Source organism: Eulemur rufifrons, chromosome 11 (assembly GCF_041146395.1).
Source record: "Eulemur rufifrons isolate Redbay chromosome 11, OSU_ERuf_1, whole genome shotgun sequence".
NCBI classification, from domain to species: Eukaryota; Metazoa; Chordata; class Mammalia; order Primates; family Lemuridae; genus Eulemur; species Eulemur rufifrons.
In genome coordinates this window covers 4,447,921-4,508,868 of record NC_090993.1, presented here as the reverse complement: position 1 = coordinate 4,508,868, position 60,948 = coordinate 4,447,921, and the positions used below count along the sequence as shown (strand labels likewise).

The 60,948-nt window shown below is 41.4% G+C and overlaps 1 protein-coding gene across 1 annotated transcript; it reads left to right on the top strand.

The window, feature by feature from the left end:
- The first annotated feature begins 5,312 nt into the window (after positions 1-5,312).
- Positions 5,313-59,581, top strand: DESI2 (desumoylating isopeptidase 2). Its single transcript, XM_069484479.1, has 6 exons — positions 5,313-5,389; positions 5,537-6,008; positions 40,896-40,968; positions 43,585-43,678; positions 45,255-45,396; positions 56,139-59,581. Exons 1-6 carry the CDS (start codon positions 5,313-5,315, stop codon positions 56,367-56,369), a joined length of 1,089 nt encoding a protein of 362 aa, XP_069340580.1. The 3' UTR covers positions 56,370-59,581.
- The last annotated feature ends 1,367 nt before the right edge of the window (positions 59,582-60,948 follow it).

Sequence of the window (60,948 nt, the reverse complement as noted above, 5' to 3'; positions counted from 1 at the left end):
ACTGAACTTACAAGATTTAATTACTCATAAAAAAAAGTGAAATTCTTATTACCGTGAACAAAAGAATGGGAAATGAAGAAGCGGAGACAAGTATAGAAAACTATTTCAAGAAGTTCCCTTTTTTCCTGCGACAGGGAGCAAAGAAATGGAGGCACCTGGCGGCCGAGGTGAGGTCAGGAAAATGTTACCTATCAAGTGTGGGTGGCAGCAATTCAGTAGCTAGGGGAAATTAATGACACAGGCAAGAAAGGGGTCATTGCTGGATCACAATCCTTGAGTAGGCCAGAGAGGACGAGCTCCCATGTGGAAACTAAGAGCTGAGCATTTCAGCCGCTGTTACAGGACGGAAGCCAGAGTTCCCGGGTGCTGACGTAGGCAGGCTCTAGGAAGATCAGTGGTTTGTGGTGGCCGAGAGATTGCTCCTCGCAGACCTCCCACTGCAGGAGTGTGACTGACCTAGGGCATCAGCCGCTGCCCCCTGAAGTTCATCGCCACATTTGCACCAAGCCTAGGCCCCGGACAGGCTGCTCCCCACCTGTGACCAGGTGCAATGGGGACACTAAGGCAGACCCGATCAATGCTGGTAGACACAGGACTCCTCTGGGCCTGGTTCAAGGACTCCCACAGGCTTCACCAAACCTTCCTTAGATTGCATGGCAGTTTAGAACACCTCTCTCCAATCTTGATCTAACTGCCCTCAGCTGATGACTCTCCTAATCTTCTATAGCTCCCTATTTCCTTTCACACGAGCGCTTCCCCTAATAAAGTCCTCGCACATTTAATCCCGTATTAGTGACTGTTTATCAGGGGACCTGGACTGACACAAATGGTAATAGGAGTGGTCTGAGAAATCACGCAGTCAGACGGTGATTTGGAACTGGCCCACCCAGCACCCGGCAGGCAGAGAGGAAGCCATCCTGAGGGCCATGCGGGGCACCCGTAGTCCCTGGCTCTAGGTGGTAGTTCACCTGCTAACGTTTTCGTTGATAGTGGCCTGGGAAAATGTGCTGGTGGAGAGGAATGCTATGGTGCAGGCATTTGAAAAAGACAGCGAAGTATACTGAAGACCTGCAGAAGGTTAGTGAGACGCTGAGAGCCATCGCAGTTAATGGCTGAGTCAGCCGGTGCGCCCCTCCTCTCCCCCTACTTTTCTTGGTGTGCTAGGCTGAAAACTAGGGCCAGATCCCAGAAAAACCCAGCTGGTGACGTGCAGGGCCTGATAAGGGATGAAAGAATTACAGACACTAATCTGTGCGTGCAGGTAGGAGCCAGGGAGATAGGTGGGACTGGATTCTGTGGGTTCCTTAAAACTGGATAAGCAAGAATTCGTCCACTTGGCATTTTCTCAGGACCTGGGATTCAACAAACAGCCTAGCAAAGACCCCAGGGGAGGGGGCAAACTCACTGCTCTTAGAAGCCTGGAAAAAAAGGAAGACAACCAATTGTCAGTGAAGTAGAAAGAGCTGGGTGCCCTGGCAGTTGGTGGGGGGGGGAATGTAACGGCTCCGGGAGGTGGGCGGGCTGGAAAGGATACGTTGTATGAAGCCAGAAGACCTAGCAGAGAATTATGTCCCATGAAAGGGTCTGGATGGCGCACCATTCTCCAAGGACGCCCTGATGAGAGGGATACCAGCGTCACCAAAACGTTCAGTGGTAGCCTCCTCTGCAGGTTAGGATGACAGTCACGGAGCTGGGTTCATTAACATCCCTGGGGAGGATGAGACCTCAGAGTGAGAAAGGGCTGGTGGTGACACTTCACTTCCAGAAGCCAGGAGCCCACATTACCGTAATGACAGGCAAGGAGCAGCCAACGGGGCTCGACCTGCCGGGAGTTGTGGAGGAAGTTAATAGAACGTGGTGTTGTTAGCAGCGAAATTGTTGGGCAGCCAACAAGGGTGTTTGTTAACATCTGTAATAATAATAATAATGAACAAGAATGGAAGAGGAGGCTGAGGGCAATTGTCCCAATAAAAAAGTCCTAGTCCCTTGCTCACTCCCCAGACCCGAGTCAGTTTTCAGATCCAGAACCCATTGACCGAAGAGATGGCCGGGTCCCTAGGAAGGAGGGTCCTGCAACACTGTGGCAAGTTTATACCGTGACAATTCCCCCAGAGACCTATGGCCATTTAACTCAGGTGACTGTACTAGGGAAAAAGGAATAACGAGACATCGTGAGGACTATTACACACAGGTCTGAGTTGACATGGACACCCAGAGACCCAAAGTGTCATCATGCTCCCTCCACCCCGGCTTTAGAGTGAGGGCCTATGAGAGCCACAGAGGCTCCACCCACCGGGGGTCCTTTCCCCAGTCCCAAGTGCATAATTGGGATTGATGTATTTGGCAGCAGGAATAAAGCCCACATTGGGTCCCTGGTCTGTGAAGTAGGAGAATCACAGTGGGGAAAGCCAAATGGAAACCTCTGAAACTGTCCCCTAAACACGCCCCAACAAAGTGTGAAAACTTATTTTCCAGGGGGTGGGAGGGTCGCAGAGATTCGTGCCACCATTAAGGACCTAAAAGATGCGGGGTTGGTGGTCCTTGTCATATCTTTGTTTAATCACCAGTCTAACTCCTGCAGAAAATGGATGGAGCCTGCAGCTCCACGAGAGACCCCGAGCCCGAAACACTCGCCGAAACTGCTCTTGGATTCCTGGCCCTCAGAAACTCTGAAATGCTTGTTTTAAGCTGCTGAGTTTGGGGGGAATTTGGTACAAGACAATAAGACACAGTTCATCTCTTTAACACAGGTAGCCATAAGCTTTAAAATTAATCTTCCTTTACAATGGCCTGGGCAGCTTATGTCTCCCTCCAGGTTACCTAAGAAATAATTTGTGACTGTGGGAGTTTTAATCCAAGCTACCATCTCTCAGATTCAAACCACCTTTCTATGTTTTGCTCTGCATTGCCTGGGCCCCGGTGAGGGGCACCGGTAGGGACTGGAAGGCAGGAGGCCGAGGGAGGACGGCCTGGTTCCCGCCCTCCCGTGAGCATGAACGTAGCCAGGCTTCTTCGCCCCACTTGATTTCAGCAGCAGCAGTTGATTTCTAGCTTGGAGTTTCCAAAACTTTCCAGGACCAGCATCACTGTGCCCCTTCAGACACACCTGCAGTTCGCCTCTTCAGAGTTTTGGATTCCAGCTCAATAGGGCTCTTTCCCAAACTTCAAAAATGTTTAAGTTCCAACCTCTTTTCTTTGTTCCCTCAGACCCAGGGGTGACAGCTGCTTCTCCTTCTGTGATACTTCAGGGCTCCCTTTTTGTTTTTTCAGGCCTCTAATACCCAATTTGCAATTCTTTATATTAAATTCTTTGCTAATCTATCTCCTGAAAACCACCTCCAAGAAGTCTTCCTGTTAGGTTCTACCACTACTTGTCTCCTTCAATTTAAATTATAAAATTATAAGTGAATATATATTTACATTTTTTTCTGTCCTTCACTGCAGCATCATGTCTATCCTACCGTGGAGGAACTAGTGATACACAGCGGCTGACACATAAAAGGTGCTCATTTAATACTTGTTCAATGAGTGAATGATGGATGATTCATTGTTGACGGATCAGTATCTGAATTAAATGAGCAATACAACTCCTTCCATCGTCAGATGATGAAGTCTACTTTGTACCTGATAAATTCCAAGCGGCCATGGGCATTCCATGTGATAGGCAGAATACCACCAGCCCCACCAGAGATGTTCACATCTTAATCTCCAGAACCTATGAATGTTACCTTTCACAGGAAAAAATGACTTAGCAGATGGGAATAAGTTAAAAGATCTTGAGATGGGGAGAGGAGCCTGGATCATCCAGGTGGGCCCAATCTAATCACAAGGATCTCTGTAAGTGAGAGGGAGAAGCAGAAGAGTCAGGAAAGATATGGTGGGAACACTCCTCAAGGCAACTTGGAAGTGGGTCCCAGCCTGCAGTCCTCAACCTTGGGCCCCCAAAACTCTATATTTAAAAAAAAGGAACAAAGAAGAAGAAAGAAAGAGGGAGAGCAAGAGAAAGGAAGGAAAGAAGGAAGGAAGGGGGAGGAAGGAAGGAAGGAAGGGAGGGAGGGAGGAAGGAAAAAAAGAAAGGAAAGATGTGATGATGGAAACAGATTGGAGTGACGCCGCCATGAGTCAAGGAATGAGGGCCGCCTCTAGAAGCTGGAAAAAGCAAGGAAGCAGATCCTCCCCGAGAGCCTACAGAGGGAACACAGTCCTTGATTTTAGACCCAGGACATTTTGGACTTCTGATCTCTAAAACCATAGGATAATAAATATGTGTTATTTTAAACCACTAAGTTTATGGTAATTTGTTACAGCAGCCATAGGAAACTAACACATCCTGGCAGAGAAGTCCAGTAGGCTGCAGGTTATATTGGCCAGCACCCGGGAGAGAAGAGGGTTGAAGAGGAAGACACGCGACAGCTACAGCTGTGGGAGTGGATGAGATCACAAAGGGCAAAGCGAGTGTGTAGAGCAGGAGGTGAAGTGACCCAGCAGTTTGAGCCGTCAGAGTGGCGCAGCCAGGATTCAGCGACGTGAGAATGGATAATGCCTTTTCCCCACTTTTCGTAGGAAAAGGACTTAGCAGATGTTACTAAGTTAAGCAGTTGGTTCAATTGGGTTTAGGTGCGGAGGAATGCCACGGCGGGAAAGGATAGCAACGCAGCCGATACACCAAAATCAATTTTAGGACTTTGTCCACAACCTTCCCAAGGACAGTCAAATAACAACGACGGACGCAGCATTTACTGCCCCTCAGCATCACCTGGCAATCAAACCATATTTTCCTAGTGTATTTATTTTCCCTGTTTTACATATCTTCAAATTCCCTATACCCCTATCCTCTCCTTTCACTCTGATGATAATCTTGCCTCATAATTCATTGAGAAAAATCAAAATAAATCAGCAAAGAACACCCTCATTCTCCACACTTTAATATTTCCAACTTGTCTACCTGTGTCTTCCCGGCCTTCGATGTTGTCACTATGCACCTGCATCCGCCTCGCACAGAGATCCTCGTGATCAGATCGGGCCCACGTGCAAAAGCGCATGCTGCGTCCTCGCGTTGTGCTAATCTATGGATACTGCACTCTCATTTCAGCAGGACAGTTTCACAAAATGTAAATTCCATATTGAGTAGTAACGAGATGCATGTTACACCTCATCCCACTACAGTAACTCCCCTTCCTCTATTTCCCCACCTTCCCTTCGCAAAAAAAAAAGAGGAGTTCGGAAAACTTAGGGTCATCACTTCGGTCTTTTGCCACATTTCGTTGGCTTCATCGGTCTCAACGTAACATAAACTATTTAACTGCAACACGATGAGCGAGGAGAAGCTGAAGGTAAACTTAGCCGCCTGCCGAGGGCGGACAGCCAGGGGTCAGCCGGCAGATGCATAGCACTGCATGCTGGGAACTGTAGTCCTCCGGGTAGACCTGGTCTGGTAGGACTGGTGCCCCGCAGCATGCTGGGAGCTGTAGTCGAGGGTCGTGGAGACTCCGCCTCTGCACGGCTAGTGAGCCTCACTGCATGTTGGGAACTGTAGTCTTTACAGCGGCCCAGCTCCTCCGGCGCGTAGAGGCGCCAAGACTGCAGCCATTTTAGGTCCCGAGGTGCGGCGGCCGAGCCGCAGGGCGCAGGCGGGCTCAGCCGGGAGCCGGGCCGGCCCCGCCCCCGGGGCGCCTGGCGCCCGCCCCGCGCTCAGGCCCCGCCTTTCCCCACGTGTCTGCCGCCTGGAGGAGGCGCCTCAGCCGGAGCGGGCCCGCCACCGGCCGACCCCGTCCGCGCAGAGTCTCCTGTCGGCGGCGCCCCGGAGCTGCCGGGCTGCCCGATGCTTCCGCCCCGGCTGCCGCGGGCCGGGCTGCGCGCTTAGTGCCCGGCTCAGGCCCCCTGAGGCGCCCGCGGGGGTGAGAGCGGCCTCGGGCCCCGCGGAGACGGAGCGGCTGGAGGACGAGGCGGCGGCCGCGGGGAGGAGGATGGGGGCTAACCAGTTAGTGGTGCTCAACGTGTACGACATGGTGAGTGCGGCCCCTGGCGGCCCCGGCCCCGGCTCGGGCCGGCTTCCTCCCGCCGGCCGGGCTCGGACCCCGGCCCCGGCGCTTCCTGCCTCGCGTCTCCGCCCCCAGCTTAGTTCTCTCGGGCAAGAGGCGGGCCGGGAGGGAGTCTCGTTATGTTTTAATTCTCTCCCTCGTCGATGCTGTTAATACTGTTCCTGCCCGGCCCGAGGGCTTTGGTCAAGGCTCGGCTCGGACCTCTCCCCTGCCCTCAGCGCGGCCCGGACCCTGGCTCTGGGCCCGACCTCTTGGCAGACGAGCGGTGTCCTTCCCGCAGAGCTTCGATCGCGTTTCCGACGCCCAACGTCCCGGCCCCCGGCCGCCCCTCTGCCCCGTCCCGGTCGCCTGCGTTCCCGGCTCCTCTTGTGCCGAACCGCACATTCTCTCTAACCGCCCAAGTCTTCAGAAACTCCCGAGCCCCTCCAAGTCCAGAAAGTCACAGTAGTTATCGGTGCCTCTGCTAGAATTTCAGCGAAGGTGAGCGGGGAGCCAGCACAGCCTGGCCCACAAAGGCAACCTCATTAAAATGAATGAGGCTACCGTTTAGCAAGAAAACCGCCCAGCTGGTTAGAGATCGGGTGGTGCTCCTTTCCTAGACTGTGAAGACCACTTTCCAGGTGATGCAACAGGTGACGTGACCATGGGAGAGGCAACGGAAGAACTTGTTTGTTGTGTCGTCGAACTTTGGAGTACTGCAAGCACGCAGACTCAAGTTCAAGGACTGGTTTGCCTGATCATTGCAGTTGAGATACACCCGGAGAAAGTAGCCGGTAGAGGATTGTGGTTGCAGTTAGATGCATGCCTGGGTGTTTTTGTTTGCTTTTGGTTGATCAGTTTTTGTCCTGTAGAAGATTATCTCTGTGGTGATTGAAATTCCTTGTAAGTTGACTGACAAATGAAAAACTCCCCATCGTTATTTTTGTTGCCTTAAAGATGCAGAAGGACAGAAATACTGCAGGTCAGGAGTCTTAACAGTTCTAAACTTTTTATTCCCTTGTTGATAAGTTTCTAAACTTCCAGTGTGATATCTTGAGTAGAAAGGGATTCCTCATGCTTTATTTGGGAATTGTCATAGGGTATAGGGACCACCTGAGATTTGAAGTGAGTCCTCTATTGAGTTCTGGTGTGAGCCTGGAGTTAAAAGTAGATGGTTTAACACTCTGAGAAAAGTGGAGCATCATGAAAAAGTTAGAAAAATAATCGGAAGGAGAGATCCTAGAAAAGCATGGCACTTTGGAAGATCTTTGGCCTATGTCAAGAAATAATTCTCTAGATTTAAATTTTTTGTGTTCAGCTGGACACCTTTGTTTTTCAAGGTTTTTATCGCCTTTTTACTTTTTATGTGCCCACCATCTGAATTTGGTTTCTTTTTTATTAATGTAAACTATTACACACCATCTCAGGATATATACTGCTCTTGATTGAGAGCACAGTGTGCCTTTTCTTCTAGAATTAGATTATTAAACCCCTTTGTAAATTAGGAGTGTACAATGGCCGGAGGCCCTGGGTTCAGAGCCTAAAAGAAATTTATGAGAGTAGAAGGGAATTTTGCTTTGTAAAAGAAACTGAAAATGCATTTCTTTGGCCTATAGTGTGCTGCTTTACATTTTAGATATTCCGTGAATCAGGAAAATACCTTGCTAATTACGGTAAATTGGGGCAGGCTAGAGGTGATATTCAAACCAATATTTTTTAAGGGAGGAGTGTTCTGGTTTTGTTTTGTTTTTTTTTTGTTTTGTTTTTGTTTTTTTTGTTTTGTTTTGTTCTGAGACAGAGTCTCGTTTTGTTCCCCAGGCCAGAGTGAGTTCTGTGGTGTCAGCCTAGCTCACAGCAACCTCAAATTCCTGGGCTCAAGCGATGCTCCTGCCTTAGCCTCCCGAGTAGCTGGGACTACAGGCATGCACCACCATGTCCGGCTAATTTTTTCTATATATTTTTAGTTGTTTGGCTAATTTCTTTCTATTTTTTAGTAGAGACGGGGTTTCGCTCTTGCTCAGACTGTTCTCGAACTCCTGACCTTGATCAATCCTCCCCGCCTTGGCCTCCCAGAGTGCTAGGATTACAGGTGTGAGCCACCACACCCAGCTGGGAGGAGTGTTCTGAACAATGTTAAGATATTAACTAATTAACAAAGATTTTATTCTTCACATCACTTGTGTAAAGTAGGCAGTTACAGAGGAAGCAGGCAGAGAAAAGGGAAAGTGACCTGCCCAGACAACTAAAAGTAGGATGTGGAATTTCCAGACCACAATCTGATTCGCTATCTTATCTATTGAGTAATAGTTGCATTTATTTCTTATATATTGTTTTTTCCTATCAGCAGAAGATAAAGCATATGAATGGTTATCATAATGGTAAATAGTTGAATTATTAGACTTCCAATAAACTTGATCTCATGGGGTTTTTTGGTTGTTTTTTCCCCCCACTTTCTGGTCCTTGATGTCCTTTTGAAGGCTTTGGTCTATAAGTATATTATGTCACTGATTCAGCAACCTACCATTACTTATTTAATTTTGACCCTGTAGAAACCACAAGAATGAGTTTGTTGTCCCTTAGATAAAACAGTAATAACAATTTAAGACAGAATAGCATGATTTTGATAAGAGGTGCAAAGGAGGAGATGAGATGTGGTTATAGGATCAGGGAATACTGAAAGAGAAAAGGCAGAAAGCTTGAAGGATTGGCAGTATCCACGAGGGCAGAACAATCAGCATGAACAAAATGGTCGGAGCAGGAAAGCACAGGTTGAATTTAGGAAATATCAACTGGCCCAGTATTGCTGGAGTGTGGGATGCATGAAAGGAGACAAAACAGAAAGTTTGAGCAGAACTTCATCAGTTGGATTAGTATTGGGCTTGAGCGAAGGACCGAGGGGACTCTGGGAGCAGGGGGAACCGTTTGTTTTCATGGAGGGGACCAGTATGATCAGAGTTATGTTTTAGAATGAAGGCCAGTGGGGTGACGTACAGATTTTTGTCTGTTATACTCATTTTTCTCAAGTCAGTTTTGGTTTTTGAAATGTTTTTGCTTGATGCCAAGGGTGAATTCCTTTTATCTTTGGTAATATTTCCTATTCATCATAGATGCCTTTGATGAGAATTGCTGTCGTCTGTGCAGGCCTAGTGCATCAGCTGGCTGGTTCAAACTTTGTAAACATGAAAGTCAACCTTAGGTTTGCCGTAATAATCACTGTTAATAGGGACCTCTTGCCATGTGTCCTTGTGCCTCTTTGTCAGATTGTCACCTCTGACTGTATTTGTTCCTGTTCACTAGGTTGGGCTGCTGCAGATTGTTCCTTTTCTTTCATAAGTCTGTTACATAGTTGAAAATAATTGTATCGGGATCACCTGTGTTAACTTCTTCTCGTGGAGGAATAGTATAATCTTCAAAAGGTTATTTAATCATGCGTAGTGCTCCTAAATTATTGCTTGCAGTCTTCTCGGTGCTTATATTTCTCTTTGTACTTTGGGGTAATCCACCACCAATAAAACATGTCCTGGAGTTATTTTCTGAAGTCTTGGGAAAGAGGTTATTCAAATATTCCTAATTTACTAGCACACATGGCAAAGCACCTGACTTAGATTAGTTTCTCATACTGGGACAGACCTCTGGTGTGGTTGCTTTAGCAATCTTCATTTTTCAGAGATCGAGATTTTGTGCTTTTCAGATTATCTTGGCTACTAATGAATTTTTACAAAATGAAAATATGCAGGTGTTAATGTTTGTAAATTCATTCTATAAACAAATTTCTTCCTATTTTTAAATATCTGTACATCATCAGAGGTTTGGCTTTTTGGGGGTTTGGTTTTTTGTTTTTTTTTTGTTTTTTTTTTTTTTGAGACAGAGTCTCACTCTGTTGCCCAGGCTAGAGAGCCATGGCGTCAGCCTAGCTCACAGCAACCTCAAACTCCTGGGCTCAAGCGATCCTCCTGCCTCAGCCTCCCGAGTAGCTGGGACTACAGGCATGCGCCACCATGCTCAGCTAATTTTTTTTTTCTATATGTATTTTTTGCTGTCTGGATCATTTCTTTCTATTTTTAGTAGAGACGGGGTCTTGCTCTTGCTCAGGCTGGTCTCGAACTCCTGACCTCAAGCAGTCCTCCCACCGCGGCCTCCCAGGGTGCTGTTTGTTTTGTTTTTTTGTAGAGACGGTGGTATTGTGTTGCCCATGCTGGTCTTGAACTCCTGGCCTCAAGCAGCCTCAAGCGATCCTCCCACCCTGGCCTCCCAAAGTGCTGGGATTACAGGCGTGATCACTGTGCCCGGCTCATCTTCAGAGTCTTGAAAGAATAGGAAAGAAACACTTTCAAGGACTGTTCAAATAAGGTTGTTTTTGTCTGGATTCCATTCTTTTGACCGTCCTATCTCCATGAGACTCCTCCAAGAGAGTGTGAGCTCATGCAGGTCTGATAAATATGACTTCTTGTACATCAGTAGGTCTAATTCAGACTTTTTAAACAAGGTCCAGACTCACATATTGCTTCACCTAAATGATTCTGTAATATCGCTAAATCAGCACGTCCAGGAACAAACTTTTTCCTTCTCTTCTTTTCACACTTCACACCCTTCCCTCTCACCCCATTCCCCCCTAAAAAAACCTTTGTTGTAATTTTACCTTGATAACTGGTACTTTCTTCTACTTAGTTTTCCAAACCAGAAACCTGGGAGTAAACCTAAATTTTTTTTTTTTTTACAAGCCCCTGAGTCCATGTCATCAAGAATGAAGACTTCTCTCCTACTCTGCCATCTCACCATGTTGGCTTTTCCCCTTGGTCTGTCCCCTCAGAGTTGTAAAATGACTGCCCTGGCACCAAACATGGTCTCCTCATTCAGCTTGATGTGAAGGAAGATGGAAGAGAATGGGGCCTTTCTCTACCTGCCCCTCTCTCCTTTTAGCAGGAAGGAAAAGCTTTGCTAGAGCCATGCTCCTTCCCCAAGAGATTATCCAGAATTGGCTCCTGTGTAACTGTGACGAAGCTAAGTAAGTGGATATCTGGCTTTTCCAGCCTATATGGTGATGAGCTGTGGGTAGGGAAGGCAGGGAGTACTTTATGAATATTCTTTAAATGGGTTACTTTATCCCCATTTCAATATCTCCGTTTAAAATTACATTAGCCTTACTAGTTTCAATCTCTGCTATTACTTCATTTTAATCCACCTTCCATTCTGTTACCAAAGTAACCTTTCTGAAACCCAAGTGACTGTGTCGTTCCTCTGCTTAGAATTCACCTGCAGGATAAAGTGTGAATGCCCTTTATGATGTGACCCCCACTGGACAGTTACAGGCCCGTCTCCCACTCCTGCGTACGCAGTCTGTTTTCACAGTGAAACTTTTTGGTTATCCAAATAGGCTGTACTGGTTCCTATCCTGGTGTCTTTATAATGCTGCTCCTTCTGCCTGGACTGTGCTGTTCCAGCACTGCTCAGCCGCAGCCTCCTGCTCCTTCTGGCCTTTAGTCGTCAGACTCGGATGACCTTCTGTGCCCTAGCTGTACTTTCTACATTGTCTCAGTTACTGCGTGTATTATGATCTTCTGCATCCCACTACACTGTAAGTTCCTTGATAGCATCATTTGTCACCAGTGTATAGAACAGAGCCTGTCACTAGAAGGTGTTCTATAAATATTTGCTAAAGGAGTGGGATTTTAGCCAGTTTTTATTAGGAGAGGTGCCAGTATGTAAATGGCATGAAAAGATTGTGTGATCCTCTTTTTTGTGCCAAATACCTATTTCTGTGCTTTTTTCTGCTTGTACCTTTACTTTAGTACATTGCTAGATATTAGCTGTGATTTCTGAAATGGCGTGACCAAATAAAGGAGGGAAAGATCATAGGAATGGGACAGAAAAAAAATCAAATATTTTTTTTTGCCAAAACATTTTGGTGTGTGTGTTTTAATACTGTGGGACTAGACTGAGAAATTAATTATTATTATTTTTAATAGAGACAGTGTCTCTCTGTGTCACCCAGGCTGGAGTGGCCTCCTCATAGCTCACTGCAGCCTCAAACTCCTGGGCTAAAGTGATCTCTTGCCTCAGCCTCTGGAGTAGCTGGGACTATAGGTGTGCACCACCATGCCTGGCTAATTTTTAAATTTTTTGTAGAGATAGGGTCTTGCTATGTTGCCCAGGCTGGTCTCGAACTCCTGGCCCCAAGGGATCCTCCCAAAGCCCTGGGAAACTGGGATTACAGCCATGAGTCACCATTCCCAGCCCCTGAGGAAATGCTTTTAATCTGTTTACTTCCTGAAGTTGGATCTTAGTCATTCCTTGGAAGATAATCTTTCCAAAAACATTGTCAGTTCTTGAGTTTTATAATAACACTGATTAACTAGTTAATAGGGACTAATCTTAATTTTCTTGTACCAGTATGGTGCTTGGACCAGTGCCATTTCCACCACCTGACATAAAAATATGACCCACAAGTCCAAGCAAAAAAGAGGACAATCGTAAATCTGCCCTCCTACATTATCCATGGCGTTAATTTTTTTTTTTGCTTAGCATATATGAAAAAATACAAATACTTATGTATTTGTTTGCTATTGCTACAATAACAAATTGCCAAAAACTTAGTGGTTTAAAACAACAGAAATTTGTTATCTCACACTTTCGTGAGTCAGATGTCCAGGTAGGCTAGGCTGGTTCCTCTGCTCCAGTCCTCAAAAGCCTAAAATCAAGATGCTAGGCTCTGGGGGCAAATCTACTTCCAAGCTCATTCAAATTGTTAACAGAATGCAGTTGTTTATGACTGTGGGTCTGAGGTCGCATTCTTTGCGGGCAGTCAGTCAGCTGGGAGCCTCTCTCAGCTGCTTAAAGTGTCCTGCAATCCTCCATCTTCCAACCAGCAATGATGAGTTGAATCCTTTTCTTGCTTCAAATATCTGACTTCCCCTCTGCCTTATCTATTCTGTTATGCCTCCAGCCAGAGAGAGTTCTCAACTTTTAAAGGCTCCTGTAATTAAATGGGACCCACCCAGATATTCCAGGATAATTTCCCTATATTCACGTCCATAGTTTTAATTACATCGGCAAAGTCCTTTTGCTGCGTAACATACGCAGTGTCTGGGGACTGGGGTATGGACGTTTTTGGGAGTCATTCTGCATGTAGTACCATCCATGAACGGTATTTTGTAAACCTAGAAATGTTCAGTGTTCCCTTTTAGCAGTCCTTTGACTTAGCATGGAATAAATATCAACCTAGCAACTTAAAATGGAAGATTGAAGTATTCAAAAAATAAAGCATGGAGACTTTTTATGATTGGCAAATATTCGGATTTTAATAGGGTCCAAGCAATTGATGACTAAAGCTCCTTCGAACTGCAGTAGTGTATGTAGGTTCCATGGCCACATTTATGATTAATACAGGTAACAAAATTGAACTTTTGAAACAAGTAAATTAAATACTTTTAAAATACCAAGTAGAGCCTACTATTTAGATGACTTGTTTGTTTAATGGATTTTTCTTAAGGTGGGATGTACTTACACTTTCCATTTGTTGACTGTCAGATTCTCTGCAAGATCATTTGAATTCCAAAGCAACATTATTATTCAGATGTCAACCAGTTGGTTAATAGAATGCAAAGGGAAGACTGCCAAAATAATCAAACTATAAGAAAGGCAAATAAAAAAATAAATAAATAAAGGAGAAATGGGTTACATGAAAATAATTCTGTTTCATTTTATCTGGGCTGTATTTTGTTATATGGTGTGTGTCTTCCTACCCTCAAAACAGTAAAAATCAGCTAATTGGCTCCATGTTATTTGAAGTCTTTCCTCACTAAGTTTTGATGTCATCCTTGTAATACTAAATTCTTGCCAATATAGAATTGTTGATTCTAGCCTTAATATCTCACTATTTTTTATTATAGTTGCATACTATGTTTAGAATCTGGCTAGGCCAGTGTCTCTTCATTATTAAGTTTTCTTGGCTTTCATTTCTTTTTCTAGGAGTACTTTATAAGCCTCTCTGAAAAAATGTCATAGGATTTTGTTTTGTTTTAGTTGTTAAAATGCACATCACATAAAATTTACCATTTTTAACTATGCAGTTTAGCAGTGTTAGGTATATTCTCCTCATCGCATAACCGATCTCCAGATCTTTCGCATCTTGCAAAACTGACTGTACCCATTAAACGATAATGCCCTGTGCCCTCCTCCCCTGAGCCCATGGTAAACACCATTCTACTTTCCGTCTCTGTGAATTTGACTAGATGCCTTATATAAGTGAAATCATAACAGTATTTGTCCTTTAGTGACTGGCTTATTTCACTTAGCATAATGGACTCAGGGTTTATCCATGTTGTAGCAAGGCTGAATGATAATTAACTGTGTGTATATACCCCATTTTGTTTGTCCATTCATCCATCAGTGGACACAGGTTACCCCACCTTTTGGCTGTTGTGAATAATGCTGTCATGTCCATGGATGTACAAATATCTGAGTCTGCCTTCAGTTCTTCTGGATACATACCCAGAAGTCCATGGATTTTTTTTTTTTTTAGAAAATTGTGCTTGCACTAAATTTATAAATTGGGAGTAATTGACATCATTTCTATCATATTCCTCCCCACACTCCCGTTGATAAAAATGGGATTTTTATTTTTGTTTTTTGAAATTTTTAATCAGAAAATAAAAGCAAATAGTAAAATAAGTTAATGCCAAGGTCATCTCTCTAAGCTACCTATTAACAGGATAAAGCTAATAAATAAGTAAAATATGGTACATTAAGTGGTGATAAGTACTAAAGAGGAAAATAAAGCAGGGGAAGGAGGCACAGGGTAGGTCAAGATTGTGTAGCTGCAGTTTATACTGCAGTTTCAGATAGAGTGATCAAGAAAGGCATTCCTGAAAGGTGAATGCCAAGAAGGCATTCCTGAAAGGTGATGTGGAAAAGAGAAAGTGTTCCAGACAGACAGTAAGCACAAAGGCCCTGACTCAGGCCACATGCCACCTCTTAAGTAAATGTACAGCAAGAAAACAGGAGAAGTTTTTAAGGTATTTCTGATTTATGTTCTCAAGCAGGTTCATAAGGATCATTGAAAATAGAACAGGCATCATAAGCTTTGGTTGTGGCTAAAAAAGAAAACAGAACAAGCAGTACCAGAAAGGACGCAATCTGAGTTTCGGGTGGATTCCACAAGGGTGGAAAGCACCATTGTCTATTTAAAACTACGAAGGGAGTTAGATTGGAAACTGAAGGGAAAATAACAAGATTTAGCAAGTCAGAACTCCAATTAGAAAGGTCAGAAGAATCAAGTGCTAGGCAGAATTTTTTAAAAGTTAAGAATATTCAGCCAAAGCCTGGTTTAACTTTCAAATTCTAATAAAGCAAAAAAAATCCTACAAATACACAAAGGCAAAAAAGTAATTACGAGAGAACAAAAGTCAGGCTAATTCCAGACTTCTCATTCATGACACCAAAGGCTAAAGAAAATGGAGCACTATCTACAGAACATTGAAAGGGAAAAGATAAATGCCTAAATGCAAGAGCTTCTTCAGTTGTCATTCATGTACAAAAGGACATAAACAATATAAATGTACCATTCTGGAGGTTAAAAGATGATTCATGAACTTACGAATGAGGTGGTTCAGTGTAAAAGAAAAAGCCATGGGTATCAAAACTCACTTAATGTAGCTAAATCTTATTATAAATGTGGCTAAAAACAAAGCCAATATCCAGAATTACTCTTCAAAGAGAATAAACATGATGTTTTTTAAAAAAATTGAACAAACCTTAGGTAAGAGAGAGGAGGTAAAATCATCTAGTAGTCCTACATAGGAGGAGGTGAGTGGGTAAATATAATTGATTCTTGTTGGTATTGGAAGATTATATTTGAGTGTATGTAAATTTTTTACATTATCCCAAAATGTAAGCATTGCTGGGATAAAATCAGACCTGGAGGGAAAAGAGCAAAGAAAACATAGTCTATATGGTGTAAGAGAGGAAGAAAAAAAAATTAAATATAAAATGAAGAAGGACCAAGCATATAAGTTGTGAAATGTCAGTAAATAAATAAAATCCCTTATTAAGCTTGGTAAGTGTATTTGTAGTGTCCTTTGCCTTACAGAAATTTTAAGAATTATACATGGTCAAAACTTTTGGTCTTCTACAACCTTTCAGCTTCATGTCATTTTCTAGAAAGTTTTTTCCCTAGTATAAAATTATAGAAATAATCTATGCATTTGTTCTCAAGTAGAATGACAATTATCAGAACACTGTTTATTGAATAATCCATACTTCCCCATGTTAACTTAAGGCACATGCTGTAATACATTTATTCTGTACTAAATTGTCATGAATATTTAGGTCTATTCCAACACTTTATGTGCTATTCATTTATTTAGTTGCTTCTTCCTGCACCATTATGAAAAGTTTAATTGCAGTAGTCTTCTAGCAAGTTTTTGTATCAGTGATGCACATTTCTCTTACTTTCTTTCAGAATTTTATTTTTCTTACACATTCGTTTTTCAAATATAATTTAGAAGCAGTTTGTCAAAAAACTCAGCTGAAATTTTTTTTTTCTGCTGCATCTTCTCAGACTTAAGTGTAATATTACATTTATGAATAATTTGGGGGAAGAATTGATAGATTTACAATATTGGGTCTTCCTGTAATAATAAAGGCTAAGTTTTGGGTTTTTTTTTTAAGCCAGTCAAATTTAGCAATAGGGGGTTGTCTACCTACTTTAGAGGCAAAGCTAACGTTTTTGAGTGTTTCCTGTATGCCAGCCACTGTACTAAGCCATTTCCTCATTATTATCCCTTCTTAAGATGATGAAACTAAGGCTTAGATGAAAAACTTGTTCAGAATCATGCTGTAAGTGGTAGAGCACAATCTTGAACCAAGAGCTCTTGAGACTAAAATCTGTGCTCTTAACCGGTCCTCATCTCATCCCCTCCATCCCAGGAAAGTGCTGATTCTCTTTTTATTTGTCCTAATCTCACACCCCTCCCTGAACTAACTTCTGCTGTGCTCTCTGGAACTCATGCTTGGACAGAGACCAGAAAGATGCCCTACATCCTAAACCTTTTCTGTGAATATTTCTGTGATGGTTAATTTTTGTGTCAACTTGCCTATAGGCCCGTCATACCTAATTTTAGTCAAACACCAGTTTAAATGTTGCTGTGAAGGTGTTTTAAAGGTGTGGTTAACATTTAAATACATAGATTTTGAATAAAGCAACTTACCCTCCATAATACAGATGGGCTTTGTCCAGTCAGTTGAAGACCTTAAGGGAAGAGAGGGAGGTCCCCAAGGAAGAACAAATTTTGGCTCCAGACAAGCTGCAGCGTCAGCTTTTCCCTGGATCTGCAGCCTGCAGCTTGCCCTGCAGATTTCAGACTTACCAGCCCCCACTGTCTTGCATGTCAATTCCTTAAAATAATCACACCCTTGCTCCCCTCTTCATCTAGGTTAGACTCTGTAGTCTCCCATTATAATCCCTCCCTCGGTCATACTTGTTTGGCAACCAGAGTTAAAACCGGTTCTCCCTCTACTCCCCACCCCAGCAGCTGAGCAGGGCTAGAGAAAAAGGCACAACCATACTGACTGATCTCACTTTAGAATTGTGACCACAAACCCCAAGAGGGCCCTAAATACTATCTGGCATTGCTTCCTTATTTCTCTCGTCCATTGACTCTCCCACTCTCCCAAACAACTTCAGTACAATTTGTCATACTCACGCCCCATTCCATACTCTGAGCTTCGTCTCAGAGATGACCTCACAGCTTAATTTCACTGGAGGAAAAAAGCAACTGACTGAAACAACAACTCAAAGTACCGAAGAGGAAAAAAAAGGCAATTGAACGTTCATCTTTCCTCCAGCACCGTTCTACTGAGCCTGCCTTCCCTGCTGTGACGTGGAATGTATTGTCCACGTCCCTACCCGAGATGAAACCTCCCGCTGTGTACTAGATCCAAGACTTCTCTCGAGATTACCACCACTCTCTTCTGCCTCAGTTTTTTTCCTGTCTACTGTATCGTTCCAATCAGCAAATGCATATGCTATAATATTTTCCAGTCCTCATCCATTTAAACTGAGAAGTAGTGATATACTTTAATATTATCTCTGTTTACCATCAGCCTTATTGTACCATGCTCTCAAGCTGGAAGTTTGTCCTTTGAAATCAACTTCTTTAGAAATGCATTACTTTTAAGAGTCCAACAAATAAGAAAGGGAGTGAGAGCTTGGTGTTTCAATCCCATTCATTAGGACCCCTTGCTCTTTTATCAGTGGGTATCAAACAATCATGCAGCGGTGTAGGTTTTTAAGTTTCTCGTTCTGCAGTGACCTTGAGGGCAGAGACAGTGTCTTACTGTCTTTTAATCCCTGGAGATTGGTACATAACATAGTAATTGCTTTAAAAAGGTCTGCTGGACTCACCTGAAGTTTTCCCCTAGGACTTGCCAGCCTGAAGCAACTCCTTTCCCCACCGTGTGGTCTTGGTCGTCGCTGCTGCCCGAGGGAAGATAAAGTAGCAGCACGCTGCGGGCACCAGCAAGTGGCTTCTGTCCCTCAGCCTTCTGGCTGGCTGCTCACCTCTAGGGGCCCCCTTCTCTCTGCTGGTCTAATGGGTCTCCCCAGCCTGTGAGGTGGCAGGTGAGGGCCCTAAGCCATCTGCACGGCTGCAGTGTAAGAGTCAGGACCTAGGCGAGGGCAAGCCTGCTATCTGGAATCTGTTATGGTAAGAGGTGGTATATAATGCAGTTGTTTTGGCTTTGTGGCATACCCTGGAATCAGGATGCATGGATTTCTTGTATCCTGTCTTCTGCTTTTTAGCTGTGTGACCTTGGGGAAAGTTACTTAACTTCTCTGTGCCTCTGTTCCTCTCCAATGTAGGAACAGTAATGATACCTAGTTCATGGGATGATTGTAAGAATCATGTGAGTCATTTTAAGTAGAATGCACAGAATGATAAGCACTAGAAAATGTTATCATAGCCATCGTTATTGCCATTGTCGTTTGCAGGATTGTATAAGCTAAATGCGCTGCCGTTGGTGTGCTTTCAGCAGTTGTAACACTTAGTAGCTTGATCTTTCGAATTTCCTCACTTATTATCGGAAGGAGTGTTAACACTACAGAGAACAAAGTCCCACCCAAATGGAAGCGTTAAAAGCAGGATTGGCTGGTCATGGTGTGCGTCTGTCTGTAGTGCCAGCGACTGGGGCAGCTGGGGTGGGAGTGTCACTGAGGCCAGGGATTGCAGGCTGTCGTGCGCGGTGATCAAGCCTGTGCATAGTCACGACACTCCAGTCCTGACGACCTAGTGAGACCCCATCTCCTTATAATAAATAATTTTAGAAAGCAGGGTTTTGTGTTTGACACTGGCTCCAAAATCTTCATCATAATCTGTGTATGATGAATACATATATTTTGTATAAAGGGATAGCCCTTTTCCCCCTTCCTGTGTTGGAGTTGACATCTGGTCTTTAGCCTTTCAGTCAAATGAACTTAATGGAACTAATCTGTAAGTCTTTAACTGTTTGGGGAAAGTGTAAAAATAACAATAAACATCTTAGCTTGAGATTGGTTCATACATACCATGATGTCATAATTTCAAGCTCACTGTTCAACAGTAAATTAAAAGAACCATCAGATAAAGAATTTAACAGGTTTATTGTCTCCAGCACCCTTTATTTTTTTATGTTTATTTATTTATTTATTTATTTTTTGCTTCCTCCTCCCCCCAGCTCCTCCCTACTCCCCTGGTACAGGCTGGAGATATGCTTCTTGTGGGGTGTGGGAGGAATGTGTGTGTTGGGTTGGGTTGGAGGGACAGGTCATGGCGAGAAAGATGGGGGGTGGGGCGTGAATACTGCACAGCCTGCCCTGCGCTGGAGGAAGCAGCAGCTGGAACAGCTGGCTAGCGAGCCACTTGCATGGCTCTGGGTTTTTCTTTTCCCTCCCACCACCCCTTCCCCCAACCCATTCTTGCCACCCCCATAACCCTCATCCTTCCCTCACGCCCCCACCTAGTCCACTGGAGTTCAGCCCAGCCTGGTGGCTCCTGGGTCCCCGCAGGCAGTCACTGGGGCAGGAGAAGGCTAGGGGGCACCGAGGTGGGAGAGACAGGTTTGAGGGGCCCTGGCTCCGGCCGTTCTCAGTATAATCTGCTGTGTGTATTCTGGCTTACTGAACAGCGTAAAATGACTTGTCTGATTGAAATACAGTTGAAATGCTAGTTTCCAAAAGGAATATGTGTCCTTTAGATTTTTCCTCTTCAGATACGGAGTTAAGTTATAGTCCCCAGAGTAGGAGATTTCTGCATTACTAAATCAGCTATGAGGTGGGCACGTCACGTGATGTTCAGGCAAACAGTAAGTTAGGGCAGTTTCCCTTAGCTTGTGATGGTACATGAGGGGCCACCGTGATTTCATGTTCTAGGGAAAATGGTGAATTAGCGGTAATAGCCTCCATCTTATTCTGAAGTTGTTCAGGAGATTTCAAGATCACGTACGGAAAATCAAGGCCACGTGAGGGTGCCTGTTAGGAAGTAGAGCTGTGTGGGAGAGAAGGCAGCAGGTGAAGGCCGAGAACCCTGGGCTTTATTTACAGCCTAGCCACTCATCACGCGACCTTGGGGAAATTACTTGCCTGAACATCCCTAACGTAATTTACATATTTTACATGGACTGTTATCATTGTGAAAGACAGAATAAGTTGAAAGTACACTCAAGAGTGACATTCCAAAAATGAGTTATTAATTTACTGTGTGTGTCCATGTTTCTGTTTTAACGCTTATCAAATTGTGTTTATACATGACTTTCTTACCAAAAAAAAAATTTGATTGTTCATATTGTTAACGAGTTCCTTATGGACAAGGACTGTGAAGTAATCATCCTTGTATCCCCACTGTCAGCAGAGTTCCTGTCACAACATAGGAGATGTACATATATTTTCTTGAATAAAGTTGCTTTGTTTATAATCTTGCTGGTTAAGTAGAGATTTAAACTGAGATGCAATCTAGGGGGGACCCTTCTAAAATAGTGTTTCTCAGTTTTATCTTGAACCAACTAAGAAATAGATTTTACATCACACTCATTATACTATACACACATAACTAAAATCAAATGTTCAGGAAACACTTTGTTTATGTGTCCTCTGATAAGTTCTATTCCATTATGTTTCATTCATTTAAAAATCACGCTGGTGCAACCCACTAAAATAATTTCAGAATTCTCTAATGGGTTGCAACCTGCAGTTTAAAAGACATTGCTCAATGCAAGCTCATGTTTGCTTCTGTGTTGCTAGTGCTTGGCATATAATAAGTGTTCAATAAATATTTGTAGAACGGAGATGCTCTTTCCGATGGGTCACGTTTAAGAACAGGACGGGGAAAACATTACATCCTCCTTGCTACATTTCAGCTCATTAAGTATTTGAGTGGTTGTCTAGGTATAATACAATGCACTAAGCAATATGGAGGATACAGAATTAAATAAGGCTGTCTCTGATCTCATGCAGCTTAGCACCTAATCCAGAGGGATGGTTAAGTACAAGTAGGGCTTTAAAAAAGTTTCAAGATTTTACCAAAATATTTGACACCAGCCATAGACAAAACTAAAGTAAGCGCCTGATAGGAGAGATTTGCCAGGAAGTTGGTTTTCTGCTCTAGATGTGATGTCAGGACCGAGAGTTGACAGTCCTCTGCCTCCTCCATTTCTCATGACTAGAAGAGTCAAACTGTGGGTTATATGAAATAGATTTATTCTTAAAAATATTTAAGGAGCATTTGATTCCCTGACGAGTAGATTTTTTAATATCTATTTGCTTTTCAATAATTTAACAGTTCACAATGATCCTGTGTCTACCTTGTTGTGGCTCCTAAAAACTGGGACTTTTGGCAAGCATGATAATTTGTTTTTAAAAATTAGTTTGCCTAGTGGATAAAGAAGAAGCTTCAGCTCTATCCAAAATACATAGCTCCACGTTTTCCTTAGTTTTAAGCTGTCATGTCATCTGTGCACTCCCACTCATGGGTTCAGGACAGTGCTTAGGAGCTTTTAAGACTCAAAGTACAGTCCTTAAGAAGACCAGCCTCAGGCTAACCTTCAAATTATCATCAGAACTGGGATTTGAGAGTAAAAGAGGGTTCAGGCAGAATAATTATGCCAAAACAGCATAACATGAGAAATATGTTTTGGCATGTTTTGGTAAAACATGCCAAAATTGGGACTACGACAGCAAATTAAGAAGTATGGCATCCTAGCTTTAGTACATGTGTGTGTTTGGCCACATTCTCAAAAGGAGGAAAAAAAAAAAAACTTCACAGAATATTTGCAAAACTTAAAACACTATTAACTAAAAGTTATCGGCAAATCTTTTGTAATCAGGAGTAATTACTTCCAGAGAGTGAGGTTTTTTTAATACCAAAAGTTATCAATAATGTATAAATAACATAATGAAAATGTTTTTGTTATATAGTTTTTTTTTTCCTAAGACCTAGTGAGTGATGCACTTATTTTTAAAAATCTCTGGTAATGAAAAGATTGGACATTTTCTTAGAAATAACAGTAAAATAGGATCTATATGTGGTGTCATCTTTCTTACGGTATAAAGCAAGATAACAGACATAGCCCTGGATGTTTATAATTTTTTGTTTGTTTTGGTTTTTTTTTTTTTGATGTCTATGATTTCATCTAAAAAAGATACTAGGATATGTTGATCAGTTCATTCAATGAGTTTTTATTGACTCTGCCTATGAATAGCCTGATGTTAAGGTATATTTTAACATGAGTTACTTTTAAATATCCTTTGCTATAAGATTGTCTTGGACTCAGTCCATCGTTACCAAAAGACCTCTTAAGTTAGTTTAACAGTGTGAACATCAAAGATTGGTTTTGTATGAGACAGCAGTATAGTAATTAGCCCATGATCTCCCCTACTCACAATTTATCTGGGGCCTTTTAGTTCAATATTTGAAATGTCTTCTCTTCCCCAGGCACTGCTTTTTGGAACGTAAGTCAGACATTTGCTTTCATCCACTCAACATCTAACATGAGCACTGATTCTGGTTTTTTTTTTGGGGGGGGGGGGCGTGGGGAACAGTCATACTTTATACTTATTCAGATTATTTAATACTGCTTTTTACAGAAGTCAGGCCCAGGCCCTAAATGGTTATATTAAGTGTTTCAAGTTCCAGACTAGGCAGATAGCATTTCTCAATGTTGCTTTCAAACAGGAAGCATAAAATTTTATTAAATTGATAAAGCAGATCATTGACAAAAATGAAGTCTAATGAAAGTTCTCTATCAGAAGAATAACATGACATTAATATAGCACAATCAGTTCACTTCTGTAAACAATGCTTTAAAACAATGAATAGAAATATTTAGGCCAATATTTTTGCATTGAGGCAAGATTGAGCAAAGTAGTTATACTTGTTTATATATTTATCTCCTTCCCACATATTTTAAGAAGATAATTTTCCCACAAGTTTTTTTCTCTTCCTTTATAAATAGAATGCTTTTAAAAAGCCTTCTAAATAAACATCAGTGACACTGATTGGCATCAGAGGAGGTAAGTGTTTATTAGTGGTCTTCCTTGGCCTTCTGTTTACTTACTGTCTCCATGGATTTAAGGATATGCAGGACTGTAAAGTCCTAACACCAAAGTGAGATGTGGTTCTCCAGGGCTCTGCTCATGTCCCTCACGAATGTATAGGCTTCCTATAAAATCACTGCCTTAGAGAGGGCTTTTACTCAAATCTGTACTTGTCAAGAATATAAATGATTCCTGTAGGAGTTTAAAGTAGAGTCCTATTAACTCTGCCATTGTTTGCTATTCAGTTTGGTGAGTCACCACTCCTGGTAATTTAACATCAGCTCCTGAAGATTCTTGAAAATTACGAGAACTCACAGATAACCAGAACTGATCTGCTTGTTTGCACATGTATACCACCTTTCTCAATATGTAGAACAAAAATATTAGGGAAGGATCATATTATCAATAAGTATATATATTTGCTGCAACTATTAACAATAATATTTACTGTGGGCCAAGCACTTTTCTAAGTACTGTAGACATATTCATTTAATCCTCAGCAGCCCTCTGAGGTAAATTCTATTTATTATCCCCATTTTGTAAATAAGTACATGAAAAAGGCCACACAGTTAATAGATAGTGAATTTGAACCAACATATTCTGAGTCCAGGATTCTGAATTAGGATCAAACACTTCTTGAGAGAAATTGAGTACCTTAAAAAATTATCAAACATACGTAAATGGTGCATTGCGCACCGTATGGGGAGTGGTAACACTTGAAGGTGCTGACTCGGGAAAGGGGGGGTGGGGAAAAAATATGAAACTATTGTTTTTAACTTGCACTGTTCACTTAATAATTTATCATGAATATTTCCCATATTATTTCATATCATTGTACAAGAAATAATGTATACATTATGAGGACATCCTGTATCTAACAAGATATACTGTTAGACTCTTTGATTCTGTAAAATTAAATTGAAAAAAAAATGTATTAATAAAAATAAAAAGATTTGTTCGGAAAAAAAAAAAAAAAAACATACGTAAATGAACAAACCATGGCAAAGCGCCCGAGTCTCCCAACTCTTAATCTGGTGTCTTTTTCACTATTTTCACTATAGTTCAAATGCTTCAACTTGTGTTAGTGTAATACTTGGATAATCTTTTTGTATTCAAGCAATAATCTCTGAGATTAATTCAAATACAATAGAAGAAATGCGCTTGTGATCTAAACTGGAACCAGAGGAACATTGTGGGTTTTCTAGTTTGACCCTAAGGGAAAGAGATCCTTAGATTAAACTGACCAAATGACATCCTCAGTGCAAATGGTTTAAATAGGTGGTTGGCACAGGGATGTTGTGGTAAATCTTCTGTTGTTTTGTGGTTTGAGAGGTACCATTTTGTAGTAGCTTCTGGCTGGTTTACTGTTTTCCTTTGGTATGTCAGGAAAGGTTTGAGAAAAATCAAACTGGAAATTGAACTTTCAAATGAAAATGTCTGATTTCTCATATAATAGATTTCTTATTATATGGATTCCTCTTACCTATAGAGTCCTGAGAGGATTATATAGTTGTCAGCACTGGGTTAACTTGAATAGATAGCCCGCTTTAGTGTATCTGCCCCAATGTTCTGTCATTGCTCCCTTGCACGTCACCGCTTTTGTGTTATAAACTTTGTCTGCAAGGCTGGCCCCAGTGTCATTATGTTAATATTAACATGTAACTCTTCATCCCACATTCTGCAGTTGTCTTAGAATAGTAGTTCTTAAACTAGTCCACTGAATCCTAGCTGTAGCTTAACACTCGAACCAAGCTCTAAGAATAAAAGTCATCTTTTCCCTAGTTCACATAAAAAGCCAACTTCTAGGACTTTATTTGGATAAAAATGTCCTGCATTATCCATTTTTCCCAAGTATGTATTTTTAAACCTTTGGCATCTGCTACTGTTGAGGGTAACAAATCAATGAAGACATACACGACAAAAATTAACAGAAATCTTGCTGACATCCAGTCATATCTAGTTCAGCAGCTTGTTTTGTTTGTTTGTTTTTTGTGGTTGTATGGATACATGTTCCTGGCTGTGATTTCCTTTTGCATATTTATAATACTTGCTTTTCAAAAAAGAGTTTCTAGTTAGTAAAATGGAGTTAAACATGTCAGTGTTATATGGTGTTGTACAAAAGCATGATTTTCCTCATGGCAAGTTTGAGAAGCTCTGTTGAGCTTTGTAGGGAGATTTCTACTCAAGAGATGCTATGTGATATGAATTTTGATGATGATAAAATAATTTTTAAAAGTAATGGCAAAGAATGGAAACCCAGTTAGGGAAGCATTAAGAAATACTACTATTAATTTCAAAAGTTTCACTATGAGAGGATAGCAGTTACTTCAACATGAATAACTACTAACAGTAAGTAATTATTGTAGGAGAGTTTCCCAACTGAAATCATTCGGTAAAATAAGATCAGTCCACATACTTGTTTGTTTTGTTTACAGTTATCTCATTAAATCTTCACTTAAAATAGGCATCTGTATTATCTGCGTAGCCTTGGCAGGATTTTGAGGCAGAAGAACTGTATAAGGCTGTGGTCCCCAACCCTCAGGCCATGGTAGGGGTCCAAGGCCTGTTAGGAACCAGGCCACACAGCTGGAGTTGAGCAGTGGCCAAGTGAGCGAAGCTTTATCTGTATTTACAGCCATTCCCCATGGCTCACAAGACCACATGAGCTCCGCCTCCTGTCAGGTCAGTGGCTGCATTAGATTCTCATAGCAGCCCGAGCCCTGCTGTAAACTGTGCACGGGAGGGATCTAGGTCTCATGCTTCTTATGAGAATCGAATGCCTGAGGATATGAGGTGGAGCTGAGGCGGTGATGCTAGCACTGGGGAGCAGCTGCAAACACAGATTATCATTAGCAGAGAGGTTTGACTGCATTGTAAATGAAATGCACTTGAATCATTCTGAAACCATCCCCTGGCCCCCGACCCCGTCCATGGAAAAATTATCTGCCAGGAGTTTGCGACTCTCCCAACAAATCGGGTCCCAGGCAGGAACATCACACGAGATTGGAAATAAGGGAGACAGAGACAAAGTATAGCTTAAAGTGGTGGGGAAATCAGGGGTCTTCCAGCATTCCCATGAGCCAGGAGGCCACCAGTGGAGTCCCACATCAGTATTTATTCTTTCAGTAAACAGTTATTATTGGTCACCGATTTACATGTACATATCATGAGTGTAAGTTTCAGGGTCTCCCAAAGTAACAATAAACTAGCTAAGTATACACAAGTTAAAGATAAAATCGTGAGTCAGCAGTAAAGGGTATAATCCAAACGGGAACAGAGACCACGTACTTCTTTCTACTTTATCTAGTTCCTCATTTACTGAGTCGGGAACTCAGGAGAGATATAGAACATTGCCTCAGGCTTAGAATAGCAAACTGCTCTTAACCTGCTGGGCTGACGTCCTTTGATCATTCTCTCTGCCTTCGGATTACAAACCCAGTCCGTTTGCAGACATCCCTGATCGGTGGAATGTCCCCCTCAAGGTCAAACAGCTTTTGCTCAGTGAGCTGACATGTCCCCAGGTTGCTCTTTGGCAAAGTCCTGTCCCACTCCTGGGGTTCTCATGTCTCAACCCTAACCCTCAACAATTGTCTTCCATGCAACCAGTCCCTAGTGCCACAAAGTTGGGGACTGTTGGCATAAGGCATCCTGACCTTGAATTAAACCGTGTCTTCCACAGGCAGCCTGCCTAGTTACTGAAGATTGAGCCTTCCAGGCGTGTTCTCTAGTAACAGAGCTGGGAATCTCTGACAGGAGCAGAGACATGTGAAGGGCATCTCTTTCTCAGACCAACTCCTTCTGGAAAGTCTTACCCTCTTATGTTCTCATTCTATTTAGGAAAAAAGTCACATAAAAAAAAAAACATCTAATTTACTCACTTTATAATGTGAATTCTAAAAATCTCTTCAGAAATGTGTTGCTGTTCATATGTGAAGAGGTGGCTGACCAGAGTATATATTTAGAATTGTTTTTTTCTACTGTTGTTGATGTATTACTTTTTTATATCCTGTTTTCCTTGTGACTAAAAGCAGATGTTTTTAGAAGACAGCTGGCTAGAATTAGGAATGCAGTCTGTAATTTAAGAAGTAACCTATTTAAAGGTTTTTGAGTGGAGATAGTGAGTTCAAGAAACTAATTGGACCATCTTTTGTTGTTGTTAGAAAATGTTTCAGGGTGGCTAGTATTTTTCCTTTTACTTTTGTTTTCATGGAGAGCTCCACTCCCATAATCGATATATTTCACTCATAGTAAAGTTTATATTGGACCACACCTCATAGTAAGGACAAGGAAATGGAAAGGATTTTTTCATGAGTTTCTTGGTTCTCATTTTGCTAACAAATGGAAAACTTTGTTATACTGCCAAATTCCTTTTTTTTTTTTAATTTTTTTATTTTTAAGGAACAAAGTATGTTTTGTATCTGAAGGAAAATTTATCCTTGGGATCTCAAGATATATATGGAATTGTTTTTGTTTAAGTTTGTCAACTATAAAATGATATACTCTTGTGCCACTTGGTATGAGTTAGTAGATGTTTTATTTCTATTCTTTTTTTTTCTTTCTTTTTTATTGTTTTTTTTTTTTTCCAGAGTAGTTTCGCTTCTCGTGGCAATTATTTATTTTTTATTTTATTTTTTGAGACAGAATCCTCTGTCTCCCAGGTTAGTCAGCAGTGGCATCATCATAGCTCACTACAACCTCCAACTCCTCGGCTCACGCAATCCTCCTGCCTCAGCCTTCCAAGTACCTGGGACTATGGCCCATGCCACCACACCCAGCTAGTTTTTTTTTTCTATTTTTAGTTGAGACGGGTCTTGCTCTTGGTCAGGCTAGACTTGAACTCCTGACCTCAAGTGATCCTCCTGCCTGGGACTCCCAGAGTGTTAGGATCACAGGCGTGAGCCACTGCACCCACCCTACTCCTATTCTTAATGTTCTTTTTTTTATTAACAGCTTTATTGAGGAATAGTTCATATACCATACAATTCATCTATTTAAAATATACAATTCAATGGATTTTAGTATACTCACAGAGTTGTGGAGCCATAATCACTACAAGCAATTTTAGAAAATTTTTATCACCCCAGAAAGAAACCCTAAACCCTATACCCATTAGCAGTCACTTTCCGTATCCTCCCAGACTTCCCAGTCATAGAATCTACTTTCTGTCTATGTAGATTTATCTGTTCTGGGCATTTCATTTAAATGGAATCATGCAATATGGTCTTTGTTATTGGCTTCTTTGACCTAGCATAAGGTTTTCAAAGTCCATTCATGTTGTAGCATGCATCAATACCTCATTCCTTTTTTTTTTTTTTTTTAGATAATATTGCATTGTATGGATAATACCACATTTTATTCATTAGTCGATGGACATAGAGGTTGTTTCTATTTTTGCTATTATAATTATGCTGCTGTGAACATTGATTGCAAGTTTTTGTGTGGCTGTATATTTTCATTTCTCTTGGGTATATGCTGAGGAATGAAATTGCTAGGTCATGTGTTAACTTTAGATTTAAAATTTTGAGGAACTTGCACATTGTTTCCAAAGCATCTGTACCATGTTACATTCCTACCTGTACTGTATGAGGGTTCTAATTTCTCCACATCCTTGCTAATAACAACTTATTATGTCTTTTTGATTATAGTCAACTGAGTAAATGTGAAGTAATATATAATGGTGGTTTTCATTTGTATACCTTTGAGGAAATGCTTACTTAGATCCTTTGCCCAATTTTAATTGAATTGTTTGTCTTGTTCTTGAGTTCTGAGAGGTTTGGTTTTTTTTTTGTTTTTTTTTTTTTTTGAGACAGAGTCTCACTCTGTTGCCCAGGCTAGAGTGAGTGCCATGGCGTCAGCCTAACTCACAGCAACCTCAAACTCCTGAGCTCAAGGGATCCTCCTGTCTCAGCCTCCCGAGTAGCTGGGACTACAGGCATGCACCACCATGCCCGGCTAATTTTTTCTATATATATTTTTAGCTGTCTATATAATTTCTTTCTATTTTTAGTAGAGATGGGGTCTCGCTCTTGCTCGGGCTGGAGAGTTCTTTATATATTCTAGATATAAGTCCCTTATATACATGACTTGCCAATGTCGTCTTCCAGTTTGTGGGTTGCCTTTTACCTTTCTTTAAATAGTGTCCTTTGAAGCACAAAAGTTTTAAATTTTGTTCACATCCAGTCTATCTACTTTTTGGTGTTTGTGCTTTGCTTTTGGTGTCATACCTAGGAAACCATTGTCTAATCCAAGACCATGAAAATATCCTTATGTTTTCTTCTAAGAGTTGAATAGTTTAAGCTCTTGCATTTAGGCCTTTGATCCATTTGAGTTCATTTTTATATGTGGTCTGAGGTAGGAATCCAGCTTCATTTGTATGTGGATGTCCAGTTCCATTTGTTGAAAAGATTATTCTTTCCCCCCATTGAATTGTCTTGGCACCCTTGTTGAAGATCAGTTGACCAAAAATGGAAGTATTTATTTCTAAACTCTGAATTCTATTCCATTTATCTGTATGCCTGCCCTTATGCTAGTAACAACATACTGTCTTGATTACTGTAGCTCTGTGCTAAATTTTGAAATCAGGAATTCTCAGTCTTGCAACTTATTCAAGATTGTTTTGGCTATTCTGGGTCCCTCGAATTTCCATATGAATTTTAGGATTAATTTGTCAATCTCTGTTTTTAAAAAAAGGCAGCTGGAATTTTGATAAGGATTGCAGTGAATCTTTAGGTTAATTTGGGGAATATTACCATCTTAACAATATTAAGTCTTCCAGTCCATGAGCATAGAATGTCTTTGCACTTATTTAGGTCTTTAATTTCTTTCCATAATGTTTGTAGTTTTCAGATACAAGTTAGGAACTTCTTAAATTTATCCCTAAGTCTATTTTTTGGTGCAATTATAAATGGATTTTCTTAATTTCATTTTTTTGTTTATTGCTAGTGTATAGAAACGTTTTTGTCTATTGATCTTATACCCTGCATATATAGTTGTTTATTAGTTTTAATAATTTTTTAATGAATTCTTTGATTTTTCTGTATACAAGATCATATCATCTATAGACAGAGATAATTTTATTTCTTTTTTTCCATCTGGATACTTTTAATTTTTTCTTCTCAAATTTTGCTAGCTAGAATCTCCAGCAGTGTTTAATGGAAGTGGCAAGAGCAAACATTAGTATCTTACTCCTGATCTTAAAGGGAAAGTATTCAGTCTTTCACCATTGAATATGTTATTAGCTGTGGGGTTTCTCATAGATGCCTTTTATCAGGTTGGGGTAGTTTCCTTGAGGTTTTTTGTTTTGTTTTGTTGTTTGTTTGTTTTTGTTTGTTTTTTTAATCATGAAAGGGTGTTGAATTGTGTTACATGCTTTTCTGTGTCTGTGGAGATGATCATGTGGATTTTGTCCTTTATTCTATTGATACAGTATATTACATTAACTGACATATATATATAAAGCCCACCATCCATTTTTGGGATTAATCCCACTTGGTCATAGCATATAATATTTTTTATATGTTACTGGACTTGATTTGCTAGTATTTTGTCGAGGATTTTTTATTCTATTCATAAGAGATATTTATCTGTGTTTTCTTGTGATGTCTTTTGGTATCAGGTATTTTTGTGGCCTCATAGAGTAAGTTGTAAAGTGTTTTCTTCTGTGTTTTGGAAGAGTTTGTGAAGAATTGTTATTGATTCTTATTTAATTATTTAGTAGAATTCACCAGTGAAGTCATCTGGTCCTGGGCTTTTCCCTGTGGGTAGTTTTAAAATTACGAATTCATTCTTTTTTCTCCTTAGAGGTCTATTGCAGATTTTCTGTTTCTTTTTGAGTCAGTTTGGGCAGTTTGTGTCTTTCCAGGAATTTGTCCATTTCATCTCAGTTATAATTTGTTGGCATACAATTGTTCTTAGTCTTCCTTATAATCCTTTTTATTTCTATAAGGTCGGTAGAGATGTCTCTTCATAGATTTCTAACCAGTAAATAAAGTCATTTTATCTCACAAAGAAATTAACTCTTCAACTTGGGGGCCTTTCTAGGGATAGAAAATACAATAAAACAGGAAAAGCAAAGAACTACTGATTCCTTCATTATTATTGCTAACAGTGAATAAGCAACATCAACATTAATTTCTAGCTGGGACAGAATATTGGGGGAAAAAAAATGTTAGAAATAGAGGTGGACTTACACTATTTAATACAGTCCAAAGGAGTTATCGCTAGCTTAAAAAATCTATTCCTAGAAGCTTGTGGGCTTCCTATAACCTTGAACAAAAACACTTGACCTGATTATTCAACTTTCCATCTGAGAATGGAGGTGACACTACCACTTGCAAAGCTATCAGGTATTCATTTTTCATTGTACTGTCTCAGTAATTCTTTAGAAACTTTATTTAGGCCAGATCTCATTATAGTGAATTCCAAAGTACTGACCAAATTTTTGGATGGTACATTTCTCTCGTTTTGAAGTTTCTCTCATTTTACAGATAATTCTCCTTTACAAAATATGTCAAAACATACCCTTTTATTTTTTAGAATGTAAAAAGTCTTGAATGCAAGGAAATTTCAGATTTAAGTTGTATCCAGGCAACACATAGGAGTTCTAAAGCACAGAATTTCTAAGCGTAGAAGAAATTATTTTCACTTCTGAAAAAGCAGAAAATAAGAATTCTAAGTTCAGGATCCCCCGATCTAACAACTGCATTCCCATCCTAACACTTTGGCCAGAAGTCACCATTTGTGTGTGTGTGTGTGTATATATTTTTTGTTTGTTTGTTTTGTTTTTCATGAAAGCCTTTCCCATTTTTTAATAAAACATTTGGATTCCCGTTATGGAAATTCACTGTAAAGTACTTTTGGAAGGGTATTTACTGCTTAACTAAAAGATTATTAAAATTAAGTGATATTGGACATTATTAAATGGAAATGTTCAATTTACTAAGAGTTTAAAACCTTGTGATTATTGTAGCCAAACCATTATGTATATATCTCTTTTTTGGAAAATACCCTGTTTTGAAAGAGAAACTCACACTATAAAAAGAGAAAAGGCTACTTTAAAATAGAGCTTCCTGCATCCAGAACAAAAGCCTTGTGTTAGTGCCGTTGTTAAGAAAATCAGCAGTATACAGACCAAATTATTGGTTGCAACTGTATAAACAATGGGATTTCTCAATTGGAAAAGGCAATTTAAATCCTAGAAGTTGGCTGCCAAGGAAACCACTGACTGGAAAAAGACTAGCAGAATTTTTATGCAAACTAGCATGATACCTTGTATGTTCTACTCTTTTTCTTGAATAGAGTATAGCAAGAATAGAAGATAGCAAGAAACTTGGAAAGGCATCTCTTCTGTTCTAAGGAGCCAAGGACTTGACTATTCATAGTTCCTTCAGCTTTTTATTTTGAAAATTAGAAAACCTTCCCCAAAAAGTTGAAAGAAGGGTACAATCTATATACCCTTCACTTAGATTCACCAGTTTTTAACATTTTGCCATATTTGGTTTCTCATCTTACCCCCTTCTCTTTCTCTCTCTCTCTCTCTCTCTCTCTCTCAACATAGTAAGTCACAAACAGCAATTCATCTCTAAATACTTCAGTGTATATTTCCCCAAGTACCTAACCACAGTGCTATTATCACACCCAAGAAATTTTTAATTGATGCAATATCATCTAATATATAGGTGTTTGTGGAAAACACTCAAACCATTTTTTCCCTTTGCTCTCACACAACAGTCATCAACACAGAAGACTTTTGTGGCCAAATGTGGTGGGGAGGGTTCTCCCTGCCACCAAGTGACCCATCAGTTCTGCAGCGAACACCATTGGTTGTCCTCCAAGTCAGTCGCTGCCATCTACCTGGAGATAGTAATAGCTTTAGAATCCCACAAGTTGAGGGCTCAGTTCCATAAGACCGCCCCGTCTTTGCCACTGGTTGCAAGCCTGAGCCCCCAGAACTTCTGCCCAACCGGCTTCAAGTTGGGGTTCCCGTGACCCGCTCTTTGGGCTCAATTAATTTGCTGGAGCAGCTCACAGAACTCAGGGGAACACTTAAGTTTGCCAATTTATTATAAAGGATACAGGAGAAGAGATGTGTGGGGGGTGGGGGAAGGGATGCAGAGCTTCCGTGCCCTCCCTGGGCGCACCACCCTCCAGGAGCCTCCCTGTGTTCAGCTGTCTCAGTTCACCAGGCTCAGTCCTCTGGGTTTTTATGGACAGCCATCAAAATGGGATTGGCCTCCAGGGTGGGGGGGGCCTGACTCACAATCACAATGGTGGGGAAGATTAGAGTCCTGCCTTGGGGCAGGTGGAGGGCGGAGGGCAGGAGAAGGTCAGAGAGATTGGTTCCTGAGGCCTAGCACACCCAGCATTATAACAAGAGACTGTAACAGAGGGCTGTGGGGGTTCTGATCCAGGAACCGTGGACGAAAACCAAGGTATATATAACACCACTATAGTCTATATTGCTATTTTCCCCAGTTACTCCAATAATGTCCTTTTTAGCTTTAAAAAAGAAAAAACTAGGATCTAGTCAATGTTTGTTCACTGCATTTAATAAGAATAGCTACCCTTCCTCTGCCTTCTTTTGACTTTTCTGTTGCTAGTATTTTTTTAAATTATTATTATTTATTTATTTATTTATTTTTTGAGACAGAGTCTCACTTTGTTGCCCAGGCTAGAGTGAGTGCCGTGGCGTCAGCCTAGCTCACAGCAACCTCAAACTCCTGGGCTCAAGCGATCCTCCTGCCTCAGCCTCCCGAGTAGCTGGGACTACAGGCATGCGCCACTATGCCCGGCTAATTTTTCTATATATATATTTTTAGTTGTCCATATAATTTCTTTCTATTTTTAGTAGAGACGGGGTCTCGCTCTTGCTCAGGCTGGTCTCGAACTCCTGACCTTGAGCGATCCTCCCGCCTCGGCCTCCCAGAGTGCAAGGATTACAGGCGTGAGCCACCGCGCCCGGCCTTTTTAAATTTTTTAAAATTTATTTCAGCATATCACAGGGGTATAAATCTTTAGTTTATGTATATTGCCTTTGCCCCACCTGAGTCAGAGCTTCAAGCCTGTCCATCCCCCAGACAGTGCACACTGCACCCATTAGGTGTGTATATACCCATCCTCTTACCCCCTCGTGTCTGCCCGACACCCAGTGAAGGTTATTACTATATGTGCACTTAAGTGTTGATCAGTTAAAACCAATTTGATGGTGAGTACATGTGGTGCTTGTTTTTCCATTCCTGGGATACTTAGTAGAATGGCTTCCAGCTCTAACCAGGATAATACAAGAGGTGCTAGATCACCATTATTTTTTGTGGCTGAGAACTCCATGGTATACATATACTATATTTTATTAATCTACTCGTGTATTTTTTAAAAGACTAATCCTCTTTTCTTGTAAAATGTCCCACAGTCTGGACTTCATTTTTCCGTATGATGACATTCTGTTTAACATATTTGACAAAATCAACAAAGAAATGTTGTAGCCTTTGTATAGTATTTCGTCACATCCAGAGGCACATAACATCAGTTTGTCCAGCTACTGATGATACTCAGTTTAATCACTTCGATAAGGTGATACTCACCACATTTTCCATTGCAAAGGTATCTTTTAGTTATTTAGGGAAAATGGTGAGGGAGGGGTGTTACTCTGGGACCGGGTGAATATCCTTCTCCAGCAGTCTGTCTTCTAATGGTTTTACTCATCCGTAATCTCTGCCTGACTCAGCTACGGGCAGCAACTGGCGATTACCTAATTTTGCCCTTACACCTACTTTTATTAGCTGCTTTATTCTATAAAGAAGAGCTTTCCCTCCTTTTACTTTTTCAAAGTATTACTATGGATTAATATGCTCTGGTGCATTATCATCACCATTCTTTTTGATCACATTTTCCCACAGTTAGCCAATGGAAGCCCCCTGAGGCCAGATTCTCTATCACTTTGACTTGTCTCCATCATTCTTGGAACAGTTCTTACCTTGCACTTTTTCTGCACCAACTTGGAGTCGACTGTTTCTCCAAGGAGTCCTTGATTCCTTTTAGTAGAAAAACCAAGGTCTAAACAGTATGTTCATTGCTTCTACTTCAGTGGACAAAGCTAGGTAATATATGAGTTCATATATATGCCTTCAGTTAAAATTCAGCATCACAGGATTCATTCTTACCTTTCTCTCTTCCGTATTTTATATCTCCCTCTACCCACATTGACAACTCTCGTTCCCACCATCATCAGTATGTTCTATGCTACAATACATGCAAAATGGTTTTAGAATTACACCACTACTGTTAGGTCCCAAGCCGAGAGGGAGACACCCAAAGCCTCATGTGTAGCAAAATGCTGTTTATTTGAGCATCTGGGTGCAGATGGATGGACGCTGAAAAAAGCATCCACACCGAGGGAGAGGGAGGGGAGACCTTGGGTTTTTCCCGGAGGAGTGAGCAACTGAGCCAGAACAGCCGCTGTAATAAATTCTTTTCAAACAACTGAGAGGGATAAGCCTCACCCTTATCAGGAAGCATAAGGAAAGTAAGGTTCCCTCTTGCATTCCGTTCCTTTATCTCCCTAGGGGTCTGGCAAAGGCTACTCGCCTAATGCACCCCTAGGAAGGGGAGAGCAGGTGGGTTTTGTGGGAGGTTTGGGGAGGGAGGGCGAATTCTTTAAGCCTAACAACTACCACTCTGCTCCGGATTTCTTTGTACTTTTTTCTGTCCTTAGACTATATCTCATTAAAGGTATATAGGCAGATTACTGTATTTAGAAGTTAAATTGTTTTTTATTTGCTGTGTGGATATGTTATCAATTTGATACACATTAGGTTCATTTGTTTTTGTTTGAATTTGGTTTCAAAGTATGCTTTTTTTTTTCTGTTTTTATGTTTAACTTTGTGTAAAACATTTACATGGTTCAAATGTCAAAACTGTAAAAAGATAGACTCTGGAAGTCTATCTCTTTTCCTTTCACCCATCTTTTATAGGTAACTCTTTTCATGAGTTTCTGATTTTTTTTTTCTTCTTTTTTTTTCCAAAAATAAACAAATAGATATTTGCATAAGACAGGGTTCTTACATAAACTTTTCCTGTAAAGAACCAGATAGTAAATATTTTAGGTTTCTGTCACACGACTCAACTCTGCCATCGTAGCATGAAAACATCCATAGACAATTTACAGATAAATGGGCGTGGCTATGTTCCAGTAAAACTTTATTTGCAAAGACAGGAAGTGGGCCAGATTTGTTCTGCAGGAGTAGTTGCTGGCTCTAAGATGTAGATTTGGATAAATTCAGATATTCTCTTACAAAAGCATATGCATAGCTTAGTGTCAAAAATATTACTCAGTGATACTTGTTAAAAGTATGGTAAGGCAGACTGTATTCAGGACCGTTGTGGTGACCACAGCAGTGGGATTCTGCAGTAGGCTAGAGATACTGGGCTGAACTCCAAACACCGCATGGGCAAATGGGAATTTGTAGCCAAGGAGCAGGATTGAGGTAAGTGGATGGAAAATTAGTAAGAGGAAACATCAGGGGTAAGGGGGACTCTAGATAAACAGACCTAACATGATTCATATTGAAGACAGGCCAGGGTGATCAGACGTCACCTGGGGGATGGTGGAAGATGAGGAACCTGATCACAAATGGAGGGTGATCAGATAGTGAGGGTGGGGGGTTCTTGCTGAACTGACTTAGCGAGGTTCTTTGCTAGAACTGGATTTTACAGGGACATGCACGGATGGGCCGAGGAGAAGTTTCAGGAGCCTGACTAAAGTTTGGTCAAGCAAAGAATTTTTGTCAGTAACATGTATATATTATTTTGCAACTTGCTTTTTCAAAGTTCCCCGAACAAATTCATCCTAGAAATTACTTCCTATCAGTTCCTCCAGAGCATCTCTACTGGAGGACAGGGAATGCTGTGGCTGCATAGTAGTCCATTATGTGGCTATATCATAGTGTATCCAACTATAGTTCCCTGCAGATTGACATTTAAATTTGTTACCAGTATTTTGCTAACACAGATAATGCTGCAATATTAATTAATATTGCAACTTAATAGTAAATTAATAAGCTTGTGCTTATGTGTTTTATATATAAAACCTATTTTCTTACCATAGTGTAAAACTTCAAATAAATGAAAACCTGCTAAACTATTTTGCTTTAACATAACCTTTTCAATTATAAAAGTAATTATTCTTTATCAAATTTAGAAAAACAATCCTGAAATATATGAAGTTAAAGCTGAAAATACCACTTTCTACTGGTCCACTCCCACCCTAACCGTATCTACTCTCCTCCCCTAAATTGTTAACAGTTTGATCTGTATGCTTCAGACCTTTCTTCTGTTGCAGTTGGTAGTGGTTTCATTTTGTCTTTCCAAACTTAAATAAAGAAGCCCTGTATGTTTACATGTTACTGTATAAAAATTTGATCATGCTACAGATAATGACTTGGTCTTATTTTGTGTGGGTTTTTTATGTCCATATGTATTGAGTTACCTCATTCTTTTTAGTAATTATTTGATAGTTTATAATATGGATTTACCATAAGTTTATTTAACCATTTCTGGACTGATATTTATTGTTTCCAGCTTTTCAGTATTATAGACAAGTACAGTTAATGTCCTGAGACACGTCTTTGCATACATACAAGTATTTCTTGTTTTGGTTTGGTTTTCTGTTGTTGTTTTAGCTATCTGTCTTACTGGATGGTTTGGTTTTTTTGAGACAGGGTCTCGCTGTCACCCTGGGTAGAGTGCAGTGGCGTCATCATAACTCACCGCAACTCAAACTCCTGGGCTCAAGCAATCCTCCTGCCTCAGGCTCTCCAGTTGCTGGAACTACAGGCTTGGGCCACCATGCCAGCTAATTTTTTCTATTTTTGGTAGAGGCAGGGTCTCCCTCTTGCTCAGGCTGGTCTCAAACTCCTGACCTCAAGGGATCCTCCCACCTCGGCCTCCCAGAGTGCTAGGATTACAGGCATGAGCCATGGCACCCTGCCCATACGTACAGGTATTTCTGAGGAATATATTCCAGGGGGTGAAATGGTTAAGTAACTGTCATTGATTTACTCTTGTGCAGTGTCTTCCTCACGCCCTTGCCAGTAACAAGTATTAGCAATATTTTTAATACTTGCCAGTCTGATAAAAAAAAAAAAAAGAAGTTGTTCATTGTTTTAATTAGTAATTTTCTATTTACTAGTGAGATTTTTAGTTAAGGTTTGCTGGCCATTAGTTTCTTCTGTAATTGTTCACATGTCTGTGGGGTTTTGGATTTTTGTTTGGTTTTTTTTTAATGGAGCTTTTATTTACAGATATACTCACTTGTCTGAACTTTGCTTTCCAAACTTTGGGATTAAGTAGATTTGGATAAAGGTTTATGAGGAATCCTTGCTGTATGTAATCTTACTGCTCTCCATCTAAAATCAGACTGATTCAGATAAAAGAGTACGTTACCCTTTCCTAACTTGCCCTTCCAAATTCTGGCTGTGCAAATCAGGAACTCAAAAGATTGGATGGAGACGGATACTTATATTCTCATACTAATTTTTGCCATATCTATTAGAATTGTCTTTCTTCCTGTGTTTGATCTTGTTTGTGTAGTTTTACACAAAAAGTTGTACATTTTTATGTTGAATATCTTTTGATGTTTTCCTCTATAAATTCTAGGTTTTTGTTTTGTTTTTTCCTCATCTACAATTTTAAATATTTTTATTTTCTTCTAGTATATATGATTTTTAGATAGGTAAAATTTATTTATTGTGTAATCAACTTGTCGACACATTTTTATTTTTTAATTTTAGTAGAGACAGAGGCTTGCTATGTTGCCCAGGCTGGTCTTGAACTCGTGGCCTTAAGCGATCCTCCCGGCTTGGCCTCCCAAAGTGCTGGAATTATAGGCATGAGCTGCTGCACCTGGCCAACACATTTTTAATACATATTTTGTCATTAATTTTAAATAACACCTTTACCATACACCAAATTCTTACATATATATAAGCATCTGTTCCTACAACAGTACTACATTGTTTTAATGAATACTTTTATATCTAGATTGGAAAGTCTCTTTGTTCTTTTAAAAATATCTATTTTTGCTTAATTTTTCTTCCAGGTACATTTTAGGAAAAATAAACTGACTTGTCTATTTATGCTTCCTCCAGCAGTGTATGAGAATGTGCCCAGGCCTGGGAGAAACTGGCTAGGGGTGCAGAGCCAAGGTTAAGACTTGAATAAATCTAGAAAAAATTAAAGATCAGTCCTCTAACCTGGGGATTCAATAGATTTGTAACCCTGTTGAGTGTTACCTAAATGTGTGTTTAATGAGCTTTAACTCATTTACCTCCTTCTAGGTTTAACCCCCTCCAGTTCACTCTTTCAGTGCTTTTCACAGTCATTCCCTGTACATTCATATCATACCACCTATGGACAGCCTCCTCCCTCTTCCTGGCATTTCTGCCCCTTCTCTCCCCACTACCACCACCCCCCACACACTCATGGCCCAGATTTCTACCTGGGAAAATTTAATTTGTTTCTAAAAACCCAGTTCAGATATTGCCTTTTCTAGGAAGTTTTTCTTCATGCTAACAATGAGAATGTTCTTGGCATGGGGAACCTGCAGTCTTGGGGCCTCTTGTGGCCTTCTAGGTCTTTAAGTGCAGCCTTTTGACTGAATCCAAATTTCATAGAACAAATCCATTTATTAAAAGGGGTGCAGCAGAGAAAGATGAAGTTTTTCTTGCCTCCTTTGATGCTTAAAAAAGAACAGTCTTGAAATCAGAAGTCCACAGGTTCCGCACCCCAATATCATTGTCAGACTTCTGGCAGAATCAGGACAGATGATGCATGCCATAAATGTTTATTGAAAAAGAATACAATATCCCTGCCTTCAGCAAGCTCACCGGAGAATGAAAGGAAAAGCTTAGCATAGAAGAACAATAGTTACGAAGGCATACATCATGTGTGTGATTTTTTTAAAAAATCACTAACAGGAGAGCTTTTATAAAATATTTTTTCCCCAAAACCGACCGGGCTTTTGATTTTAATGCTTACACTCTAAGCCATAGATAATGTGCTTTTATACTCAAATTGAGACATTAATTTTAACCCAGGAAGGCATTCCAGGTGGATGTGGTACAAGCAGAGGCACTAAGGTAGGACAAAATGGCTCGTTATCATGGGCGTTTCAGAATTGTCAGGAAGAACACCAAGAAATAGGATTGGAAAAACCTACATATCTAGTGAAAGATCTGGGGAGTTGTCACTTCCTGTAACGTGGAGTTGAGTTGTAAATGACCAGGTATTCTGAATCTTTTCTTTTTTTTCCCCCTTAGTACTGGATGAACGAATACACCTCCTCCATTGGAATTGGGGTTTTTCATTCAGGAATTGAAGTGTATGGCAGAGGTACGTGTACGCACAGTCTAAATATACTTTCTGAAGATTTTGTACTTTAAAGGAGTTGCAAAAAATAAGTAGTGTTGTTTTAAACCACTTCAGTATATCATTATATAAAGTAGAAAAAAATCTCCCGTATTTGTTTATACTGTGTTTTGGGAAAATGCCCAAAGCAGAATGCATTTGGGGAGAAAAATACTCAAAATACAAGTGTCCACATTCATTTAGTTACCTTTTATTTTAAATACTGTGTCTTAAAAATATTTTCCTTTTGATATTATTATTCCATGACTATTTGTTTTGCTCTAATCTATACTGGAGTTCCTAAGAAACCTTATACTTTGAAAAATAACATGATAAAAACAATCATTTTGGTTGGAAAGGGGTTGGTGCTATAGAGTATCGAACTTGAAATACCAATTTCCTGAGGGAATTTCAGTAATAAGTTTGTTTTTGTAGACCTATGTTTATAAAGTCTAGAAACATTCCTTGAGAAAATCCTGCTGTTGATGACATCTAGCTTTTTGCTTAAGAATGATGGCCTTCGTCATTAACTCAGCCCTTTTCATGCTTGTTACTTTTATTACCCTTTATTATGATAAACATGTCAGGAGCCACTCAAACCAAGCATGTTTTCAACAGTTTTTTCTTTTGTTCCGATTCCCACTCTCGGTGCAATATAATCTACTCCTGATCAGGTTGTAGCTAGTAATGGTCTGCATGAGACAGATCACGTTGATTTCATCAAGCGTTGTGGTAATAAATCATTTTGAGTCGTAAACACACCCTATAGCAGAAATGTCTTTGCTTCAGCTGGGCAGTCTTTGTGACCTCTTGGAATATATTATTGCAGTTCACTCAAGGTTATCCTTGAACAACACATACCAATTTTAGCTAATATAAACAAAAAGATCCATTTGGTTAAATGTGTCAATGTGGTGTTTATATAGTCTTTTTTATACTCCATATTAGCTGCTTCCCGGTGCAGTTTAGCACATGAAATGTTGGTTATAATAAATTTTTTAAATAAATTTTAGAAACAAAAAAGAAAATGCTGGACCCACAGAGGAAACAATAAATAATCAATCTGCCATTTAAGCTCCATTTCTACCAAATAATCCCAAGAAACAGTGAGGGGGCGGGCTCTTGCTAAAAGTTTCATTGGTTAGAGTATTGCTAGGGGTGGGATCGTAGTCTGTGGGGTTGCTTTCTTGGTTGATTTGGCTTTTGCCAAAGTTGCATGTGTGTTCCTTTTTAACTTGAATTTGCATAATGGGTTACAGTTTTTAAAGTACCATCAGGTTTTGACCCACATGCCCATGTTGTGAGGTAGATAAGGGCCTGTGGCATTTTCTCCATTTTTCAGATGAAGAAACCAAGGCCCAAACCTCCTGAAAGTCATAACGCTAACAGTTAACAGCTAGGGCTTGAACCCAAGTGTTCTTGTATGCAGTCCATTGTTCTGTTAATCTGCCTAATCATTATTCCCCTTCATAAAATTATTTAGTAATAATTACAACATGATTCAAAACATGACCACATAAATTTAGAAAAGCTAGAACCAAATATATTCCTGAAAGTGAATGATTGCTTCTTAAATAAAATAAATGGGTCTATGACTTTCCTTACTATCATTGAGAAACTTAAGAATCCAAATATTATCTCCCCCATCCAACCTATCTACAATATTTTATAAAATTCTCTCATTAAAAAATAAAAACTTAATTTCAAAATAGAAGGCTAAACATTTTATTTCTCAACTACATTATTACTTTTTTCTGAGGTCTGAATTGAAAATAAACCTAGTATCTGCTTTGTTCTTTCCCATGTTTTGTTCTAACATCTTTAAGATTACATTTAATAAATTTTAAGTGATACACATTTGTTTGGATTCTTTAAATATTAATATGTCCACTAAGACTTAAGCCACTTAAATACCTAGGTGAGATAGCAGAATTATAGCCTGAAATTTTTTATTTGTAACCATTCTCCATTTTTGTTCTAGATAAGAGTTTATGTCTGAGCTGGATGGATGAAAAGTCACTGTAGTACAGATAATTCCTCCTAGCTAAAAGATTTATTGTGCAGATGGGGAAGGTAGTGGTGTATATGTTAAAATTTGGCAGTGTGTTTTTTCTTGAATGAAGGGATTTGAGTAGTGTTTCACTCTTACGCAAAGATAAACCAAAAGTCTTCATCCCAGAAATTGTGAAAACTCAGTGATTAGTTTTCTCTAGTAATGTATTAGTTTGAAATTAGATCACTTTAGAAAGTGACAAAACACTGAACTGACCCCCTTAGTTTGGCATGATGGATATGCAGAGAGACTGTATTCACCTTTGAGTGTCAATCACTCTTCTTTTGCCAAAATAAACAACGTAAATATGGCAGTCACGGTTACTGTTGAGTGTCTTCCATTATTGGAGTGTTGTTCGAGTTTCAGCCCTTTCTGAAAACCGTTCTATACTAGTAATAGCTAAATGAGACGTTTGTGAAAAGCATTTTATAAATTGAGAAATATTTAGATGGTTTCATTATTATCCTCATCATTTATTAAAGCTAATTCAGCATTCTGGTTAAATTTTATGTGATAAATACTAAAAATCATGAGTTTTCTCTTTTCAGAATTTGCTTATGGTGGCCATCCTTACCCCTTTTCTGGAATATTTGAAATTTCCCCAGGAAATGCTTCTGAACTAGGAGAAACATTTAAATTTAAGTAAGTAGGGAGGATAATTTTTATTACGCTGTTTTAGGTGCCAAAGCTTGTTTCCAGGCATACAGAATTCATTCTGTAGCTTAAAAATCTAAGAAGTTAAAAATGTTTCTTTAACTTTGTTATAGTTGCTGACACTTTATTTTAAAATTAAATCTATTTCCGTTGTTGTGTAGAGATGGGAATCAGCCAGATAAAGTGTCTGAAGTAGCTTTCCGCTGCTTTCATTCAGGGCCCGTGTAAGTCATGCCGTCCACTTTGAAAACGTTCTTACCTTTGCATCACTCAGGTCTGCCTTAGAAAGCTTCCTGTCTAATGACTTCTTCCCCTCAATCTCCTGTTTGGAAGGAGGAGGAGGAAAGTTTTATTGTGACCTACCCGTCACTATTAAAAATCTCTTTAGGTGGCTCACGCCTGTAATCCTAACACTCCGGGAGGCTGAGGCAGGAGGTTGCTTGAGCTCAGGAGTTCAAGACCCCGTCTCTACAGGCGCGTCGTGGCAGCTACTCGGGATGTAGTCCCAGCTACTCGGGAGGCTGAGGCAGGAGGATGGTTTGAGCCCAGGAGTTTTGAGGTTGCAGTGAGCTATGACGACACCACTGCACTCTACTTAGGGCAACTGCGCAAGACTTTGTCTCAAACAATAAATAAATAAATAAAAATCTCTTTATTTTCCCAATGAAAGGGACACTGTTTATAAACTTGAAATAACTAAATAGTTGATTAGCCTGGAAACTATTGTTGAGGTACATGTATTACATGTAATGATAACCCTAAAATGTACGGGTATGTGTGTTCTCTGGAACATATGAGTAGTAAAAAGCAATGAAAATTGAATGTTAATCAAATTTCCATTCTTTAAGGTTTGTATTTAAAGTGATATTTAGAATCTTAGTTTCAAGAAGCTTTAAAGAAACTTCTGGGCGTATGATAGATAACTTGCCAAGTGAAAAATAGTGAAATGAGGTTATAACATTGAAATTCAGTACAGGACTACATAATTTTAACACTGCCAAGTTCATGTTTTTCTCAGCCTATCACTGAATTGAAACTTTTACACGCAGGAGTGCTATAAAAATGCCATCCTGAATCCATTGATTTTCTAATAATTTTCACCTTTCTTGAATGCCTAACTCATATTTGACTAAAATTCCACTTTCCCTTGTCTATTGCAGTTCCAAGGTAGGAGGTTTTGTTTGTTTGTTTACGGGGGTTTTTTGGTAATGTTTTTTAAAAAAACAATCAAGTTTGACAGTTCATCTCACTGCAGCCTAGTGGCAGATAACTTGAAAATTTGTTTATACATTTTTATATAATAACATGCATTGTTTCTTAAAGACAACTTACTATGCATTTGTATTTTTCAGAGGTAACGTACTTAAGGGTTTGCAGAAAAGTTGAAACTAAAATTAACATCTTAATAGTATCTCATTTTTCTTTGTCTTATTATATTAACCTAGCTTTGTTACACCAATCATAATATTCCTGGAAATAAGTCTTTAAACATGCTGTTTATAAATAACTGAAACTCACACAGTTATGTCCTCTTTTTCTTATTTTTTTCTTTTTGTTTTTTAAGAGAAGCTGTTGTTTTAGGGAGCACTGACTTCCTAGAAGATGATATAGAAAAAATTGTAGAAGAACTGGGAAAAGAATATAAAGGCAACGCGTATCACTTGATGCATAAAAACTGCAATCACTTTTCTTCAGCTTTATCAGAGGTAAATTAAATTTTTATCCTAGAAATTGTTAAAATAACATATGCTTGCTTTCCCACTATTTTCAATGTTGATTCATTTTTTTCTGATCTTTTTATGTTGTGCAGAGTATGATACGGTATTTCTTTCTCTTGAATGAATGACCTTTCCAGAGTTGGTAGGTAACTTCAGAGTCAGCACAGTTTTAAATAGTAATTCTAGGCCGGGCACAGTGGCTCACGCCTGTAATCCTAGTACTCTGGGAGGCCGAGGCTGGTGGAGCCCTCGAGGTCAGGAGTTCGAGACCAGCCTGAGCAAGAGCGAGACTCCATCTCTACTAAAAATAGAAAGAAATTATCTGGCCAACTAAAATATATATAGAAAAAATTAGCCGGGCGTGGTGGCGCGTGCCTGTAGTCCCAGCTACCCGGGAGGCTGAGGCAGAAGGATCGCTTGAGCCCAGGAGTTTGAGGTTGCTGTGAGCTAGGCTGACGCCACGGCACTCACTCTAGCCCGGGCAACAGAGTGAGACTCTGTCTCAAAAAAAAAAAAAAAAAAAAAATAGTAATTCTGTTCATTACTTTGCTGTAGATAGTGAGGACAAATAATTGTCTTATTTTATTGCAACCTAAAACTTTCACTTAAAAAAAAAAAAGATGCTGAGGACCTCTGCTGCTTGGCCACTACGATTTCTCTTTTGCTAAATTTTAGTTGCCAACTTGAATTTTTTTTCTGCCTCTTAAGTAGTTCATCTCTTCCATCTTGAAATTTTATTCTGCTAACATATCACACAGACTTATTTGCCTTCTCAATTCTTGGATTCCAAACAGAAGATCAAAACTAGATGGAAATTAAAGAACCATAAAAAGAAAGTGGAAGGAAGAAATCAAACAGATGATAACAAAAGGTCTAGAGAATTAAATAACATTTAAAACAGCTTCCCAACTTCTGACCCCTTAACAGGTGATTGCAGTGGTGGCATCAAGGTACCACGACAAAACGAGCTGCTCTTGCAGTAAGCACCTCTGCATAAATGCTTGGCTGCCCAGCCCTTTTCTCTTCCCTCGTGGCTCCTCCAACATAGACCAAGCTATTACTGTGCTACTCTAAGTGTATTTCATAGACTAGTAGCATCAGCATCTCTTAGGAATTTGTGAGATATTCATCATCTCTGCTTTATCACAGATGAATCAGAAACTTCATTTTAACAAGATCCCCGGGTGATTCATATGAACATAAAAGTTTGAGAAGCACTACTAGTCTAGGGGGTGCAGAGATATCACAGAGGTGACCTAGCTGATTTTCAGGAAAGAGGGAAGGTGGTTCTGAGCTTTCTTGATCCTAGACATTACATTTGTAGAGAATGCAGTCGAAGCCCCATAGAATGTTAAAACTGGTAGAGATATTAGACAGTGTCTAGTCTCATTTTATAGACAAGGAAACAGGCCCTGATTAGGAAAATGACTTATCAAAGATTGTTACGGAGAACTCAGATCAGACCCTGACTTGAGTTAGTCCAATGTTTGTTGTTATACTTTATCATTACTTCTTCCGGTTCTGATTTATTCTCTTCCAAATAAATTGATAACTTTATTAAGCATCTATATCACCACCTCAGCTCTAGTCTAACCCTGAAACTATTACAGTTGGAAGCCTGAAGAGCAATTCTAGATGTTCCTGAGGCCATATTTTAGTGCAGTATTTTTATGCTTTCCCTCAGAAGAGTGCTGAATTGTTAAACTGTGCGACCCAGAAGTTAAGTGGCTTAGCCAGGGACACCCAGGTTGTTAATGGCAATGCCGAAACTAGAATTCTGGATAGTAAGGGATGTAAGGATCTATTCTACAACACCCCATGTAATGGAGGCAAACAAATTTAACATTAGGCACTCTAAGGAATTTAGTAAAACTAATGTGCTTTTACATCTTTGACAACATAGTTTGGAGACTGTCATCTAACCAGTTGCAGATAGACAAAATAGTTGCTAATTATAATTGTTGATATACATACTGTTAACATTATTCCAAAAACTCTAAGAATTATCATCACTTAACATAGTGTTATCAGTTCAGATGCTTCCTCTATAGCAGGGATTAGCAAACTACTACGGCCTGTGAACCAACAGCCTGCCATCTGTTTTTATACAGCCTGCAAGCTAAAGATGGTTTTTCTGTTTCTTAAGAGTTGAAAAAAGTCATATAAATTATGCAAAGTTCAAATTTCAGTATTCACAAAGTTTTTTTTGATGAGCACAGCCATGCTCATTTGTTTACCTATCATCTTGACAGCGTTCAGCCTGCAGTGGCAGCGTTGAGTAGTTGCAACGAAGACCCATGGCCTGCAAAGCTCAAAATATTTGCAGTTTAGCCCTTAACAGAAAAAGTTTGCCAACCTCTACTCTACAGGTTAGATCCATTCTATTCTGATTCCAATTGGTTTAAACAATGAGGAAACATTATTTCACCAAACAAGAAGTCCAGGAGAAGGCAGGTTCCAAGTCGATATGGTCAGTGTCTCAACCGTGTTATTAGGTATCTGAGGTCTTGTCTTTTCATTTCTCCAAGCTGCCACCTTTAGGATGTTGGCTCTTCCTCAGGCTACCTCCCTTTGTGGTTTTCAGATAGCTGCAATAATTTTAGCACAGCCAGAGGAAGAAGAAAACTCTCTGGATGGTCAGTGGGAAATTTAAAACGTGTATAAAAGTAGAGAGAACAGGATGAGCCCCTGTACACCTATCACTTAGATTTAAAAATTTTCAGCTCATGGCCAATCTTGTTTCATCTATAAGCACCCCCTCCAGAATGCCACTCCATCCCCAGATTATTTTAAAACACATCCCAGATACTATTTAATTTCAATTATAAATGTTTCACTCTGTAGCTCTAAAATACAGGTTCTCTTTTCACATAACCACAGTATATCACTCCTAAAAGAAATTAACATTCCTTTCTTAATACTATCCAAATATACAAGTTCAAATTTCCCCAACTGTCAAAAAAAAAAAAAAAAGAGTCTCGCTGTATTGCCCAGGGCAGGGTGCAGTGGCATCGGCATAGCTCACTGCAACCTCAAACTCCTGGGCTCAAGGCGTCCTCTCCTGCTGAGCTTCCCAAGTAGTCAGGACTACAGGTGCTCACAACACCACCCGGCTAATTTTTCTATTTTTAGTAGAGTCGGGGTCTCGCTCTTGCTCAGGCTGGTCTCAAACTCCTGAGCTCAAGCGATCTTCCCACCTCGGCCTCCCAGAGTGCTAGGATTACAGGCGTGAGCCACCACGCCCGGCCTTTGTCATAACTATCTAGTAGTTTGAATCCAAGTATAAACAAAAGTTCATACAGCTGGTTACTGTGAGGTATAGTCCCCACAGAAAAGGCAGAATAGATGCTTGATTCTTTCTCTTTACTTACAAGTTTTCAAAAAATGAGTTGGTTCCTGTGCAGAAAAGAGTTAAAATTGTAGGCCTGAGACTACTGTCCTTAGAAAGGCCTGCTTGTAAGTTTGGCCCTAACCTGGCGTCTGGGAACCTGGACTTCGGGAGGGTTCTCACCATGCCTAGAACTGGTAAGAGTGGCTCCCTATGCCTAACCTGTTAGCACAAATAATTTGGTTTATGCCAAACACTTGCTGTCCCTCTGGGAATCTGGAATTTTGGCAGAGGGTGCCTACATGACCAGCCCCCAGTAGAAACCTTGGGCACTGGGTCTGTAATGAATTTCCCTGGTAGACATTTCACACAAGTCACAACTCGTTGCTGGAGGAATTGAGCATGTCCTGTGTGACTCTCCTGGGAGAGGATCCTTCGATCTTATGCCTGGTTTCCTATTGACTTCACCCCAAGTACGTTTTCCCTTTTCTGATTTTATTTTATACCTTTTCGTTGTAAGTCATAGCCATGAATATGATTAGATGCTGGATCCTAAGTCCTAGCAAATCACCAAGTCAGCGCCCCCTGAGACTCACTAAAATGACTGAGAAAGGATGAAGGGGGTGGGGGTGTGGCAAACCTTTGGTGCCTGGGTGGCTCTGGAGTCATCCGCAATAGGAAGTAGCAGCTGAGCTTTTTGCTGTTGTGAGAGATAAAAATTACTTAAGGAACTTGAAAATGATAAAGTCAACTCCAGGAGAGCTGATTCACTAGATCCCTGGCTACTTTTGGCCATGTAGGCTACAGTGAGGAGGGGACAAAAGAGCAGCTCAGCCCAGGTAACTGGTTGGGTTTTTGTTCTCTTCTCCAAGTGAGAAGAAAAAAGGCCCCAGAATTCCCAAAGATGAACTCTGATTGGGCCAACAATGCTAAACATTGTGTTGCGCTCTCTTCCCAAGTAAGAGGGAAAAAGGTTGAATCCCTTCCCAGGGCTGGAGCAAAGTACAAAGGGCAGGGGGCACACCCCAGTCTGTCTTTCCCCAGCCCCTGCCCAGGCACCCCTCACCCCCAGTCTAGCTAGGGTCTCCCCAGGCCTCTGTAATGGCGAACCTTTTGCTAAATTTACTGTAAAGGGTTTGAATACATCTGCAATCAGGAAGTAGGGGGTGGTTAATGGCCTTGTATTTTGCAGTTATTACATCTATGGTTTTGTGATAGAAATTGATGTAAAATGCTTTATGCTTGTAATTTTGCAAATGCTAGAGGGATCATCTCAATCAGGCAATGCTGCAAAGAAAAACTGTTAGTGGGACACGATTTCCTCGCTTTTTGCTGTCGTAGGGTAGATGGAAATTTAAATCCTTTGAGTGTTGAAACCAAAATAAGTCTCATAACTAATGATTTTTATTGTGATTTTTGCCCATCGGATCCTCTGAGAAAAGGGAGGCAACATAAAGAGAGAGGCAATCTTCAGATGGAAATATACTTTAAAGAAATTCAAAGCAGTTTCGGATTGTTAGTGAGCTCTTGTAAAATCAGCTGTCTGACCCTTGGAGGCTGGTGATTATCCAGCCTGATGGGCGTATTTTCGAGTGCGTCTCGGGGCTTGGGAAAGCCTTGCTTGTCACTGGAAACCTGGCTGTCGGGCCTTCGGCATCTCAGCTTCACTGCTGCCGTAGAAAAGCCCCTGGCTTTTTTTTTTTTCCTGAATTCACAGGTCCTAATTGTCTGGCCTTGGCTCTTAAGCTAAAACCTGACCTTGCCTGCCACGGTTTCAGCCTCAGCACAAGCTGGGTCCACTTGAAAGCAGAAACAGGCTCAGGGAACAAGACTTCTACTTGGGGATCAGTGCAGGGTTAGGACACTATGCCGCGGGCTCTGAATGATAAAAACCTGGATGTGGACTGAACTGTCTGGGTTACTTGCTGGTGTCCACAGGAAAGGGCTTCTTCCCTGGCACTTGATTCCATCTGAAATCAAGCTGCTGGTCAGTTCTGTATTTCTAATAAAGGGATGATTATGTCCCTTACTTTTGGTTACTGACCAAAGCTGCAAGTTGGGGGCAAGCACAGGACTGTGGCCCCGATAGATCTCACCCCGCTCAGGGCTGTTTCACTGCGTGGACTTAGGGCTTCCCAGATCAGCTGCAGTTTGCAACAGTGGATTGGGAGCCTACGTGTCCTCCGCCAGCTTTCTACTGCTATGTCTGCATACCCTAGTGGGGCGGTCTGATTACTAAATGCAGCTGTTCCCAGAAACGGAATGTCTCGCTGTGTTGCCCAGGGTGATCTCGAACTCCTGAGCTCAAGTGATCCTACTGACTGCCTTTCGCTCCCAAAGTGCTGGCATTGGGCTTACAGGTGTGAGCCAGTGCTCCTGGCCTGTAATGATCTTTTATAGGCCACTCCTAGATGATTGGGATGAAAGCTGTAAGTGGCTCTATAAACCCATTTTGAAATTTTCTGAACATTCAGGATTTCATTCTGACCAGTTCCTAAAACGACATGTCTTTTTGGTTAAGTTACATGAAAATATTGCCTGTGAAAACTGCAGTCCCTCTTCCAGACAAAAGGTCTGGATGAGAGTAGGGGATATTTTTTAAAATGTGAAGAAGTTACAATTGCTAAATGGGACATCCTAACTTTATAACAAGAACAACAACAAACCCGGCACCTGGTCAGTCTCAAAGGACGGTGAGGACTGATCATCTTTTTTGGTACTCTCTTTACCCGATTCCTAAAGAAAACCTTCCCGTGCCTGCGTTGTGCGGGCCCTTTGAATTTAAACAGGCTGCCGAGCCTGCGCTCACACCGACAGTGCTGACTACAGACAGCAGGGGTGGCCGCAGCTCCCGCATCTCCCACACACGTCACCTACACGCGTCAGCCCGATACCCTGGTGTCACGTCCCTCTGAAACAGACTCAGCTCACTTTTCAGACTGGATTGGAAACTTGGTTTCCTCTAGACTTTACCCAGGCACCTTTTCCTGGTGCCAGTTTTGTTTTACATGCTTGCACTGTGATAAATCATGTGTGTGAATACAACTGTGCGCCAAGTCCCGTGACCTCTCAGCAAATCACCCCTGGAGAGGTGGTCTTGGGCATCCCGACACAGTTCCCTGGCATTCTGCGAAGGCAACCAATTTTTTTTCCCCCTTTTTGAAAGAATCTAGTATTATAAATTTCCCCTCCTCCCCAGATGTAAAAATATTTGATATGTCTCAGAATACTATTCTTGTCCCATCTTTCTTTGATCAATAGGAGCCTCTTCGAGCTGGCTGGCTCCCGAGTCTTTTGATTTGTCTTTTTTTTTTTTTTTTTTTTTTGAGACAGGTTCTTGTCCTATCACCCTAGGGTACAGTGCAGTGGCATCATTATAACTCACTACAACCTCAACTCCTGGGCCGGCCCCCCAGAGTGCTAGGATTACAGGCATGAGCCACCACACCTGGCTCCTAATAACCTTTGATAGCCTTTTTGTTTTCTGGTAAGACAAGATATTCTAGGCTCATCTATATATTTCTACCACAGAGCTATTTCTAATAGGAAGTATCTAGAAACTTTAATCTGGGCATTACGGTTGTTGATTGCTACTAAATTGGATTATTTCTAGAGTTTCCCCCCACACACACACACCCACACACACCCACCCCCAGTAGGTAGAGCTAGGACTTTTTATATATATATTTACAGGTTCATAGTAATGTTTCATGCTACAAATTCAGGCTGCAGGGGTTTTATATAACTTCATCAATAGTACATCTATATCCTGTCTACCCCTAGTAAAAAAACAAAAAAAAAAATTCCCAGTTCTCAACACAACAGCGTAATTACTCATTTGTTTTACTCTATACCTAAAACAGCTTTGGAATAATATTGTCACCACTACCACCAACAATATGATTACTGGAAAGTCGAAGTTCTTTTGTAGTTCTCTCTTTAGAGTATGGCTTAATGCATAATCAAATTCCTGTGTTTCCCACACATGGTTGCTGGTTATGCCACCGACTCAGTACACAGTTAGGTTCCTTTGTTCCCTTTTTTTTCTTTTTGAAGAAATTGCTTTTTCGTTTAAATTTCCCTTGATAGTTATATAAAATCTTTCCGTGATTCCAAAGTCAAATCTAAAAAAACACAAAGTATATTCATTGAAGTCAGTTTCCCTTCCACTCCCCTCTGCTCTTGTGCTCTGACCTCTAGAACTAAGAGAATGAATTTGTGGTGTTTTGAGCGACAGTTTCTGATAGTTTGTTAGAGCAGCCGGAGGGAGCCAGGACAACTAATACCTGCAACAGGGCGCTGCCGTAACAAAACCCACATATGTGGAAGTGGGTGATAAAGGCTGGAGCAAGTTTTAGGGGGTTCATAGAAAACTTGAATCAACTGTTAGTAGAAATGTGAATTTTAAAGGTGCTGCTTGTCAGGGCTCAGAGGAACGAGGACATGTTATTGGAAACTGGACAAGGAGGTATCCTTGTTACCTAGTGGCAGAAAGCTTGGCTGGATTCTGTCCTAGAGATACATGTGACAAAGAGAATTTGTAAGCAGTAAAACTTGAATGTTTAGCTGAGGAGATTGCTAAGCAAAGTGTAGAAGGTGCAGCGTGCTTTCTTCCTGCTGCCTTTGGTGAAAGGTGAGAAAGATAAATTGAGAGAACTGTTAAGAAAAAAAAGGAATTAACGTTAAGGACTTGGGAATTTCTCAGCCTTTCCAGATTGCAAAAGATGCTGAAATTAGGAGCCTCTACGATTAGGAAAGGATGTTACAGAAAGCCAAGGCTATGACTAGAACACCTTTTGCTGTTGCTGAAGAGATTCAATAATATATGACTCATAGATGCTCTCAACCAGGAAGAGAGAGAGGATTATCCAGGAAAGATCCGCGGAGGAACCTCTTTTCTATTGGAGTCAATCCCATGACGTGCATAGTTTTTTGAGTCCCATGTTTCTGAAAATGCAATATTAGCAGAAATATATGCCAGGTTGGATGGAAAGAGAGGACAAAAATGAAAGAAGGCTGTTGGACTTTGGAAATCATATAGGCAGGAAGTAAGCTAGAGGAAAAAAGGATGACTCCCAAGGATAGAATCTAGGGCCCAGAAGGCAGAGCCCAGGGCCACAGCGGATCATTCCCAGGCCTGGAAACCCAATGGAATTTCCCCAGTTGGATTTCAGAATTACTTGGGACTAGTAACTCCTTCCTTCCATTTCCTCCTGTTGGAATGGGCACGTCTGTAACTATTATTCTGTGCCTGTCCCACTATTATACATTGGGAGCATCCTATGCACACTTTTCTCCACTTTGCTTTTTTTCACTTAATGATACATCCTCCTGGTGTTCATTCTGTAGCAGAATATAGGGATATTCCTCATTTCTTTTCTCAGCTGAATAGTCTTCCTTTTGTGGACATACCATAATGTATTCAACCAGTTTCCTATTAATGGCTCTTGGGTTATTTTTATAGTCTTTTGCTGTTACAGAAAGTGCTATAATGAATAACCCTGTCCATATGTCCTCTCATTTTTACCACTGTATCTCTGGGATTAGAAGAATTATTGCTGCATTGAAGCTTAAATGCAAAACTAATTTTACCATATAAACCAAATGCTATTTAACCACTAGCCGCAGTAAGAAATACGTTTTACAGTATAACCCAACTAATACAAGAGTAATAGTTACCTTAAAACCTACGATCTATTTCATTTTAAAAATTCAGGTTGCAATGCTAAATGACCTACTTAGGGTCATGACTCAGTTTTTAAAATATTGGCCTGACCAAGGGCTGGCGCAGTTAAGAGCCATATAGTAAATATTTCAGTCTTGTAGACTATTCATGGTGCCACCTCTGCCTCTGCCATTGTAGCCTAAGAGCCATAGACAATACATAAACAAACAGACTCGGCTATATTTCAGGAAAACTTTCTCAACAAAACCAGGTGACTGTAGATTACAGAATTCTGTTTTAGGTTTACCAGGCTACACCACCAGGGACTGGGATGAAGGCAGCTTCCCGTGTAGTATGGATACATGGAGAGGGGTCGATGACTGAATAAAATTGGGACTTCGGAAGGAGAATGAGGGCAAGAGCCGTGGACTAGACAACAGTGGCACTTACGTGGTTAACCTCTAAATATGCAGATATCTCTAAACGTCTCAGGGATAAAATGTAGTGTTCGTATGCCCATGTTTTTAAGAGTAGACAGATGGGAATAGTATCACGTAGGGTCATTGTTCAGCTTTCTCCTAGATCTACTTCATGTACATATTCTTCAAATATTTTTTAAGTACCTGTCTCCCTCTTTCTGCTGCCAGGCATGGGAAAGGTGCTGGTTAATCAAAAATGGTCAGAACGTGTTATGTTCCCTCAAGACCATGTCACTATGCCTATAGTTAAGACACAGATACCGTATTTTAAATAAATGCAGTAACCATTAATGGTTGGGCTAAATCTTTGGGGAGAAAAGTTACATTGCATAAGTACAGGTGCCAGCTTAAATTTGAGCTAATTTTTGGACATAAGATGCTTTGAAACCTCTTCCCAAAGTCATTAAGATATGTAAATAGCTAAGGTGACACTTTCAGATCACATGATCATCATCTCTGGCATAACTGGAGGCAAAAACACCAAAGTGGGGCATGGTCTCGGTTTAGCCCAGTGGTGTTGGCAGAAAAGAAGGTAAGAGTAAAGTTAGTATTATAAAAGGCTCGGTTGTTACTATTTGAAATGTTTGGAGGGAGGTGGTCAGGAGTCCTCAGGACTGTACGAGGAGGGGAGCAGGCAGAGATTCCCCCTGGCACCCGAGTCTTCAGGTTGCAGCTGGGCCAGGTTCTGTGCCTTGCGCTGACGGGCCTGCTTCTGCCCAGTTAGGGAGCCAGGTCTCCCCTGGGGGAGACACCTTTCTGGACGACTATGAGCTCCTTGAAACAAGTGGGTCAGGCACAGAAGCAAAGGGGCAAAATGAGGGCCAGGAAGAAGGGAGCGCCAGAGCCTGGAGCAAAGTAGAAAAACCTGGGAAGATCTCCAAGATTGACTGTTCCAACTGCCCGGAGAGCTTCTATTACTCTAATAATATCTTGCATTAACAAGCATCTTCTGCATGTTCAAAGACACTTTTACACGTGTTTCAAAGCAGTCGCAGGGATCAAAGAGAGGAGCCAAGTGGGATTAGCTTGATTTTACAGACCTAAAAAGTAAGTTTGACCAGGTTCTTCGGAAAGAAAGGAACGGAGCCGACAGTGGGGACCCCAGGCTGCTATCAAAGCTTGGAGTGGCCGCACCCGAGGCTAGTCTGCGGTGGCTTTTCTGCCCAGCCTCGTCCCTCCTCGCTCCTCCCTGGCAGTGGACCGGATAACTGTGACCCGTCGTACCTAACACGGAACTCTCTCTCTCTCTCCTCCGTAGATTCTCTGCGGGAAGGAGATTCCGCGCTGGATCAATCGGCTGGCCTACTTCAGCTCCTGCATCCCCTTCCTGCAGAGCTGCCTCCCGAAGGAGTGGCTCACGCCCGCGGCGCTGCAGTCCAGCGTCAGCCAGGAGCTGCAGGACGAACTGGAGGAGGCGGAGGACGCCGCCGCGTCCGCGTCCGTGGCCAGCGCCGCCGCGGGCAGACCCGGGCGCCACACGAAACTATAGACGCCTCCAAAGCCCCGCTGTCAGAACTGTCCCTGGCAGTTGAGTAGCAGTAGGGAAAAGTAAACAGTAAGCGTCCTTTGGCTATTTTGTATGCAAAGATGGCTCTCCCCCAAATCCCAGTTTTTCAGCTCAGGATTATATTTGTAATCAAAAAAAAAATCACTTGGCGCAGGAGGGAGAACTTTGTACGAAGCTGCCCTCTGTTTTTTTTACCCACTTGTAAATTTGGATTTTCTTCTGTTTTCTACAAGCTCTGTTAAGTTATGTTTACAGTATTTTGTATCGCTGTTTACAAATCTTGCATGGACTCCTGCCACCGTGAAAGAAGAAAATCTTCATGTCTTCGACAACTAGGCAGGTCATCTTTGTACACTCCCGACAGTTGCCAGAGCTGTGGCACAAATACTAGGCACACAGACAGGTACTCACACGGTTAGAGTCGTCCTCACCTGCTTCCGAACTGTCTTAGGTTTCTGTTGGTTTCGTTGCTGCTGTTGGCACCGGGTGCAGAGCGCCCGCCGGCCTGCGGGGAAGGGGCACGCGCGGCCCCGGGTCCAGGTCCTCCCCGCAGTCCTGCCGCTCCGAGCAGCGCGGCGCCCGAGGCATGATCCGTGTTTCACCCCGAATATCCGTCCGTGTAGGCAGGGTGGTGGGCTCTTGTGTGTCTCTGGCTTTGCTGCCTCTCATTCTACAAGTACGGTTTTTGTTAAAGATATTCTTGTTAGTAACTGACAAGTGGTTTTGCACATGTTTGGGGGGAGGGGCTTCATTCTTATTTTAACACACATCGATTTCCGCCCTGCAGGGGCCTCCGTTGGTGGTGTGGGATACCCTCAGTGGTAGCACCCTCAGTGGTAGCCTTCCGAGCAGCCGGACGAGTTGACATTCAGCTGCTTTCAACTATTCAGGCTACCTTTTTTTATACTAGACCTTGAAAACCACAGTCTAAAGCCACACCCCCCCCCCAACGGTAATTCTTTGATATTTCATACTTTTTATGTACCGTATCAGAGCTTGTTAATTTTTTATGGGAGTTGTTTCACCTCATAATAGGATGCTTAGTCTTGTGGACATCTTGTTAGATTTGTGTGTCTGAAATTTCATCTTACGTTCTCCACTGTACGTCTCCTCCGTAGCATACTCTAAGAAGGAAACTGTCCCCACAGATAAATCCTCATTAGCAAGGACTCTGTCTGTTCCGGTCTACGCTGTGTGACCCTCGGATGTAAGAACCAAGTCATTACACGTCATTCAGTTTTTCTGCCTTAAGAATGAATGTCCTACACAGAGTAAGGGATGCAGCGGATAAAGTATCCAAGGCAGCGACTGCAGCTTCATAGATGTGTTGTTAGTTTTTAAGTCATTTACATTTATTTAAACTTTTAGATGGGTTCGTTTGCCACTTTTTCAAATGTTTCTTTCCTTCTCTGCTTTACCTGAAACCCGACAGTCCCTCGAGCTGTGAGAAGATACATATCTTTCAAGTAAACTACATTTTTAACTTTTCTATAAGCTGATTTTCGTTCATTTTATCAACTTAAGCACACCCTGTTCATAGGGAAAATACAGCTTGGGGTAGAAGCATTGGCTCAGGACGGTCAAGCCACTTAACCTACTTTATGCTTTCGAGTGTCTGTTTGCAGAGAGGAAGGCCCTGACAAATCTCTCTCAGGGCTTCAGGGAGCAGAACGCTCGTTTTAAAAGTTGTGACAGAAGAAAGGAAGATGTGAACTTTATGAAACATGTACTTGGATCAGATCTCAAAATGAGATTTAGGACAAAACACTAAGGCTCTAGCAGTGAGACGTTCACTAAAAAGAGTCCTATCACCAAAACCCAGCTCAGCAGAGAGTGTTCGATGTAGTTAATGTGGATTGTAGTTTTTTCTAATTCATTCAGATATACATGATTTAAACCTGGGCTGCTGACACAAAGGAGTAGCCGTTACTTAGACGCTTCTTGGTGAAGATCCGGGAACATCCCCCTCTGTGCTATCCAGAATCCAGCAGCTCCGCACACAGGTGGTTTTACTGTTAATTTGTTGTATTTACTTTCACCTGCAGCATTTAGAATTTTAAAATACTGTGAAGGATTCTAGTAGAAATAGTATCATAAGGCCAATTATCCTAACAGTCAGCAGGTAAAATTCTGGGCATGAGATTCCTTGCAACCTAATTATACCTGAGGTTGAGAAATACATGTCTTCCCTTCAGAGAATCCCATTCAAGTCAGGCCTTCTCTACAGTTCAAAATTGAGACTAGACTTCATTAGCATTTAACCAGCTTTTACTTGCCCTTGGAGGAAAAGAATCTCGTTCTCGACCCAATTTCTGTTAAGAAAAATCCTGTCTCAAAAATCTGGTCATACACATGTGATATGACCGAGTCTGTTGTAACCAAGTGAAACATCCTCATGGTGGGCTGGACAGCAATATGGTGTTAGAGGGGCAGAAGCTTCTGGTTTCTGCTGTTTTAAATACCCTTAGGGTTTTCTGGTTGTTTTTTTTTGTTGTTGTTGTTGGTGTTTTTTAACCCTTCCAAGGGAGCATCAGCTTTGGGAAGTGTGACTTGCGGGACCGTGGAAGGCAGGGGTACACGATCTTAGCCTCCACTGGATGCCTGAACTCCAGCCAACTATTGCTCCGCCTCGCAGCAATAGCGCACGTTACCCATCACCAGCATTTGTACAGAGCAGGGAATTCCGGTTTCAGTCAGTCGGTGCATCGTGTGTGTGAGGAGATTCAACGCGACAGACAGCTGCGGGACTCCAGCTCCATGGCGTCTTTCCATCTCAAAACGGGTAGAAACACATTCACTGCTTCAGGGTTCCAATCTGTGTCTCTCCTTACGGCTCCATTTCTGTAAGCGACTCTGTAATCTTGATGTATGCTGTAGTTCTGTTAAATGACTAAGTTTCCCAGACCTGGGGTTTCTGTTCAGCAAGCCGGCCACACTGCCGCCGTAGCCCGTTTTCTTCGGTGTGGCTGGTTCCAGAGTGCAGCTCCATCACCAGACTCGGTCTACTCGTTCAACACACATCTTCGCTGTTGGAAGGGTGTTACAGCTGTCAAAGAATCTTCATGGACCTGAAGAGAATTTCTTGTGAAGTTGAATGCAAGTGTACTGTCATTCATAGTGTTTATATAAAAATACCAGGAATCTTCACTTTTGCTACCTTGATATAGCATTGGGCTACCATGTTACAACATTGAAATACATTGATTTATTAAAAAATACTTTTATAAGAAATGTCTCATAGTGCTTTCTAACCTTCGGGGGACTGCGCTCTTGTGTGTTTGTGTTGGATGAGGCGGGGTAGATTTTTAAAACCCAGGAATCCCATCTGCTCTGCAGGAAAACACGGCCAGCCCCTCTCCCCCAGGTCTTCCTCTTGCACTCGGGCCCTTGGGCCAATGCCACACCAATGCCACAGCCACACCTGCTCACGGGTAGCAGGGGCAGGGCAGGCAGGGAGGGGCAGGCGGGAAAGGACTGTCCTCCCGGAGTGCAGGAGGCAGACCTGGCGCGAAGCCCCTTCCCCACACACGCATACCCTCCTTGCCGTGAGACCCCACCAGGGCCACACCCTTCAGGCGGCCATGCTTACGAGTTGTCACCGAAGGCCCAAGCCCCCCGGCTGGCCATCCCCTGACCCTCCTCCTCCCCAGCTCCTCCGTGTGTACACCCCCCCAGCCCAGCACCCCGTTCATCCTCATCCCATCCCTTCACTGTGCCTTCTGGGAACCCCCAGTCTGTGACAGGCAAGTGCCCCAATAGACCACTTTTTCAAATGTTTCTTTCCCTGAAACCGGACGGTCCCTCGAGAAGCTCTGTGCCAGCGGGTTTGCCCTCCGTCTCCCCCCTGCCCAGCCAACGCCCAGCCCAGCGCTTCTCAGCCAGGGCCCTGCTGGTGTTTGCGGTGGGACAGTCATTTCTGTTGGACGGTCCTGCGTATCACAAGTCCTGTGGCATCTCTACACCCTGCCCCTGATGGCCAGCGTGTTGCCCTCTCTGCAGTCTTCACAGCATCAAATGTCCCCACGTCTCCACACCTTTCACCCCCCAGGGCAGGTCCTGACCTCAGCTAAGAACCACTGTGGGTGTCTCTTCATCTCACGCCAGCCACGCGCTGAGACCTTTGACTTCTCACCGCCGGCAACGTTCTCAACCACTTCGAGCATCTCCAACCATCAACTTCCCAACGCGCCCCAGTACCCTGCGCTGCAACAAGGCTTGGACCTTATCCGGATCCCAAATCCATGAAATCCGGCATTTGTCTCACTAACATCACCGCCCCCCCCATCTCCATTTCCCTCCTCACCCAGCCTAGATTAATGGTCAGTGATTAAATCTTTCCTCCTCGGTGCCCTCCATTCTGTGCCCCTTTCCCCGTTACAGTGGCCTGGCAAGGCCAGCACTGCCGCCACCCAGACCTCCGAGTCTGAGCCTGATGAGCCGAATGTTTCTGGACAAGAATCACACAAGGCACTGACCGGCCTGAGTTTCGTGTCCTGTTCACAGCCCTGACACGGACACACAACCACACCCCGGCTCGCAGCTCCCTGGCCGATCTGCTTTC

Bases quoted from the DNA above. Each gene is read 5' to 3' on its own strand.
- DESI2 (XM_069484479.1), top strand. From the start codon at position 5,313: ATGAGCGAGGAGAAGCTGAAGGTAAACTTAGCCGCCTGCCGAGGGCGG. The intron at 6,009-40,895 runs GTGAGTGCGGCC...TTTCCCCCTTAG, and splicing joins TGCTCAACGTGTACGACATG to TACTGGATGAACGAATACAC. The intron at 45,397-56,138 runs GTAAATTAAATT...TCTCCTCCGTAG, and splicing joins TTTCTTCAGCTTTATCAGAG to ATTCTCTGCGGGAAGGAGAT.